Source organism: Sorghum bicolor, chromosome 7 (assembly GCF_000003195.3).
Source record: "Sorghum bicolor cultivar BTx623 chromosome 7, Sorghum_bicolor_NCBIv3, whole genome shotgun sequence".
Lineage (NCBI taxonomy): Eukaryota > Viridiplantae > Streptophyta > Magnoliopsida > Poales > Poaceae > Sorghum > Sorghum bicolor.
In genome coordinates, this window is record NC_012876.2 from 63,500,599 (window position 1) to 63,569,951 (window position 69,353).

General features: G+C 41.9%; 10 protein-coding genes and 1 non-coding gene across 14 annotated transcripts in view; 7 read left to right on the plus strand and 4 right to left on the minus strand.

The window, feature by feature from the left end:
* Positions 3,127-4,095, plus strand: LOC8081345. Its single transcript, XM_002444703.2, has 3 exons — positions 3,127-3,417; positions 3,568-3,696; positions 3,812-4,095. The coding sequence occupies exons 1-3, from the start codon at positions 3,205-3,207 to the stop codon at positions 3,881-3,883; spliced, it is 414 nt and encodes a 137-aa protein (XP_002444748.1). The 5' UTR covers positions 3,127-3,204; the 3' UTR covers positions 3,884-4,095.
* LOC8064003 lies at positions 4,264-7,430 on the minus strand. Its single transcript, XM_021464397.1, has 4 exons — positions 7,246-7,430; positions 5,837-7,150; positions 5,636-5,705; positions 4,264-5,145 (listed from the first exon to the last, which is right to left on the minus strand). The coding sequence occupies exons 1-4, from the start codon at positions 7,296-7,298 to the stop codon at positions 5,140-5,142; spliced, it is 1,443 nt and encodes a 480-aa protein (XP_021320072.1). The 5' UTR covers positions 7,299-7,430; the 3' UTR covers positions 4,264-5,139.
* LOC8081346 (isoamylase 1, chloroplastic) lies at positions 10,782-17,672 on the minus strand. Its single transcript, XM_021464291.1, has 18 exons — positions 17,163-17,672; positions 16,752-16,937; positions 16,534-16,626; positions 16,124-16,276; positions 15,769-15,845; positions 15,391-15,532; positions 15,187-15,294; positions 14,976-15,061; positions 14,633-14,704; positions 14,433-14,559; positions 14,097-14,183; positions 13,245-13,337; positions 12,601-12,759; positions 12,287-12,370; positions 11,840-11,920; positions 11,665-11,747; positions 11,416-11,533; positions 10,782-11,291 (listed from the first exon to the last, which is right to left on the minus strand). Exons 1-18 carry the CDS (start codon positions 17,532-17,534, stop codon positions 11,034-11,036), a joined length of 2,379 nt encoding a protein of 792 aa, XP_021319966.1. The 5' UTR covers positions 17,535-17,672; the 3' UTR covers positions 10,782-11,033.
* Positions 26,841-28,522, plus strand: LOC8081347. The gene is made up of 2 exons (XM_002444704.2): positions 26,841-27,476; positions 27,607-28,522. The coding sequence occupies exons 1-2, from the start codon at positions 27,306-27,308 to the stop codon at positions 28,198-28,200; spliced, it is 765 nt and encodes a 254-aa protein (XP_002444749.1). The 5' UTR covers positions 26,841-27,305; the 3' UTR covers positions 28,201-28,522.
* LOC8064004 (pollen receptor-like kinase 1) lies at positions 34,243-37,212 on the minus strand. Its single transcript, XM_002445829.2, has 3 exons — positions 36,207-37,212; positions 35,284-36,093; positions 34,243-35,182 (listed from the first exon to the last, which is right to left on the minus strand). Exons 1-3 carry the CDS (start codon positions 36,913-36,915, stop codon positions 34,476-34,478), a joined length of 2,226 nt encoding a protein of 741 aa, XP_002445874.1. The 5' UTR covers positions 36,916-37,212; the 3' UTR covers positions 34,243-34,475.
* LOC110437087 lies at positions 38,171-40,181 on the minus strand. Its single transcript, XM_021465264.1, has 3 exons — positions 39,237-40,181; positions 38,861-39,134; positions 38,171-38,779 (listed from the first exon to the last, which is right to left on the minus strand). The coding sequence occupies exons 1-3, from the start codon at positions 40,179-40,181 to the stop codon at positions 38,646-38,648; spliced, it is 1,353 nt and encodes a 450-aa protein (XP_021320939.1). The 3' UTR covers positions 38,171-38,645.
* LOC110437065 (ranBP2-type zinc finger protein At1g67325) lies at positions 41,595-46,354 on the plus strand. 4 transcript variants are annotated; one of them, XM_021465202.1, is made up of 10 exons: positions 41,595-41,861; positions 42,025-42,070; positions 42,188-42,300; positions 42,438-42,720; positions 43,080-43,141; positions 43,335-43,386; positions 43,481-43,590; positions 44,226-44,256; positions 44,486-44,637; positions 45,625-46,354. In XM_021465202.1, exons 1-10 carry the CDS (start codon positions 41,850-41,852, stop codon positions 45,760-45,762), a joined length of 999 nt encoding a protein of 332 aa, XP_021320877.1. In that variant the 5' UTR covers positions 41,595-41,849; the 3' UTR covers positions 45,763-46,354. The 4 variants fall into 4 exon arrangements, with proteins under 4 accessions (XP_021320877.1, XP_021320878.1, XP_021320879.1 ...); XM_021465203.1 differs by having other exon boundaries at positions 41,597-41,861; positions 42,441-42,720; XM_021465204.1 differs by having other exon boundaries at positions 41,638-41,861; positions 44,806-46,347.
* LOC8081348 (ethylene-responsive transcription factor ERF015) lies at positions 52,718-53,452 on the plus strand. Its single transcript, XM_002444705.1, has one exon. The coding sequence runs from the start codon at positions 52,718-52,720 to the stop codon at positions 53,450-53,452; it is 735 nt and encodes a 244-aa protein (XP_002444750.1).
* Positions 54,744-54,816, plus strand: TRNAE-CUC. The gene has a single exon. It is a non-coding gene; the product is annotated as a tRNA-Glu (tRNA).
* Positions 62,902-63,438, plus strand: LOC8064005 (ethylene-responsive transcription factor ERF015). The gene has a single exon (XM_002444706.1). It carries the CDS (start codon positions 62,902-62,904, stop codon positions 63,436-63,438), a length of 537 nt encoding a protein of 178 aa, XP_002444751.1.
* LOC8064006 (ethylene-responsive transcription factor ERF018) overlaps positions 69,267-69,353 on the plus strand; it is a 681-nt gene continuing 594 nt past the window's right edge. Inside the window, exon 1 of the mRNA XM_002444707.1 lies at positions 69,267-69,353. This exon is cut by the window's right edge and continues 594 nt beyond it. Coding sequence (XP_002444752.1) covers positions 69,267-69,353 — 87 coding nt within the window.

Consider the following 69,353-nt stretch of genomic DNA (forward strand, 5'->3'; position numbering starts at 1 on the left):
CAAATGACCATAAACAGGTTACGATGTATGCCATCCCTTCTCCTTTCTCCTTTCTCCTTTCTCCTTACCGCATCATCTCAGGTTATATGCCATCTGCTCTCCTTTCTCCTGATCAGGTTGGACCGGGGATAATTAAGTTAATTTCAGATCCTATGCAAAAACTCATTGATGTGTATAACTCCACTCATTTCTTAGTTACCATATTGTCATGAATGCTTACTAAATATATCAGGATTTCAGCATTAGAAGCATAAGATAGATGAAACCGAACACCATAACTGTGTTGCTCTGATGAATACCAATGCCTCAGTCTATGCCTAATTCCCTATGTTCAAGTTACATGTAGAAAACCTGTTTTAATTCTATTGAGTTTTAAAATTGAATAATATCTTAAAATTTAGAATAACTTGTGTGACCATCAATGTGTCTACAAGGGACTGCAAACACACTGCTTCCAGCCACAAAGTGAATGTACAATTTATTAACAGATGTGGCTGAATAGTTGTGCAGAAAACATATTTAGTTATTTCTATTTTGCAGAATCTCAAGCTGCACCAAACCACTGGTAAAAAGCCCGAGCCACATAGGTATGTTGGCTCTGTTTGTAGGCTATTTAAAAGCCAATTGCAGAGTTAGCAATATGAGAAATGTATGCCAGTTTCCCAGAATGGTACATAAGAAGACTCGCTTAACAGAAAATGATTGAGCAACTGAGTAGGGAACTGATAAGAAAAAAAACTTCAATTTGGCAAGTTCAATTTGGTAGATATCTATCAGACCTTGTAGGCAGTAGTTCTAGATAGCATTGCATCATGGGCAAACCATATAGCAATAATGATCAGAATTGCATTAGTCAGAGTGCTATAAATATGCATGTGTTGGATTAAACTTTATCTTTTAATTTATGTTAAATAAAGTAAACTCTAGATTCCCACAAATGGAAGATATTATAATCATGTATTGGAGCAATGCCATAAATGCATAAACATGCCTAACAAAATCTACACTCTGAAGATTTTAGGTATCCTTTTCTTTAAAGAAAAGCAAGAAATTTTCTTTAAACGAAAGAAAGAAAGAAAGAAAGAAAGAAAGAAAGAAAGCAGTGAGTTTACTAATTAGACTAATCAGTGATTGGAACTGTCCCCTGGGATTAGCAAGAAAGAAAAAGCTTGCATAATTTAAGGGTTTTGTGAGTACTTTGAAGACGAGTGGATTGTGGACATGATAGGTTTTTAACTGCATTTTTTTACTATTTCATATATTGTTTTTGACTGGAAAGTTATATATTACACTAGATATGGAGATTGTTGTCTTTTACCGTTTTCATCACCATTTAACCCATTCTCACCTACACCCACCTAAACTTGATTACTTGACCCGTTTTGCCCTTGTGCGTTGCAGTTGTTTATTTCAGTGCTGACCATAACCATCGGTCAATCAACCTCAACGAGCATGACGATGGCAAGGGCGATGAGGCCGTGCTACCAAAGCTTGTGTGAGTTCAAGTGATGAGATGCCGCCTGAGACTAGGTTGGGAGCCAGTGGAACAGAAAACAAGGTAAAGATCTAGGGCATTGCTTCCGTGGCGTTGTCCCCCTTAATGGCGACCCATGGCGGAGCAGAAGGAGAGGATGTTGGAGTTCGCTCGACGCTTTAGATGGCGCATCCACAAGGCCAGCATGGAAGCTATCAACGCCTTCTACTTCCAGATTGGCGTCCCCAGAACTGGACGAGCAACAATGGGCACCTCGCCTCCACGCTATGCAAGAAGACCAAGCTCACGGCGGAGCAGAAGGAGCGGATGATGGAGTTTCTGTAGCGCTTTGAGTGGTGCATCCACAAGGCCAGCGCGGAAGCTGTTGACGCCTTATGCGTCCATATCTACATTTTGACACGCTTGCATTATCGTTTTTTTTGTAACAATAGAAAACACAATGTATAAATTATCATAGTATTATTTGTTCCTGCTGTAACACAAAAAAAATTATACAATAGAGTTAGTGAGCCTGTGACACTGCGCTCTTCGTGACTGCATTAATTTCAAAAACTTTGCTAGCTTTTTGGATTAAATGTCACTTTAATATTAATATTTAATTTTATATTATTGTTATCTTCTCGTGCGATCGGTGTGTTTTTAGTAAAAAAATAGTTGTCCCGTAGCAACGCACGGGTACGCTACCTAGTTTAGTTTAAAGTTGAAAGTGTTTAGCTTCTCGAGAAGTGAGAATAACATTTTTATAAGATGGGGGAGTATGGCCTGGTTCGTCGTGTTAAATTTTAACTCCCATCACACCGAATGTTTGGACACATACATAGAATACTAGCTATAAACTATTTACGAAACAAAAAAATAATAATTTGCGAGACGAATCTTTTGAACCTAATTAGTCTATGATTGAACAGTAATTACCAAATAAAACGAAAATGCTACGGTGCCTGTTAAACTTTAACACCTTCAACTAAACATGTATTAGTTGCTACACATATTTGTTAGTGCAACGGATGATATTATCTATATCCTACTGTATATGATGTAACACAAAAGGCTGTACATTGAGCCGAAAAATGATGGTATCAGGCTATCAGCCATGAAGTAGTTTCAGATGATACTTGCAGAGATCTGTAGTTGTAAATTGTGACTGATGAACGATGATCCGCTGGAAGCTCGGGCCTGTCGCGTTGACCGGACCCTCAGCAGAACAAGGTCTCGTTTACTTCTAAAAAATTTTGCAAAATAGAAATAGTAGCATTTTCGTTTGTATTTGATAAATATTGTTCAATTATGGATTAACCAGACTCAAAATATTCATCTCGTCAATTCCGACCAACTCTGCAATTAGTTTTTATTTTCATATATATTTAATACTCCATGCATACGTCTAAAGATTCGATGTGACGAGGAATCTGAAAAATTTTGCAACATTTTGGGAACCAAGTACCGGAGCCAACTCCAACCCAGTGTGGGCCCAAGGCGACGTTGTGGGGTTGACTCGTTGACTGTGCATGCGGGAGGGGAGAAGGTGTGGCAGCGGCGATCCGAGGTGGATTGGCGTGGGGCCATGGCGTCAGAGAGCGTTAGGCTTCCTCCCATTCCACTCGCTGTCGCTGGTTTTGTTATCCGCAAAAGTAGAAGGAGCGGTGGAGAGGCCGGGACGCCGCCGCAGCCGCAGCCGCAGCCGCACAGGCACAGCTCGCTCCTGCGGGATGGCGCAGTGGGGGAGCAGCGTCGCCGCGAGCCTGGACCGGTGGATTGGGATCGGTCCATGCCGCTGCAGCTCGCCGCTGCCACCGTTCCGGGCGGCCGCGCTACCGCGGCGGCGCAGCAGGCGTAGTGCGGGGGCGAGGAACGGCCGGATCGGCTGCGCGTCCGTCCCACGGGAACTCGGCACGGCCGCGGAGCTGCCGCCAGTGGTCGAGGTTAGTGATGATCGATCTCAGCACCCTTCTTCTTTCCAGATTCTGCTGGCACTGGCAGTGGCAGTGGCACTGCGCTCCACGGGCCGGCATGCGTAGCCTGATGCTTGGGTGTGCTCCATGGTGTTCGTCTCGTGAATTGTTCTTTCTAAGGAAGAAGCGGTAGCGTGCGAAGAGTGCAGCGGCTTGGGGTGGATGCTCTGCGACTTCTGCAAGGGGAAGAAGAACAACGTCAAGTCGGAGGGCACCCGGGTGTACCGCCGTTGCCCAACGTGCAAGGCGGTCAGTGATTAATATAACTCGATCGATCAGCTCTCTCTCGGCGGTGGCTCAGAATCTTTCTGAATTCTGATGAACATATATATATTCATTCCCCGTCGCGTTCGCATGCATGCAGGCGGGCTTCATCCTGTGCCCAAGATGCAGGGTGTACAAGTGCATCACCTTCCCTGAGAGCAGTGAATCGTGAGCGTCCGTCTCATGCATGGTGGTCGCACTTCTTTGTGGGACAGATCATGTCTGCAGAAGAAATCTGTGTGAATTATTATTATTGTTATTATTACTGACCATGTTTAAAGGACAATTGTTATCTTTCTGATCATGTACTACCTATCAATTTTAATTTCACATTAGATGCTTTGCTCTTCTTATACATTGGTTGTAACAAGACCACAAGGTTTACTCGTGCATCCGTGTACCTGATCTTTTTTCCTATCTTTTTGTTTTTTCGGAAACACCAATGGGGTGAGCTTCCAATCTAAATGGTTTGACATTGATTTTTTTTTGATGGAAACTGGAGGGGTTTACACCCCTACAGCATTTATTCAAATAAAGAGAAACAAGTTTAAGTACAAACTTCCTTCTAGAGAAAGCACAAAGAGGACAAAAGGAGAGTGATGGACCATAATGCATGAACACCAAAATAAAATTAGGAGGGCCAATATATGCATTGCTAACATATTACACCAAATGTTGGCCATAGCACGTTGCTCTAGTCAACTCATCAGCAGGCCTGTAGCTCTTGTTTCCATAGTTTCTAGCTAGCAGCAGAGTTTAGTTCCCAAAACACATGGTCGAGGTAGCCCAGTTAATAGATTTAAACCCACCATTTAACCAATTCAATCCATACCAAATTAAGGACATGTTTAGTGGGCTCATGCATCGGTTTCGTGTGTGACTCTTGCACCAGAGCAAGGAGCGAAACCACACCAAACGGCTAATCCACCTCACTCCATAGTTTTAATGTTTCAACTCAATCCAACTCAACAATTAGTAGAACACACAAGTTTACTACAATAACCCATGGCTTTGTATAAAATGTATATGTCAAATTAAGTAACTACAGTCGTCTCAAGTCTAAATATGGTCACAAGATGTATGAAGACATGATATTCCAACGAATTTTCATGTGTGAAGGCATTATTGTTTTCACCACTCCTCTCCATATATTCAGTAAGAAGTCATAGCGGTACTACCACCACTATACATTAGCATAATATAGCAACGAGCATGCCAAGTTGCAAAACCACTAAATCTTGATTTTCATTGTCGGCTAACCTTGCTAGGCATTATGTAAATAGGTCCATGGCAACTACAACAGCTAAAATATATGTATGAGTATGAAAGAGTTTCCGGCATAACAATTTAACATTTGAGATAAAGTTGTAGAGGAAGCAACAGCAGGCACCACCATCGTCCACCAATCCACCATGGTACAGAAGCTGCTTAGGCCTAGCATGACACAAGTAGAAAAGCACGCGTCAAGTCAGTGGTTAGACCAACTGAAGCAATCTGATCAAATATAATAGTACAAAGCATATGCACCGATGAAGTTCTGAGATACCTAATCTATAATAAGATTCTAAATATGCAAAAGTACAAAAGAAGTGGTCTAGATGTGAAATCAGTATGACCATTTTGGTTGCTCTGCTGGACAAACTATAGCATCTCTAATGAACAATACTACAACTATCCTTGTACAACTTCTCTGGAAACAACATGTCGACATTAGTGTGTGTTTGACTCATTAACAATGTAATAATTTGCAAAATACATATATACATCCTAGCAAACATATCTTCGCTAATTAAGTTCAGTTCCAACAGGCCAAAGTCTTACATGCATGGTAAAAAACCACTATGATTGTAATAGGGAAAATGTTAAGACAAACAAAAAAACGCAGGCTCTAGAACAGGATCATTGCATCAGAGGCAAGACTTACCCCAGTTCGCCACTTGCTCTTCACCCGCCACCTGTTGTTTCCCCCCCGAAACGCTATTTGTCCCTTGTTCCTATAGGCAGAGAAGGGGAAAACGATAATGAGCTTTACCATATATAGAGCAGAAAATGTTCCAGGGAAAGGAACAGTAATTATCAGCAAGGACAATGATGGAATTGAAAACGAAACACAGGCCATGCTGACCATTTTTCACGATAGCAACATGTGTAGATATGGCTAATGATGCTGCAAGGACTTGGCCCAGCATCTTCTGCGTTAGGTATATTTGTCGCCGGCAATATTGTGCCGCTGCTGAGGTGATATTGAGCGAGCATACGTTTTTGCATACTGTAAAAGACAATTGTGTCATCCACAATGGTAGGAAACGCCTTAGAACTGACATACAGCTTCCTCCTGTCAATGAAGAGGCAATTGCCACCAATGCGTGTCACCGGGACAGCCCTTCCCAGCATAAGGTCAGCTACTCTGTGAACTAAAAGTTTGTTGAAATTGTTGGTCATACTGACCACCATCATCTCTGTGCCGCATTCTGCCAGATAGGGGTAATTAATCCCGGTCTTGTCTGAACTACATGGAAGTGGACATTTGGCAATGGACCTTGGTGGTGGCATCCAGAGTTCCTCCTTCCCTTGTAGTAGCTGTGGGGGGCCGATCTCTAGGATTTCTGGTTTGGCGTAACAGTCAGTAGACCTCAACACATATATCTTGCCTTGGAACGACAGTGGACTGCTGTATTGATCCACGAAATAGCTTGAAACTCTCCATCGCTGTTCCCTGGAGGTAGCAAAGACTATCTTGGACCAACAGCTTCCCCCAAATATCATGAGCGAGACGACTCCATCCGCGCTCACGTTCATGGAGGTAGCATTGACATGTCTGATATAGAACCACCTGCCTTGGCTCGTCTGCGAGCCCACGTACGGTAGGAGAGTCTCCAGAGGCGGGAAGTCAAGGATGTCGCCGGTGAAGGGGTTGAGGAGGCGGGCGGCGGTGTCGTGGTCCCGCTGCAGCAGGAGGAGGCCGTCGATGGAGTCGAGGACGCAGTGATCCCTGAAGAGCGGGAGGTGGACGCGGACGAAGGCGCCGGTCGAGAGGTTGAAGAAGCGAACGAACCCGCGCAGCTTTCCGTGGCCCGGGTACAGGCCGTGGCCCTCGGGGAGCATCATCCACCGCCGCGGGTGGAAGCGCCGGTCGACGATGCCGCGGCCGCGCGGGCTGGCCGTGCTGGAGCGCCAGTGCGGGCACACGGCGCGGAACCGGACGTAGTCCAGCAAGTCGACCGCCAGCACCCGACAGGCGATCAGGTCCACCAGATCCTCGGGCAGGGACGCCCACGAGGACGATGCGTCCCCAGTGACGGCGGCGTCGGAATCAGTGACCCTCCGTCGTCGCCGGCGCGTGCTGCTGCACGCAGCCAAGGCTGCTCGGCGCCGCTTGCCGAAGCGCACAGCCAAGACCTTTGGCCGACTCTGGTACCTCGACGACGACGACATGCCGCTGCACCAGATTCGGATCTGGTTCAGATCCAAGCTATTGATGCGAAATCGATTAACCCTCGGCGAAGGAAAAGAATAGAATTTTTAGATAATCACCAGGCAAAGACGACCTGACGCTGACGGTGATCCTCACGTTCAACGGCAGCCATGTGAATCAGCCCAGATCCAGACAACGTTTCGGTACCGGAGGGGAACGTGAAGGTCGGGTCTTTATATTAGAAGACATATGAGCCTGTTCGCTGGAAAATACTGCCCATTGATTTATTGTAAAAGAAATACTGTTGGCTGATAGAAAAAATACGGTTTATAAAACAAGCGAATGGAAAAATATTGTTCCCTTCATCCTATAATATAAAACATTCTAGTATTCAAAAATTGACCTCAAATATAATGCATTCTAGAGGATAAAAAGTAATTTTACATTAAATATCTTTTATTTATCAACCAATCACCATTAATCACGTTGACAATAGCGTCTGATTAGGAAATAAAATAAGGATATGTGTCTTTTATGTTCTTTCTTAATTTGTCTTAAAATTCTTAGAATGCACTATACTACATGACAGAGTGAGTAATAATTATATCTAAATACATATTTCCTCCTTACTCATAAAGAAAATTGTTTTGGATAAAGTTTGGTCAAATATTGAGAATATAAATCATGAATACTTTCTAAGTTATTGAGTTTGAAAATATGAAAACCATATGAATAGATTTATATTAAAAAAATACTTTCATAAAAATATACATATACCACTTTTTGATAAATATTTTATAAAAACAAAGAGTCAATGTTAGGCTTCGAAGATCGTATCGCTGTCTTAAACGACTTCCTTTGTAAGTAAGGAGGGAATAATAACAAAATATATATATCAGAAAAAAATAGAACTTCTTATAATTTATAATTTATAATTGAAGGAATATCTAATATATATTCTAGACAATTGACGCCTTTTCGTTTAATGCCGAACACACAAGAAGCACAAACTTGTAAACTAACTTGTCTTTTAGAAGACATCTAAAAAATTTTGGAAGATCAAACAGTAGGGGTGTGTTTGGTCCATGGATAGTGGTAGCATTGTATCCGTTTGTTTTGCTAAAATCTGGCTTACGATGAAATGTTGGTGTTTGGTAAAGTTGCATGAGTAACGGATGGAACTTGACTACTGTGTGTGATTGTTGTGTGGACCCTGCATGGCATCATGGCTGCATCCACAAGGCCTAGGGGAAATGGTCGAAAAGGCCGTATGAGTGGAGCTTGCATGCAGACGTACTCTTGCACGGGCGAATGTAGCGCACACTAGGCCCTGTTTAGTTCCCCGTCTAAAAATTTTTCATCCATCCCATCGAATCTTTGGACACATGTATAAAACATTAAATGTAGATAAAAAAAATAAACTAATTACACAGTTTAGTTGAGAATCACGAGACGAATCTTTTAAGCCTAGTTACTCCATGATTAGCCTTAAGTGCTACAGTAACCCACATATGCTAATGACGGATTAATTATGCTTAATAAATTTGTCTTACAGTTTCCTGACGAGCTATGTAATTTGTTTTTTTATTAGTTTCTAAAAACTCCTCCCGACATCCTTCCGACACATCCGATGTGACATCCAAAAAATTTTCATCTCCAATCTAAACAGGCCCTAAAACCTTGCAGTACCAACCAAACTATGAAACTATGGCCTTGTTTAGTTTCAAAAAACTACCAAAAATTTTCAAGATTCTCCGTCACATCGAATCTTACGACACATGCATGAAGCATTAAATATAGATAAAAATAAAAACTAATTACACAGTTTACCTGTAAATCGCGAGAAGAATCTTTTGATCCTAGTTAGTTTATGATTGGACAATATTTGGCACAAACAAACGAAAGTGCTACAGTACCCGAAGCCAAAATTTTTTGCAAACTGAACAAGGCCTATAGCTTTCACTTCCATGCGTGTCAACAAAGTGAGCAACGTGGTGCACGTGTGGTGACACTCAGGGCCTCAGGGGTGACATGAGTAAAACCAAACTATGAGATGCTCCAGTTTTTTTTAGTTTACAGAAATATATAGTATGGATCTCGTAAATTTTAAAATAAGATTCTTTCGGCATCAATGTGCTTTTACTGAAATAAATACCATTTAGGATCTGCTAAGGACAGAACAGGCCTTAGTAGAAAGAAAGCTTTTTTCACGTATAGCGAGTGACGAATCTAGGATTTTGTCTAATGCCGCTCAAAAAAATTTATATGCTATTCGGTAAATCCATTCTAGCAAATTCGGTAATCATTGTAAAATTAACAAGAATTTGGTATATATGCACTAATTAACATAAAAAGGATTAAATTCAAGAATTAAATTCAAACCATCCACTAAGTATAGTATAAATAGTTGAAAAGCCATATTGATAATTTTTTTTGCGAATAATTGAAATAAGGCATAAAAGAGAATCAGAGACTTACAATGGTATTTTTGTGACTACTTTATTCAACGCTTTCGAAGGGACATAAATGTCTTGATTATACCATCTTCATCTACTTCAAAAAAAAATCTCGCTCAATGAAAATGGCTAGACAATCGTCTAAAAGAATGTCTCTCATCTTATTTCTTAACATTGTTTTCACAAAAAACTATTGCAGAAAATACCCTTTCAACACTTGCGTTGCCACAAATAGAAGCAATACCAATTTTGGAAGCTCATAAATCATATCATATACGAAGAACAAAGTGAATCTCATCTGAACAATTTTGAATAAAAATCACCTAGCTGCCTATGTCGTACGGAACGAGATCACAAGGACGAGGATGATTGGACAATGATAGGCTTTGTGATCCAAATTTTTCATAATTGCTAAAATTTATCCTTAGTGACTCATATACGAATGATACTAAAAAATTATATAAAATTATATTAATACAGGGAAATCAGAGTTTTCTTTTTTTTTGTAGTTTTATCTATTTTTTATGTACTACTAGCAAATATTTCCGTGCACATCGCACATGTTTATGGAAACTATTTTAAGTGCAATAAGAATATTAATTGACATCTGCTGATCCACGTACAATCTTACATCTCTTATATTATTGAAGTCATATTCCGCCACGTTTACATCACCGTCTTGTCACGGAGTTTATACCATGCTGGATTGAAAGTTTAGAGATAAAATTGAAGCTTGGGCGAAAGTTGAGGGGTCAAAATAACTATTCTGTCTTTTACTTTTGGGCTTAGGCCAACTATACTTCTTCAAGAACTCATCATTCCTCAAACTGGGACGACCTCACATTCATCAACAACATAATCTGGGAGTACCTAGTATTTTTGGAGGAAGAATTTTCTGAGAAGGAAGTTCTTGCAACAGTCTTGGAGCTCCACTTTGAAAAGACCACTGGACCGGTGGATTTGGTATAATGATGGCACTGGGACTGGGGATCCAGTGTCCCTACTCTCTACCCGTACCATTTAGGAAGGATATGGATTGTCCATTTAGTCAGGGTATTAGTAATTGCACTGACTGAGAACCAGTTGATTCCAGTTAGTACTCCATGTGTTTCAAATTATAAGTTGCTTTAATTTTTTTTACATCGGTTTATCTAGATACATAGCAATGTGGATGTACCAAAAAAACTCAAAGTGACTTATAATTTGAAACAGAGGGAGTAATTAATAACCTAGAGCAAGTCCCGTTGGTTCCAATTATTCAGAGAACCAGACTATTGGGCAATGCTTTCCCAGCTCGAGTCCGACCAACATATCTGAGAACTGAGATCCACCAGCTTAGCTATATATACACATGTAAACTACCGACAATAGGGCAACCAACATTTTCCATTGCATGCTACAGAGCCTAGAGAACTACTACTCATGTATACCCTTCGTTGTATTCTCTTCTTTCAGACATCAGGGCGCAATACAAGGATGATAGAAGAGTAGCTAAGCATAGGGTAGAGATTGGAGTTGAGGAAATGAGAGAACTGGTAGATGGTGACAGCACGATCTGGTAGGCCGTCAGTGAGGAAGTCATATGGTGCTTCCTTGCCTGTGTCCACCACTGGCTCCCATCGGAACCCAGGGCGCTCTGGAAGCCCGACGACCACCGGCAGGTGGCTGGTGTTGAAGGCCACGTAGATCTCGCCTTTGGTTTCATCCTTCTGCAACAACAGATACATAAGAAATCATCAGCACTTTTTACATCTCTCTTTGATGTACTTAATGGTAGAAAAACGGTTTTTGTAATGACTATGGTGATGATGATGGTAAGTGTTATGTCTGTACCATGGTGAAGGCAACAAATCGGCTTGCCTCTGACCAGTCAGGCTTCCCAGGCTGATGACCGTGCCATTGCAACCGTTCTGAAGTCGGGAAGTCCTCAAGACCAAGGGATTCACATTCCCTGTATTGCACATCAAAAGAACACAAATAAGCAATATGAGCAATGTAAACTGTACAGAATCTCGCCATTTAATGAACAGAGGAACCATCATTGGTTTTGCACAGAAACTATTTCGGGGGAAGAGTATTTACTTGCGGAATTTAGTCATGAGGCGACAGAATCTGTACAAATCAGAGGATTGTTCTTCCTTCTTATCCCAACGGAAATAATTGACCTGCACAACAAAAATAAAAAGCTGTAAGATCACAAGAATGTCAAGGAAATTGATTACAATAATATGTTAATATATGATGGCATAGCACTGACATAATGGTCATGGCAGTATGTATTGTTGTTCCCTCCCTTTGTGTGACCATATTCATCACCCATGTAGAACATTGGAACTCCCTAAAAATTTTAGAAAATGAAAACAATTGACAAGGTAGTACCAAATCAGTACAAAAAAAATAAAGTGACTTCAGCTCCACTTTAACCTTACCCAAATATTAGGATGCAGGGAAAAACTGAAACCTTGTCAGATAAATGATGTATACAGTAATCTCTGTTTAAATAACTATGTTTCCCATGTAGAAAGACAGCTAGTTGGATATTCAATGCAGCATGGCATAATCTTTTGGAAAACACAGACCCTCACACAACCTAGTAAGTAGTAACCCTCATCAAGTCACTAAACAAATGCAATGTTGAGTTCTACCCTGAACAAACAGGGACCACAACCCATAAAAAACTTAAAAATCAGACACTAATTCTTACCTGAGAAACCATAAGACAAACAAAGAAATTGCGCATTTGCCTCTTCCTTAATCTTCGGACTGACAAACTTGCAAATTCTCCTTCCTGCATTGTTCAAACGAAACTGTAAAGTGGGCTACACTATGTATAAAGACGATTATGTATATTCTTGCCACATAAATTTAGCTGGAGATGCACGTGTACAGACTATATAGCCTGTGGTAGGTGAAACCAGTTTGGTACTCATGACTAGAAAACCATCACAAGGTCATTTCACAGACATTTGACTAACGTAAACAAGCTACAAGAGATAAAAGCATGAGATTTTGAATTACCTCCCCACAATTCCAGCTAAGATTATGATTTTCCCCATCTCTGTTGTTCTCACCATTTGACAAGTTGTACTTGTTATTGTATGTGACCAAATCAGCCAGTGTAAATCCATCGTGTGCACATACAAAGTTGACACTGTGCCAAGGCTTCCTCCCCCCTGCCTGATAATAAAAGGCATGCACTTATCAGTACCAAACAATTATCTGTAGACAAAAACTAAGCCACTTAATTGCATACAATACATGCAGTGCTTCCAAGAAGGGTGAAAATTAAAGGAAACTTGTAGTACCAAAGCAAAGTATTCAGCAGTTCATTATTAATGTTTTCATCAAGTATACATGAAGATAGTATTTATTCATGCAGCTTTTCTCATCCAGGAAAATACAAATATAGTAGGAGTTTTCAATGGCTTGCAAAGGTCTCAAAGAAAAGGAATGTGATCCTTCACTTGCAGATTGGATCCTAAAGGTTATACTACTACATAGAATGTGGAACTTGTGTTAAACTTCTAGGCTGAAATATATACTATATTGTCATATTATGTTATTTCTGTTTACCTGTATCACTATCACCACCCAGTTCTTTCAAAAGTTTCTATTCAGGACATGTAGCATCGTGCTCGTTGATGGGTACTTATGCTACATACCTGGTATAACTGTGGACTTCCGCATAGGCATTCAGCAAAAGCACCAGCAAATCCATCTGTGCCTTTGATGAACTGACGCACGGTATCGCGATACTGAAAAAACAACATAACAACTAACCGAGTCAGTACTTGGTGAAACAAATATAGAGAACTAATAAATTTGGAAGATGCCGATTTAGCCGAAGGTTGCAAAAGATCATATGTTAATTATCAAAACTTCATCAGCATCATGCTCAGATAAAGACCAAAGATGCACTTACCTAATGTTGTCACTTGTCATTGAGGCTATTGTTCAAAATGTATATCTCAGCAATCATTCTTGTGTTTATACTTTTAAAATTATTTTCATCATAGATTATAGTGCAACAAATGTAGAGTTGTTTGTATTTTCTGACTAGCTGGGATTCTCTGCTCAACCCACATAAAAATGGTTGGGCTCTGAAGTTCTAAGTGTTGACCTTTCTGAACCCAGCTTCTCTAGAGTAAAAAACAGAATTATGAGATCCAAGTATCCAAGGCTCAGGTTCCTTGGAGCCAGCTTCTTCAGGAGCTTGAAAAATGGATCTAGAACTTGCCCAAAACAGCCCTCAGAGTCTGTTTGATAGTTGGGCCTGAACGTAGATTCTGGTTCTATCCATAATTTCAAACTGTATCGGTGTACCCAATTACCAGACTAAATTACTGATTTTCCTCTAGAAGAAATGCAACATTTCACGGGTAGCATAGAAGCACTCCTCTATTTAAATGTCTCTGTTGAAACTTCATTCAGTATTTGACAACGCTCCGTTTGTTTAGCAAGTACTACCAAGTAGCAAAGAGACTTTCAAGACACTGAAAGTATAAATTTATTACCTTTCCATTCCACTCTGACCAAACGTTCCAGTGAGGAAATTGACCTACTTGATAGAGGCCTCCTGCATCCCATGCTTCAGCAATGAGCTATAATTGCAATGGAGGAAGTAGTGAGAACAAGAACCAAGAAACTATAATATGTTGAGGCTGTCGATCTATATATACTATTCTGCATATTTAACAGCCAATCAGGTTCATATATAACCCAAAAGCATCAAGCAGAAGGTAACTGCAATTAGTTACATAGCATGTGTACACATATCCAAAACCATAAAATGGGTTTGAATCTTCAGTGAGTGCAGGTGATAAAACATCAGTATAAAATATAACAGCTACCTTGACATCTCCAAGAATTGGGTCATTGCTAATCATGTCAACAAGTGGTGGGGAAACAAGAGGTGTCCCTGTTGTAATCATGTCACCTTCCATTGGACTTCCATACACATTAACTGGATCCCATAGACTAGTAAAGGAAAGGTTAGCTTAAGAAATGTCTAAAAAGACAAAATACGGAGAAAATCAGAATAACAATTTACCTGCATCCTCTGGTCATTATAGATGCAAGGTCAAAACGAAAACCATCAACATGCATTTCTGTTACCCAGTATCTGCAACATCAAACTCAGTTAATAGTGCATAAACAATTTGTCTTCACAAATATATAGCTTAAACATCGATAGTAAATCACAAAATATCAACTAAAGATAACTTGTCTCTCTGTTTTGTTGGAATACAAGAATTTCAAAAGGCTTATATATTCAGGCAGCAAAGCATCAGCATTGCTATCTATCCCTCAAAAACTTGCATCACCCAATAGAATGACAAGCGGCAGAAGGAAATTAGGAGCAATTTTAATAAAAGTTATATACAGATTTGTACCTCAAGCAATCCACTATAAATTCACGGACTACAGGATGATTACAATTGAAGGTATTTCCACAACCAGAATAATTATAAAACTCTCCCTGCACAAATAAATGCCCTTCAAATAGCTTGTTATATAGACGTGAATCTATGAAATGGAATACATAACAAAATTATACTTTGTGGACCAGGAAAGAACAATTGCAAGATGAACAACGTATCTCACCTTAGGTGCAAGCATGTAGTATGTACTATTGTCTATCCCCCTAAAGGATAATATTGGGCCTTTCTCATTACCTTCAGCTGTATGATTGAAGACAACATCCATGATCACCTAACAGTGACATATCTTCATGTCAAAAATGATATAAGATAAGGAAGCTGTTATTTCAGTTAGCATTAAGCCATTAGCTTAAATCAGCTTGGTTACCTCAATTCCCCGTTTGTGGGCCTCCCTTACAAAAGTTTTAAATTCATTTATGGCACCGCGTCCAGAGTCTCTTATGCCACTTGACGAATATCTTGCCATTGGTGAGAAAAAATTTATTGTGGAATACCCCCAGAAGTTCATCCTGACACAAGGATGGGCAATATGAAACAATGTCACAGTATAAGCCAGTTGTGATCATGCTATAAGAGTAAGGTACAAAATTAGAGACCACACTGGCAAATCTGGAAATGGGGGAAATAGCATGGAAAATAGAACTGAAAAGGTAATATATGATCATGCTGAATGAAACAAAAAGATATCAGTTCCAGAGTGCTAAAAAACTGATGCATCTATATACTATAATCGAAGTCCACATACTTGGAAGAGGAGCTGAAGTACTCTAGCTCGTTGAACTCATGGCAGGGCATTAACTCTATACAATTGACTCCAAGTTCCTGCAGAGGGAGTCTATGCAGGTCAAACAAAGAGTTTAGTCATAAACATATGCCAAAAAGTCTAAAATGGCCAATACTGAGCTGACAAGTTTACTGATCAAAAGCAGTTATGTAATATATATGCTCAATCAATTCAGCAATATATACAGCACAAAATAAAATATGTTGACTATGAACTAATAGACGTAAAGCAGCATTACTTGGCAAAAAATGCAAAATCTAAACAAATGCATGCGAACACTTTCTCAGCCTTATAACTAGTCTGTTCACAACAGTACCTTTAGATGGTCAAGCTTTGACACAGCACCAATGTAAGTTCCTGGGTGTTTTGCGTTGCTTGAATCATGCTTGGTGAACCCACGCAAATGCATTTCATAGATGACAAGGTCCTTCTGATGATACTTCAGGGGTAGGTCGCCTTGCCAGTTAAACTGCAAATGCAAACTCTTATCATGTGAAATGAAATAAAAAAAGACAACAAGAATACAAGTAAAGGTAATTTCACTTCATTTGAACTTGCAACAAGAAACTGACTTTTCACAATCATCAATGACCAAATATATGCTTTGATTTTTTTTTATTGTTTAATCATGACTGGGTCAAACACAGGAAAATAAAACTGGAAGAGAAGGAAACAAGCACGAAATAAAACAGGAAACTAGTGTGAGTAAGAGTAGTTCTGGCTTACCGTACTATGCGGAAGAGGGATCATACCAGCCATTTGAGGCCAGCAATTATCACCAGGTCCAGGCACACCATATTTACCTCGGCTTACCACTGCCTAAAGAAAACAAAAAGAGGAAGAAGAAGAAAAAACTAAAACATGAGCTAGCACCCAGCAATCAATTTCTTTGAGCATCACAACACACATGCAGAGCAAAAGTAATAAAGCTAATAACTCGTCACCTTAGCGTACGGATCCACCACGATGTTGGACACATCATAGTACTGGCCGCGCTCAGGGGCAAACACGCCATCGAACCTGTATCCGTAGAGCATGTCGTGCAGCTGGTCCCCATGGATGAACACATGCCACACGTTTCCCGTCAGGTTGAGCAGGGGATCAAGGGGCACCTCCTCAGTCACCGTTTCCTGCATCATACCAGGAATATACAGAGCTCAATTCATTTCAGCATCGGAATAGGCTATGAAGCCAAACAAATTCGCGAACGGCATCGGAGTACTAAGCTATGAAACTGAGACAGAAGATTGTTTTTTTTTTTTCATTCAAATTCAAAAAGAAAAAAAAACACGACACAGAAGGATCGCAGCACGCGTTGCAAAATTGCATTCAGCAGAGAGTCGGGGGAAGCTCACCGCCTTGAGGTCGTCGGGGGTGAAGAGGCACAGCGACGCGGCGGAGGCGCCGCTGGAGTAGACGGCGAAGTTGACCCCGCCGTGGAGCGCGGTGGCCCCCAGCGGCGCGGGCATTCCCGCGAGCACCCTGCACGCGCCGCCCAGCGCGTACCTCTCCTCCACCACCACCTCCTCCTCCTCCTCGCCGTCCTCCTGCTCCGCCTGCACCGCCGTGGCCACGGGCCGCGCCGCGGCGGCGCGGAAAAACAGCCGCCCCCGCCCCGCTCCCGCGCTCCCCGCCGCATTGGGCCGCGCCCGCACGCCGGCGCGCCACCGGACGGCGGGCACGGCGAGCAGCGGGCGCGGCGACGAGACGCTGGGGAGCTGCGTCATGGGGAGAGGAGGGAACCCAGTTCGCTGGGGCGATCAAGTGCGTCGGAATGGGAGGGAGGGGGAGTGAGGAGTGTGACGAGACGAGACGAGACGAGACGAGGCGGAGGGGGAGGAGGGCTCGTCTCGGCTCCCGTGCGCGACGGTGTGACGAGGCGTACTCGTCACGCGCCCTGCGTGCGTGCGGCCGCCCGCTGAGTCGCTGACAAGGTGGGGCCAGAGCCTCGGATCGGAGTCGGAGCGTGCGTTTTTTCACAGCCGGAAGCGTCTGCGTCCGGCCACCGTCCACTCGGCCCGTGTCGTTAGCGAGAGGGTGGGCCCCATGGACGTGAGTTTTTTGTGGGGCCGTACTGGCAAACAAGATCTATTTGGCGCTTTTGCAGGCAATTATTTCATTTGTTGGTAGAAAAAGGCACAATTTTATTTTCATTTATATACTCTAAGGTTATCCCCGCCGGTTTGGCAAATGACTTTTCATCCATAATTTATTTAGTAAAGTGAGAAAAAAAATCCTCTCCAGCAGTTTACAATCTCAATTTTCCATCTTTTTTAATTTGACATATCTTACTGCCTAGCGCGTAAATATACATGTCGGCTCTGTGCTTGGCATGGGTCTTTCTCCTTATGCTTAGCGAGACTCTTTATTTCATTAGCGGGTTTTTACGTTTTTTATAACGAAATTTGTCAAACTATTAAAGATGAGATCTTTTTTGCCTCCCCATATTATTTTAGGAGTTAGCAAACAACAAGATTTGAGAAGCGAATTTTGTCAAACAGTTAGAAATGCTCTAATATATTCCAAAAAGAGAAGTTTTCACATTAACACGGTAGGCAGATATATGTAGGGTGAAAAAAAAAAGGAAAGCCGATGCGATGTTTCTTTTAAATGAGGTAATATAATAACACAAGTTTGTTATGGTGTGTAGGCGGATGGCAGGAGGGGTTAATTAACGCAAAACAAAAGCCTTTTTTAGCTTTTTTTTGTTGTTATGGCGTGCAAGTTTCTTCTATTGCTTATAGTCCAGTGAAGAAACGACGAAAAATGAAGATGACAACCAACTGTAGAAGGTAGTAGTCACTGAACTCTATTTCAGCCATGGATCTTTCCTCACGGTCTGTTTCTTTGTGTAGCTCTGTTCTACAAGCCCTCTCGCTCGCGCTGTCCGTCCGTGCGTGTCGGTAGCGAGGGGGTGGGCTCCGTGGACATGGGGCTTTTTGTGGGGCCACGAGCTGGCGGACAAGGTACATTTGACGGTCTTGTTTAGTTCAACTAAAAAAACAAATATTTTTAAAGATTCTTCGTTACATCGAATATTACAACATATGTATAGAAAATATAGATAAAAATAAAAAATAATTATACAATTTGTCTATAAATTACGAGATGAATTTTTTAAGTCTATTACTTCATAAAGTGATACAATGTCAAAATTTTAAAAAAATAGATCTAAACAAGGCCGTACTTTGATTTCAATAGTAGTATCCGATTAATGTGCAAAAATAAATAAAAAGGAAAAACGAATACTTCTATTTTCATGGCAACATCCCTTTCGCAGATGATGAACATATTTTGGTCAAAGAAACGTCAAAATGGATTTGTGTGACATTTGATTTCTCTCTTGCAATATAGGCTGTAAACTCCTAATAAGGAGTATAAACTTTGAATATGGATCTATCCATACACACGATTTTGTTTAATTTACTTATCGGAATTTCTAGGTAGGATTGGGTTAAAATAAAGGCAGTTGCAGGCATCAGCAAGCGACACAGACAGAGTGCCGAAAGGGCTTGGTGGACGGGTGCAGTGCAGGTCTGCAGCAGGCGCCACCGGCAGCGAAACGCGCCGAAAGGGTCACGGCGTCGCTAGCCGCTCGCTCCACCCCCGCCGTTTCCCGCAACCGGCCACACACGCGCGCGCGTGCATCCCACTCGGTGACGTCCGGGCTGGGGCTGGGGCTGGGGCTGGGGCTGGGGCTGGCTCCAAAGTGGGATGGGAAAAAAAAAAACGTGAGCGCACGGCATGGAGAAAGCAGAGAGACAGACACCACACCAGGCTGTGCTGCAGGCACGGAGATGGAGCCCCCCACCACAGCACGGAGGACGCGTGGATCGCGTCGCGTGCATTGTATTGCATGTTTAGCTGCCGGATGATGAGGAGAAGTGCGGACTTTTTCGTGTGATGGAAACCAAAAAAAAAAAAAAAACTTGCATATTTTGGTCGGCCGCTGCTTGGATGGGCCTAATTTCCCACGCTCTGGTGGGTCGGCCGCGACGAGCCTGGATCGCTTCCCTTTTGTTTCTTCGAGATGGGCCTGGGCCTGTTGCCGGTTCGCACTCGTCGAACCTTGGCAGGCAGGCCCCCCCCCCCCCCTCCTCTGGCCGGCCTCAGCCTCGTTGCCACACGCACTGCACCCTCGTCTACAGATGTGCGTTCTCCGATGTCTCTGCTCATTCGTTTGGGCCTTAGTTTAGTTCCCAAAAAATTTTGTAAAATTTTTCAGATTTCCTGTCACATCAAATCTTTAGACGCATACATGGATTATTAAATATAGACGAAAATAAAAACTAATTGCACAGTTTGGTCGTAATTGACGAGACGAATCTTTTGAGCCTAGTTAGTTTATGATTAAATAATATTTGTCAAATACAAACGAAACTGCTACTATTCCTATTTTGCAAAAATTTTTGGAACTAAACAAGGCCTTGGATGAGTTTCTACTGTGGCTCTGTGCAAAGTCTTCATGCGATGGAGCGATCTCAGATCTGAAGTGACTGTGTGTGCTGGCTTCCGGTGATCGGTGGCGGATGAGTAAAGGGTCCAGGGACTTACTTGTATTTTTTGTTTTTTCTAGGACCCTCTGTGCAGATAGGTTGAGACAACTATCCTCTATATCCTACTGTTGTATACCTGTATTTGTACTGCTATCTGTACGTTTTTCTTAAATCTAATACGTACATGTACGTTTGATTAAAAAAAACACCAAATTAAATGGCGAATGGGCACTGATGACATGATCCATGCATCGACGGACGTGTCAACACAGGTGACACTCACGATCCAAGACGTTCCTTCGTTGACATGGTGCATGGCGCGTGGCCGCCGCCCGGCTAGCGAGGACGACGCCGACGCGCGAAGGCCTCCTAGCACAGCTGCTCCGTACCGTACCGTAGCTCTCTTTTTAGTTTTTGGATGAAGTAGGGCCTTATTTAGATGTTCACTACTGTAGTATTTTTGTTTGTTTGTGGCAAATATTATCCAATTATGAACTAACTAGGATCAAAAGATTCGTCTCGTGATTTACAGTTAAACTATGCAATTAGTTTTTATTTCGTCTATATTTAATGCTTCATGCATGTGTCAAAAGATTCGATGTGACGGGAAATCTTGAAAATTTTTTGGTTTTTAAGGTAGAACTAAACAAGGCCTAGGTGTATGCTCGAAGAGTTTGTTCACTTGAAAGTTACAGGTCTGGTTTAGTTCGTAAAAATTTTTAAGATTTTCCGTCACATCGAATCTTGGTCGCATGCATAGAGCATTAAATATAGATAAAAATAAAAACTAATTATACAGTTTAACTGTAATTTGTGAGATAAATCTTTTGAGCCTAGTTACTTCGTGATTGGACAATGTTTGTCAAATAAAAACGAAAGTGCTATAGTAGTCAAAAATCAAAGTTTTTCGAACTAAACAAGGCCTAGTTGAAAATAATGTTTTTTAATTTATTATGAGGTGAAAACACTATTAAATAGCTAAGAAAAACTCTTTGTCCTGCTACAATAATATAATTTATCGTACTGTACTAGCATGCATGCTACAATAATATAATCCATGGTACTGTACCATATATATATAGTTGCTGAAAAGCTTGAGCCACACGAGTGCGGTGCCCGTGCCACCAAATGGGGTTATAAACTAGCCACGGCGCCTGCACATCGAGCCACTAGTTTGATCACCTAACCCCCTCGATCCACTCCGGCACCATGCATGCAATTGCATACGAACAGTAATACAGTATATAGACACCACGTGGCAGTGGTGAGCTTGCCTCTTGCTGTTCTACTGATCTACTCTCATGACATACCGTGCAAATAACTTATACGTACCCGAGCCATCATTCATCTTCTTGTACTTTGCACTGCGGTATGCATGCCAGCAAGTAATCTAATTAAATACCGAGGTTCATATTACTGTTGGTTTTTTTTTGAAATACATACCTGCAAAAGATCTTCCAAAGTTTTTTTTTTCAAAAGATAGAGATTTTTGAAATAAAAAATCGCTGTAAATCAAAAAGCGGAGAGATCAGAAGAAACATGCATGTACACAGGTACGAAAGCACGTACTGTCAACGTCAACGACCCGATGCCGCTCGCCGGCCTGTCTCCAATAATCATCATTATCCCGTCGTCGTCTGGTAATCGTCATTAGCGACACGCCAACACGCACATATATAGCCAACTCGTCAATATTTAGTGGGGAACCGACCTGAAAGCTTCTACCATAATCTGCAGACGTGTAACCATGCACAGCACGCACGCACATTATTTTCTCAGGAGATTGGGAATAAATAATTGCATGCTGATCTGCAAATGGAATGCGTTAGTTACGGTGTGTTACACTAGCTGCAAAATGCGCAGACATCTCCCCTTGCCCTTTCCGGCCAGAGCACCAACACCAAATCGTTGTCTGTCCTGCCTACTCGACTCCTTGTCACTGAAACAAAACACAAGTTCGCTTTTCTTTTCTCCAGATACTCTCCTGTGCTTTCAGACAAGGGTGATTTAATTATTCTAAAGACTTTTTCATGGCTTTGTTATCTACTACTGAATGTAGACTCTAAGCTGGCCAGTTTCTTCCATGCACTCAAACTGATAGTGTAAGGTGATGGCAATGCAATGGTTTTTACTTTTTGTTGGCCATCTTCTCTTATTAATTACTTTGTGTATCTGGCCCTTACTTTATTTGGCGGTGGAGTTGGCCGGATCCGGATGTGCTGCTTCTTAATTTACCTACTTTTGCTTTGCCAGAAATTAGAAAACGACAGTAAGTTAAAACATGAATTTGCTTAAGTTATTTTTGCTTTAGAAAAGGAGATCAGTTTCCACAACTGGTCCAAGTACAGACAGTTTGTATAACTGGTCCAATGGTAGAGTAATTTTGCTGTGCTGCTTACTAATTTACCTACTTTCACTTTGCAGAAATTTGAAAATGGCAGTAAACTAATTTGAGTGTGCTTACGTTATTTTTCTTTTGCCATGCTACTGTGGCCTTCAGAAAGGAGCAGTTTCTCAAACTGGTCCATGCTTACATAACTACATCCGTCATGAGAATACACAATTTCTTCATATGCTCTGTGCTTTCACAGAAAGGGTGATATCAAGAATTTTTCATGGCTTTGTTATCTACTACTGAATGTAGACTCTAAGCTGGCCAATTTCTTCCATGGTGTCATATAATAATGTAAGCTGATGGTAATGCAATGTGATGCTTTGTTTGTTTTTCTTTTATTACTTTGTGTATATCCGGCCATTATTTGGGCAATGGAGTTGGGCCTTGTTTAGTTCCCCAAAAATTTTGCAAAATTTTTCAGATTCCCCGTCACATCGAATCTTTAGACATATGCATGAAGTATTAAATATAGATGAAAATAAAAACTAATTGTACAGTTTGATCGGAATTGACGAGACGAATCTTTTAAGCCTAGTTAGTTTATAATTAGACAATATTTCTCAAATACAAACGAAAGTGCTACTATTTCTATTTTGCAAAAAAAATTTGGAAGTAAACAAGACCTTGGTTTACCTACTTTTGCTTCGCCAAAATTAGAAAATGACAGTAAGCTACCTAAGAATGTGCTTACATTATTTTGCTTTTGCATGTTTAGTGTCGCCTTTAGAAAGGATCGTAGTTTCTCAAACTGGTCCAGTGGTCGTCATGAAAAGGATACAATTATAGTCGTGTCCTTAGTCAAATTATTGTCTAAAGTTTGATCGAGCTTATAGAAAACGGTGCTAACATTTATAGCACAAACATGCTTCATAAGGAACCTGATGGCACTTGTTTGTAAATATTGTTATTTTTTTTATAAATTTGATCAATTTCAAAACGGTGTATCTCGATACTATGCTAGAATTGTATTCTTTGCATGATGGATGGAGTAGTTTAGAAGTTGGTCTGTATATCGGATAAATAACATCAACAAGTTAAAAAAATAGAAGCATTGGTTACACAAGAGTTGCAGTTGCACTTTGTTGCTAGCTTGTTTTCCATTTTACAAAAGACAAGAAAAAGACCTCAATAAGGAAAAAAGAAATTTATGATTAAATTGACAAAGTTTTATTCTATTGTCGCGCAAACATCACACCCACAACCACATTATGTTGTTTCTATCACCATTAGTCCTACCACCAGTGGGATAGAGCCAAACAAGATCTTAATGAGAACTTCAATCACATGAAGGCTTTTGACGACCACATCACCACACCCATACAAAGGACAAATCCGTAGAAACACTTGAAAACATCAAAGGTGGTGTGCCATTCTGTTTCATAATCCATTGACACAACCACCTCCCTTATGAAGAAGACATATTACCGTAATTCTTGGATTGGACGAACCATAGACCCTTCGCTAGTGCTAGAAGGAACACCAGACAAAGAGAGAAACCAAGGTCACTATTCGGAGGGCGCTCATACCTCCCTGTAAATGCACAAACCCCATCGAGAATATTGAAACTAAAAACTAACAAATCCACTGAAGGAAGGATTCCCACTTCTTCTCCTTACCAACAATTCAATGGAGAGAAAGAGGGAGTAAGTTCTCAAACTATAATTCGTTTTTCCTCCATACCATCAATTCAGTGGAGAGAGAAAGAGAGAGGGGATGAGTTCTCATACTAATTGATTTACTAGCTAGTTGCTTATTTGAGTTTCTCCTATGAGAACTTGTTTTGATCAATTTAATTGGGACTATATATACAATACATTTATCTTATTGAAGTTAGATACTTCTAGGAGCATAATCATTACACTTTTAAGAGATTTCAGCAAAATAGTCATGTATGATCGAGAACTTAGAACACTGTTCTAGATATGTGCACTATATCTAGATAAGTAAAAACTATAAATCTAGAAAAACTAAAACAACTTATAATTTGGAAAAGAGAAATACCAAAAAAATTGTGGATACAAAATATTTTGTAGTATATTCTCCTGAAAACAGAAAAAAAATGTTTCACAAGAGAATCACAATTAAGTTTTCTCCAAGAATGTTTCTTCGAGAAAGCGAAACCCCTACCAAATGGACTTATTACACTCATTGTACTATTATTAAATCAAGACCATGTTCGGAACAAGTTAAAACATGCACAGAGTGAAACATTCTTCCTTGGTGTATCATCTATATATTATATCGAATATTTAGACACATACATGTATGAATCTTGGATGTTTGAGGCTTCAATTCGTCAGAGTTGAGACCAATCTACACACGGTACGGAGCACGTCCGTGGTTATATTCTGTTTGAAGTCTCTGAACCAAACGTCTCCATTTTATTAGGCACAATCACGATGGGCCACAGTTTGTTTTTAGAGATGACTGATCACACTAGAGAGATGAACCCTCCAGATCAGTTCGCAACCCATCAACGCGTCGTGGATACAATAGAATGCACTCCGAGTAGATATGAATATGATACGATGTGCATGCATGCATCGGTGATAAGTACTAATTATAACGCAGACGCCTCACGCCCCAGCCCAAATTAAACAAAAAAAAAAGAAAAAAAATAATCAACCAATCAGCACGCGGCGCCGAGCTCGGTCAATAGGTCAGCGCACTTTTCAGGACATGCAGGTGCTCTTTTATAAAGAACAAGATGAGGAATTGATGCGTGCATTAGTTTAGCTAGTCTGATTCAAAGCGTGTTCATATCGGTTAAGGCACTCTCTTCCTTGTTTAATTGTGAGTATTATACTTATACCCGCTCATGCGTACATTCATTGAGGGAAGGGTGTTTTTGATGTCTTGTCTCTGTCGCAGCATTTTTGGCCAGCGGATGCAATATACTCCCTCCGTCCACGAAAAAGTCAATTTCTAGAGTTGTCCTAAGTCAAATTTTTTAAACTTTGACCAAATTTCTAGAAAAAAATGCTAAGATTTATAGTATCAAATTAGTATTATTAGATTCATCATAGAATATATTTTCATATAATGTGTATTTTATATTATAGATGTTGTTACTCTTTTCTATAAAGTTAGTCAAACTTTAAAAAGTTTGACTGGCACGGATCCTAGAAATTGATTCTTTCACGGACGGAGGGAGTACGTGCGGATCGGATGCAGGCCAGAGTCACAGAGCCGGCCAAATCGGCTCCATTCAGTCCGCATCCTCTCATCTAGATGTAGATACGGTGCAACCAACATTCATGAACTAAACAAGCTAAAACTATTTTAGCTACTAAGTAGTGGAATTGAACTATTTTTAGTTTATTTTTAGCCAGTGTGTTTAGAAATTTAGCTACTAAAATATAATTAGCTAAAATTTAGCAAAAAAACCAAACAGGCTCTAAAAACCTTCTATAAATAATTGAATATGTGTAGGGTTCTGAATACACTAAGGAAGACAGATGAGCAAATAAAGGATATACATACTAGCTAGTACTGTCTGTCTTAGCTAGGGCGCAGCTTATATAAATTGAAAAATCCTAATGAATAACCCACACCCAACTAATAATAATTCGCATTGTTTATCATAGCATTTTCATGCAGCATCTAGCCGGAACTTGAATATAAAAAGAATCTCCCAGACCAATCAAACGGAGTGGAGTACGACAGTACGTATAGCTAACTCTCTACCTTTAAGTAGCATATATGCCTTTTTTTCGAATTAAGCAGCATATAGCATTAGTGGGATATTAGAGTTAGACTACGTACAGAGAAGGCCACTGGCACCTCCCTTGTCAAAAGATACCAACAACAATTTTTTTTAAAAAAAAAACAAAAACAACCTATGCATGCAACGCAACCTGGCTAGTATACTTTCTTAAAAAAATGTCCACGAAAAGCGAACCAAAAGGTCTCAGGAGGGGGGGATCGGAGATCCAGGCCGCTTAGTCATTCTAGCGATGGAGACATTTGTGTGAGGTTTGGTCATAATTAGTGGCGAAGCTATATACACATTAGAGGGTGCAAATGCACCTCTACAAATTATAAAAACAATAATTAGGTCTAAAATTTTACTATATATATACTTACATAAAAGATGTTTATACACTCACAAATTAAGTACATCTTCTCTAATTTACTCTAACTCACGACCAGAGGTCGAGAGCCCCTTTAGTTGTACCACTTTTAGGTCGCTGGGTATTTTCTAAGCCGTCGTGGCCTTCGAGTAAGTTTCCACCATGGGAGGGAGGGAAGCTGATCAGAGTCAGAGCGTACGTGCATGTGCTTCACACTCACACTCGCTGTACGTATAGGTGTGTGTCTGCCGCCGCCTGTGCGTGCGGTCGTCGTCTCTTCGCGCTACCTACCTAGAGCCACCGAGTGGTCGTCGTCGTCATCTCCACCGGCCGGCGCCTCCCAGTCCCAGTCCCAGCCCACAGCCAGCCCGGCTAGCTGCCTATATATTCTCCATCCATGACGGTGCGACGACGACATGACCTGACACCGTCGTCATCGATCCATTCGATCGTCGCGTGGAGCCTTGCCGGCCAGCGATATATTAGAGAGGGATTTGTGTGTGGCGGTCGATCAGGTCGTCGTCGTCGTCGGCCATGGCGGCGTGGAGGGACGGCTACCTGGACATGGTGCTCATCCCGCTCGCCATCCTCTTCCCCGCCCTATACCACCTCTGGCTCTACCGCGCCGTCCGCCGCAGCCCTCTCAGCTCCACCGTCGGCATCAGCGCCGCCGCTCGCCGCATCTGGGTCTTCTCCATGATGAAGGTTCGTACACATACGCCGTCGTCCTACTTTCTTCTCTTCGTCCATCGCCGGCCGTTCGTCCATGGCGCACGCACGCTCATCATGTTCATGGATTCTATCTATCCATGCATGCATTGCACGGAACACACAGAACAACGAGAAGCAGGCGGTGACCGTGGTGCAGTCGATCCGGAACGTGCTGATGGGTTCGACGCTGGTGGGCACGACGTCGATCCTCTTCTGCACGGGCGTGGCGGCGGTGCTGAGCAGCACCTACGCCGTGAAGAAGCCGCTCAGCGACGCCGTCTTCGGCGCGCACGGCGAGTACATGATGGCGCTCAAGTACCTGCTCCTCCTCTCCGTCTTCCTCCTCGCCTTCCTCTGCCACAGCCTCGCCATCTGCACGCTCAACCAGGCCTCTTTCCTCGTCAACGCGCTCTCGCCGGCGCCGCACCTCCACCTCCCCGGCGTCACGCGGGACTACGTCGCCGACGTCATGGAGAGAGGATTCATCCTCAACCTCGCCGGCAACCGCCTCTTCTTCGCCGGCGCGCCCCTCCTGCTCTGGATCTCTGGCCCCGTGTTCCCCTGCATCTGCTCAATGGCCATGATCCCTGTTCTTTATAACATGGACGTGGTCGATGACGCCGACGATGGCCGGAGCAGGAGCAGCAGCGGTGGAGCCAATGGCGCTGTCGTCGTCATGGATGGCGAGAGTGACGATCAGAGCATTGAAGTCGTCTGATGATCGACCTGATGATGATGATGATGGTGGAATGGAACGCAGACAGCAATTCTCATGATCTCATGCATCCAAGCGGCATCGGCATATGGAAGAATATGCTGTGCTTTACATTGTTGTAGTGCCCAGCAGCCATATATGCAAATATATTCTTGTTTGTAGAAGATGATGCATATGCATGTAGACTTCCTTTTTCACTAGTTTGTGCTCTAGCAACTGACTAGTGGGTTGGGTTGGTGAATTTTTTTATTGACCCGTGTAATAAGGAAAATATATGGCATATATATTGACATGACAACCGCGTGCTGATCGGAAGATCTTCAAAGATGTCTCTGCTGTTTTGATGTTTGTCTTTGTGAAACCGATGCTTCATTCGGTACTTTTGTCCTTTTTTTTTGAGACTTTTTTTTTTGGGTTCATTCGTTTTGCTATATTTGATGTCTAGATGAAAAGGTCCATCCTACACCTGAATACATGTTTGTGAGCACGTTATATTATAAAAAATATTCGGGTGAAATATTCATTCTCTACACCCAAATTTTTAGTTACACCAATTATACTTAGACATTACACTAAAATGGTCATAAGAACTCATACTTTAGTCTTATTATGTAGTTTTTTAGTCTTGTTATATGTAATTTCTTTAGAAATTACACTAGCTAGTCGAGTGTAAATCCAGCATAAATTGAAATAAACTAAAATTGTAGTGTGAGAGAGTATATTTAGTTTCACCCGAATCTATAGTCTTATTATCCCTTCCCATACATGCTATTTAGGAAGAAGAAAGGGGGGGGGACAGTTTGTTTCAATTTATTTGGGTTAACTACCTATTTTTATAAAGTTATCCATACACGACCTAAAGATGGAATCTTGAAAATAAAGTCTTGTTATCTTCAGCAATGCTACCTAAATCAAACTTTCTGCTTGTTTATTTGGGTAACTATCTATTTTTATATTATCTATTTTTTCTTCCAACTCTATCATACTATCTAAATCTCTCAAATTTATTCTAGCAGTCTATGGTGTGTGGGACCCATATGTCATTGTCCTACTCTCATCTTGCAGCTCTGCACGTCGGCTTGGAGGTGCACATGCGCATGTCGGCGAGCCATGTCCGCACGGGGAGCATCCGTGTGGAGGGTCGCCATGCCTGAGGAAGTCACGGCACCGGTGTAGATGACACTCGCCCACACCCCCCGCCAGGGAGGCCGCCTGCGTCGGGGACACGGACGGCCACTCACGCCCAGGGGGAAAGGGATGGCTTCCTACGGCTCTGCGCCGGAGAAGGCGACGGCTGCTTGTGGCCGCACCATGGTAAGGCAGATCGACAACGTCGAGTGGAAGACAGTTGCGTGAGAGAGAAAAAGAGGCATAATAGAATTTGGGTAGTTGAGTAGGGGGGCAAGAGGAATAGGTATGGGAGAGGGGGGAATAGGAGACCAACAAATATGGGGTCTAGTAAGGGGTCTGCATGCTAGAGTTGAGTTTTTCACCTTCGCTACCTAAATTGGAAGTAGGGGTTAAGTAGGAGTGTTGGTGGAGATGCTCTCTTGAAGCTAAGGCAAGAAGATGTCAAACATATCATATCACATATTGGATTATACTTGATTCTATATAAAACCATTTATATATTGAATCATCATATATATACTGTTTTGCATAATAGATTTTGCCATTTTGGCTAGCTATAGTATACCTAGGCTTAAAATCCTTGGTTCGTCACTTGATAACACGATCCCACTTCGTTGTTCGACCACTTAGCTTGATCATTATCTGCTAGTCGGTTCAATAATCAATGTTTGTGCTGCCACGGCGACCTGCACAAAAGTGTGAAGTGATGACTTGCGCCATCTGCCCATCAAGAGGGAGGACCGGAGGGCGGCCGGTGGCCGTGAGATCAGTTCGAGGACGACGGCTATAACCGACCTACGCAGTAATACACTTCTGGTATTGGAGCATTACAGTACTGAACTACTACTGATTGGGATTTGTACGTGCTTGGGAGTTCTATTATGATGTGGTTGGATTTTCAATTAAGAGACCATTCATTTTTTTTTCAGTGAGTTATATCGTGTGGCTACAAAGTTGTACCGACTACGGGTACGGAGTGCTAATCTACTCCTTACCCCTATAATTGTATATCACTGCCTCTCTCACAATTTACTGTACATTAACAGTAATGGATCCTATGAACAGTACATCCGTTAAGTAGAACAGTAACAGATCCTATGAACAGTACACCCGTTATGCTAAATAGCAACCGATCCAATTGATAGTGCGTACCCGTTATGTTTAACAGTAATGGATCCAATAAACAGTACACACCCGTTAGTATTTTCTAATGGATCCTAACCCGTGCAACTGCACGGGGATCCCAGCTAGTGTAATGAATAGCTATATTTGCATTTGAGCATCTCTCGATAAAAAAGGCTCAAAAAATACAATTGCGTGCATATGCTCATTACACGTACGCCGTGAAGAAAAAACTGCGCCACGTGCCCCCGTGACTCTGGTTACTGGTTATGGCTGTGCAAAATTGTGATGCCCAACATTGCTACTACATATACGTGTCTTGTAGCCTCTTAATGAGCCTCAATCTTACCCATCTGACAAAAATAGCCAATACACCTTGGTAGATGCTTGCATAAGTGTGAGAGTCTCCTGCTGAAGAAGTTATATATAGCTTGACTGATAAAAAAACATGGAGTTACTGGTTGTGAGAGAAGAGAGACAAAAAGGTAAAAAGAAAACATGTGGAGAGGAGAGAAGAGAGGTCGACACTGAATGAAAGAATTGAAATTGTTGCTTGCATTGTGTGTATACTCGTCTCAGGTGATACTTGAATACTGCTTTTTTTTTGTGAGACTACTATTATAATATGTCTACATTGAAGCTCTCTTATACGTACATCCTTCTCTGTCATGATGCCGACGGTGACAGTACCGAGCTTATAATCTCGATGTCACGCTATTTGTGTCGTGGTCTGGCTGCCTAATCTTGAGTTCATATGCACACGTTGGTCTATGTGTGGATATATATAGCTTACTTTTCACTTTTTCTAAACTCATCGGGTAGACAAAATAGCCAGTTTAGCTACCTATATTTAACTATTTAATTTAAGTTGATTCCATCTCATGTTAATTTTCATAGTGAATTAATTCTTTGTTACATATAGCATTTATTTATTGTGGTCTTTGAAATTTATTTAAAATAAAGTTAAACTAAGTCCAATTAAATTTAACATATATAGCTAATTTCAAATAACGGCATAATAAGTTGTACGCTGTTTACACCTTAAACATGTTGTTTGCTAGACTTGTCCTTAGGAATTTGCAACCACGCCTTCTACACACAAGTCGATAAGAGCAGCTCCAAGAGAGTTGGTAAAAATAGATAGTTAAACTCATGATTTAGTCAATCTCTAAAATAGAAATCTTTGTGAAAAAACAGAAAACTCTAACAACCTTTCTAGTATGGTGAGACAGATGTCAAGCGGCACATGCATGTTATATTTATCATGCGAGAACTTCGAGATAGAGGGTTTGCTATTTTGGAAAGTAATATACAATACTTGCTAGAGTCTCCTTTTTTTTCCAAAATACTTTAAATATAGATTACACAACATGGATAACACTTCTGTCAAAGTTGCTCTAAGACCACGTAGAACACCTCCGTTGCATATTGGTTAACCACAATTATAAGTAGCACAAGTGCACCTGTATATCTGCACAATAAAATTATACAAGTTCAAAAATTCAATGAGATACTTTCAGTCTTTCGCTGGGATGGGGAATTATACATTTCTTTCAATAACATGAGTGATCATGAAGTAAGTGAGTCTGCTGTGACATCAAAACATGTTGCGCTGCCAACAGGCTCGCTTTAACAGGCTAAATTCAGATCTAAATTGGGTGCCTCGATTCAATCCGCAGCTGAAAATTCCTTGGTTTTTTTGAATGAACCAACACTGACATTGCTTGTTTCTATTGATATAGTAGAAAATGCAAGCAAGTAACCTTGGGAGGCTACCTACAGATTACACACACCCACACCCCACAAACACCACAACCTCTATCAACACCGTTGGCCACCGTGTCCTTGGGAATATAGCTATTACAACTTTCGCGGAAATCAATTGGAGCAATGACTTCTCAAAAGAAAATTGGAGTAGGTATTATTAAAAAAGTTATAAAGTTATTTTATTCCTATTTCCAACGTAACATGCGAGACATTTCTTTTTTTATTCACCATGATAGTAAAGAAAATTACATTCAAATAGAGAAAGTATTCTTCACCACATCTATTGCCAAACTATGTTTTGCTCAATCATTATCAATCATGTTAGAAATTTAGGCATTATTCGATATATTTTAATCTAGTAGATCTTGTTTCACATTTGGATTTCTCGTTTCACATTTGGGTAACACTGCACTCTAATGAACACACTAATATGTGGCCCGTGATCACTCAAATTTCAATTCACAATGACATGTGTACAAATGAGAAGAAAAAAATATAATTCGGATGTCCTATTACATTTTATTAAATAGATATCTTTTATTAGCGATCTAAGCATAGCTCAGCTCTTTGGGTTCTTTACGATGAAACCTGTTCATCTGAGTTGAAGTCTATGCTGATCTCACAAAAACAAGATATCTTTTATTAAACAGATGTCATCAGTTTTCATTCAATTGTAAATAACAAAGAAAAATGTTGCACTAGGTTGAACTATTTTTGGAGGCCCCATGATACCCAACCCGTAAGAATGTCTAGCCCAATTAATCAAGTAGGTTCCTTCAAAAAAAAATAATCAAGTAGCTACCCTTAAACAAATGTCATTGGTTTTCATTGATTATAAATAACTTAATAACAAAGTATAATATTACACTAGGCCGAGCTATTCTTGCAGGCCCAATGATGCCCAAGCCCGTAAGAATGTATAGCCCATGAAATCAAGTAGCTACTCTTGATACAGAATAGGCCCGACGGTTTATTTTTGTTTGGAAGGACGAATTTTAATAATGGTTTATATTTTTTTATGTGTGAACTAAGTGTCTTGTTCACTTGAGCTTATCTGCCAAATTTATCAGCTATTCAACAATATTTTTCACTCACAACAAATCACGAATATTATTTTTAGCTATGACTTTTCAGATAAGCGAACATGTTTGTAATTTTCAAAGAACGAACCTTTTGTATGGCCCTACTCTTGATAATTTGCACAAAATAGATCCTCCATTCACATAATTAACTAATTTGTAAGATTTCTGTTTTCGATGGAACAGGGTCAAGCCCCTACTGGAAACTTAGGCCTTGTTTAGTTCATCCAAAAACCAAAAAAAATTTATGATTCTCCGTCACATCGAATCTTACGGCACATGCATGAAGCATCAAATATAGACAAAAATAAAAACTAATTACACACTTTGTCTGTAAATCACGAGACAAATCTTTTGACCTTAGTTAGTCTATGATTGGACAATATTTGCCACAAACAAAGGAAAGTGCTACATTAGCAAAATCCAAAAAAATTTCACATCTAAACAAGGCCTTATTAAAAAATAGGAAAAGATAATTGAGACAATTACAAAATAGTGTTTACAAAATAGAACAACATAGCAGGGCCTTGTTTACTTCCACCCCAAAACCCAAAATTTTTCAAGGTTCCCTGTCACATCGAATTTTTAAACGCATGCACAGAGTATTAAATATAGACAAAAATAAAAATTAATTACACAGTTTAACTACTTTCTTCAATCCCTCTTAATATAGCGTCATTTCTGATTTACCATACAATCCAACTCATAATGATGATGATTTCCATAAAGAAAGGCACATTGAGTTGGGCTTTAATGGGATCAAGGAACTCATCTATACTCTATAGAGATCCCAATTCTGAGGATTTGGCAAAATGACACCAAAGAGAAAGATGGTCTCTTGTCTCCTCATGATCATCTGTGCAGAGAACACAACTGAATTCGTAAGATTTCTGTTGAGTTGGTTGGAAATTGGTCGGTGATGTGCGATGAAATCTGAAATCCCAAGTAATAACCACTGCTGTGGCTGAAAAAAAGCAAACTAAGATTCGTGTGATTATATATAAGTAGCTTCTTTTCTCTCCAAAATCTACCGCCGGCAACAACCCAACAAAGACATATAAGAACACACAGTACTAGTTCATGCTTATGGTTTCACAATTTTGAGCTCATCATCAGCTTGATGCACACAACACTGTCCCTCCCTATCGATCGATTCCTTGCCGGTTCATCTCTCGATCTTCAGTTGATGGCAACGTCGCTGTATTCCTCCTCGTTCACCGTCGTGTAGAAGGCCTGCTCCTCGTCGGGGCGCTCCTTGGCCTTGAGCTCCTCGATCCTGTCAATGGCGGTCCTGAGCTCCCACCGGCTGTCCACGTTGGTCTCGCAGCACGCCATGCCGACCCTGATCAGCTTCACCATCTCCTGCTTGTCCTCCTCCTCCTCGCCCCGCAGGTCCGGGTCCACCACCGTGTCCAGCCACTCGCCCTCCGGCGTCGACGCCACGACGGTCACCAGGTCCGTGGTGTTGCCCGCCGCCGGACCCGGCTTCTGCGGCGGTGACGACGACGACGACTCGCCCGAGGGCTTGTGCAGGTCGTAGCTCGGCTGCTTCCCGGTGAGCATCTCGAGGATGAGCAGGCCGAGGCACCAGACGTCGCTCTTCTTGGACGAGCGGCCGAACTGCTTCCGCTCCGGGGCCTTGAAGGCCACCATGAGCTGCGCGGCGTGCGACTGGTTCATCACCGGCACCAGCGCGTAGTCCGTCAGCAGCGGCTCGTAGTGGCCGTCGAGCAGGATGTTGGACGACTTGAGGTGGCCGTGCGGCACCGTGAGCATGCCCAGCTCGTCGTACAGGTAGCTGAGCGCCCGCGCCACGCCCTTGACGATCTTCAGCCGCGCCGCCCAGTGCACCGCCGCCTTCTTCATCCCGCAGCCCTCTCCGCCGCCTTTGCAAACGCCCACGCCAGCCAAAGGTTGTTAGAGGGATGATCGGCGACGACGATCACGACGACGACGTTAGGAGATGAACAGTGAGTAGAGTACTCACCATGGAGGAGGTTCGCCAAGCTCCGGTTGGGGACGTAGTCGTGGATGAGCAGCTTCTCCTCCTTGCGGTAGTAGTAGGCGACGAGCGGGAGGAGGTTGGGGTGGCTGAGCCGGCCCAGCCGCCGCATGTGCTCCTCGAAGTCCTCCCTGCCCACCCGGTTCATCTCCTTGAACCGCTTCACGACGACGGAGTGGCCCGACGTGAGCGTGGCGCAGTAGCACACGCCGAGGTTGGCCGTGCCCAGCACCTCCGCCGTCGCCTTGAGCAGGTCCTGCAGCTCGAAGAACCGACCGCGGTCTTCGCGCACGAATGTCAGCCGCCCCTGCTCCACCTTCCGCGCCGCGCCGCCGCCGCGGGACACGGACCCGTCGGCGGCGCCGGTCGCCTGTGCCGCGCTTGCTTGAGCCTTCGCCGCCGGTGGGTGCGGCTCGACCCTCGGCGGCCCCGAGGGCCGAGCCGACGACGCGGTCGGGCCGAAGTTCTTGTTCTTGTACCCACTCCGTCTGCGCAGCGCGACGAACGCCACGCCGGCGATCGCAAGCGCGCCAAGGAACGCGGCGAGGACGCCGAACGACGTGGAGCCCTCGGCGGGCTTCTGGGCCTCGTCTTGCTTCGCGTCGTCAGCTGACGACGCGCCTGTAGACCCCACGATGTCTGCTGCTGGTACCGACGGTGTGGTCCCTTCTTTGGCGGAGGTCGCCGGCGGCGCCTTTGGTGACTGCGACGGCGGTGGTGCCTTTGGTGACGGCGACGGCGGCGGAGGGGCCTCGCATTTGGCACCGAGCGGTGGGCCGCAAAGCTTCTTGTTGCCTGCATGCATTATTGTAGAACAATCAATAAGATCATAAGGCTGCGCTGCACGTGGACATTGCACGAACATCATGCACGCATGGTGTAGAAAACTAGAAATCCACGTTGCTCACCGGCGAACATGTCGGGTGACATGGATTTGAGGCTCGCCGGGATCTCCCCCTCGAGCTCATTGTTTGCGAGGTTGACTTGCGTCAACTCGCCCTGTTTCAGGTCAGGGATCTTGCCCTGAAACTTGTTGTCATTGAGCTGCAGCTCCAGGAGCCTGGGCGCGTCGGCGAGCGACGGCGGGATGGGTCCGGTGAATTCATTGTTGGACAGGACCACCTTCTTAAGCGAGCCCATCCCGGCGAACGCGTCGGCGGGGATGACCCCGGAGAACTTGTTCCCGGACAGAAAGACAGCGCGGAGGCCGCTGAGCTCCTTGACGTCGGGCAACGGTCCGGCGAACTCGTTGTCCATGAAGCTGAGCGTGCGGAGGCCGGGGCCAGGCAGGCTCTTGAGGGCGCGCAGGTCGAGCTTGCCGGAGAGGCCCAACCCCTCGAGCTGCAGGCCGTGCACGCCGTCCTTGTTGCACATGACGCCCATCCAGGTGGTCCCCCCGCCGTTGCCATCTCCTCCGCAGGGGCTCGTGTCGGGGGACCAGGAGCCGAGCGCGCCGTCTTCGTCCTTGATGCCGGCCTTGAGCTTGAGGAGCGCGTCGGAGGCGGCGGCGTCGTCGCCGGGCGCGAGGGACAGCGGGAGCCGCGCGGCGTCAGCGACCAGCAGGAGCAAGAGGAGGAAGATGAGGCGCGCTAGCAGCAACGATGGCACTCGGGCCATGTCCGGGGCGGCCGCGGCGCCGGTGCCAGGGAGCCAGCCCGCCGGCGCCAGCGCTTGACGACGGCGGGTGAATTGGCCGGCGGCAATGCTGCTGCGGGGCGGCCCCTGTTCCCGGGCGCGCGCGAGTGGGGGAAAGGCTGGCCGGCCGGCGCGCAGTTTTCCTTGGAAAGGGGAGAGCGCGCGGGAGGTCGACGCGAAGAGAGAGAAAGGGAGGCGCGCGGAGAAGGGGGAGGAGAGAGAGAGAGAGAGAGAGAGGATTCAGGAGGCTCCCCCCGCGCGCACGCACGCGCGTGCGGCGAGGACGGTCGGTGGCGAGAGACGAGAGGCGTCCGCTTGGCCTTGGCATGGGCCGGCCATGGGAGGGATTTGGAGGTGCGGCTGCTGGTTTTGGCCAAGAATAGCGATGCCCGCATTGCGCGCGCTCTGATGCCGGCAGCAGGGTGCCAGGGTCTGGGTCTGCCCGCCCGCCTCCTTGCTCAGTTTTGCTCCGCTACGTTTTCTTCACCACGTCCTCCACCCGACGGCCGCCGATCGACCACGCCGACGAATAGCAGGATATGGCAGTGGCAGACGCGAACGGACCGGAGGAAACGAGGCAGTAGGACGGAATGGCCCGAAAAAGGCCCATGGTACAGACGGGCCTGATCTAGGCTAGTCTAAATTATTTCTCTCGATTATCATCGCGGCCATCTGATTTTTTTTCACTGAAGACTAAAACAAAACCGTTTGTTTTTGCACCTTGGGTAATTTTTGCTAATGTGATGTCACATCAGAGGGGTAAATTGAGGTGAGTTAAAAGATCAGGGAGCTAAACTAGACTAGAGATATTTTAAAAGAATAATCAAAGTTTCATAAAAATAAAATTTCCAAAGTTTATCTAAATATTTTTTCACATGGAAAACAATGCAATTAAAAATCCTAAAATCAGGTTTAATCATAGAAAAAAGTGTTTTACCTTGGAAAATTTCCCCCTGATCTCCTGCTTGTTTCATCAGTTGACTTATATATTATTGCTTGTGATGTGTACTGTTACCGCTGTTTGTCTATTCACTGGACCTACTACTACAGTCTACACATGGCGAAAGTAGCAACAATCCCAAGGCCAACTCTTCAGTGCGCAGGTTGGTGCGGCTGCCTCAGCGGTCGGTCAAAATCCTAAGGTGCAATCGGATTAGGAGTGCAACAAGCAGCAGGAGGGAAGGTGTGGTGTGGTTCGTTTTGTTTTGTTTATTCAGGCTGAATATAATGGTGTGAATGCATTATTAAGAAGCACTAATATTCAGAGACATAGCTCCCATAACGTGATGACTGAACATTTGTACAGATTTGCGAATTGCCTGACCATGCTCCTGATTAAGGATTTTTTGAATGTAGTCGGATTCACATCAATCCACATATGTTGAGGTAGATTGAAATGGAACTTGAACTAAATTCCACCCCAATCCACACCAATACACATGGATTGAAATAAATTCGACAACATCCAAACAAGACCTAAAATGTTTTCCTTCATTTGTTTTTCCAGGACTGCAGCAGCTTGTGATTGATCAACAGAAGTTCTCTGTTTCTCGGAAAGAAAAGACAGAATAATCACTCGTAAATCAAAGCTGTCTTGTGTCTTGACTGAGTTTATACTTGCACCAATAGGCAATATAGGTACAGTTGCGAGCGAAAATTGCAGTAGCATTGCTATGCGACAGTCTGGCACGCATATATATACACATGACATGCTAGAGCACCACGACTTTGCTGAGGATCCAGAGCACCAGAGTCATCTCGAAGACGAAGATGGTGTGGAGGAGGCCTCTGTCCAGCGTGAAGCCGAACAGGGTGATCCCGCCGCCGTTGTGCCGTAGGTAAGTCACTGCAAAACAGCCAGCCTCTCAGTCTCAGGGGAGCAAAGAAGTGGGCAAAATCACAAGCTCAGTAGGTTTTGGATGCGTACCGAGTGCTTGTCTGCTCCTGTACGAGCACGGCGCTCCGGGCTCCGCCTGGGAGACGGCCGCCGTCGACGAGTCGGAGACGTGGGACGACGCGTCGACGTCGTCGATGGCCGACGTGGTGGCCGGCGACGACGATGATTTGCCGTGGTGCATCGACGACTCCATGCTCATGTGCCACTGGCTGGCGATGGACACCATCCTCTGCGCCCTGTGCGTGATCCTGGCCGCTCCCAGCAGGCACATGAAGAAGCCGCTCAGCTGCACCGCCGAGCCGACCTGCACGAGCGCGAGGTCCAGCAGTCTCAGGGGGGCATTCGTCTTAGAGTGATGAGGCCTTCGCCGTCGTGCGGTGTGGTGTGTAGTGCCGTGCGTGCGTACCAGGAGGTCGCCGGTGTTGGAGAAGCTCTTGGCGTCCCTAGACGAGAGGGCGACGACGAGCGCGCCGAGCTGGCTGACGGTGATGGTGACGAGGCAGCAGATGATGAACACCCTGTACCGGTGGCTGGTGGCGAGCAGCTGCGTGCGGATGCGGCGGTGCTCCGCGAAGATCTCAGCGGCGGCGGCGGGGCGCGCCTCCACGTCGAACATGCCGTAGATGCCCTCGAAGCGCAGGATCTGGAGCTCGCAGGTGAGGCGGAACAGCACGCAGACAAGAAGGAACACCCCCGTGCGGTACACCCACGACGCCACCGTGGCGAGCAGCGCCACCGCGCGCCACGGCATGAGCAGAGTGGGGAACGGGAGCACCGCGGCGGGCGGCTCCACCCTGACGGTGCAGAAGAAGAAGACGGCCTTGTGCGCGGCCTCCACGCAGAGCGACGGGAGCAGGAGCGCGGCCAGGGTGCGGAACGCGCGGTCCAGCTCCCGCGCGTACCCGCGCCGGACGAAGGCGGTGTCGTCGCGGAGCGCGCCGTCGAGGAACAGCAGCTGCCGGAGGCCGCCGAGGCGGCGGAAGAAGGCGGCCAGCGTGGCGAAGGAGATGACGGCGAGCCCCGTGGCGGGGGCCTGCGCAACGCGGTTGAAGGTGATGGCGGACGCCGAGTCCCGGGACAGCGCGGCGTCGGCGCGGAGCGACAGCGACACCGCGGCGGGGACCAGGAGCGCCAGCGCCACGAACGCCGCGTACGAGGCGGCGCGACACGCGCGGGTGCTGTGGTCCAGCGCGCACCACTGCAGGAACACGCGGAAGCTGCGCAGCTCGTCGTGGATCACCGACTTGCACTGCGCGTACGCCGGGTTCAGCAGCAGCGGCTGCTGCGGCGGCGACGGAGGCGGGGGGTCCGACTCCGGCGACGAGCCCTGCTCCTCGTCCTCAGAGTCCATTGCGCCACCGCTTCGAGACAGTTGATGAGAACGAAGCCGTCGTGCTGCAGGTATGGAATATATAGCCGAACATGTGGCGATCGATGAACAGGATGGTGCCATCGTCCATGGTGCGCAAGTGTGCGTGAGGAGACGGGAGCCGGAAGGGGAAAGGAGAGGCGCCGGAGGGAAGGCCCGTGACAGTTCACAGGGGCGGCGAGCGAGGTCGTCCAAGGCTCGCAGCAGCTCCTGCGTGTGATGCAGCAAAAGCAAGAGAAGACCGGGGACTACAATGGAGCAGGAAAGTACAGTATGTAGTAGCTTTCCTTTCAGTTTCATCAAAGATTGCCAGCTTGTGAAGTGAGGCGACCGGGCGAGATAAGGAAATTTTCTGTTACAACATAGTGGTAATAAGGAAATTTTCTGTAGTCTGATTTGTTTTCATTGAACTCAAAAATTAGATATCTTGCTCTCTGAACTCGCAAAAACCATTTTAAGTATCTCTATGTCCTTATTTGAACTCCAAATTTAGATATCTTACTCCAACGTCTCCTTACAACATAGGGTGTTTTTCTTTTTTAGTTACAAAAATCTGGTAAGTATTTGATAATGTTATTAAGGGCCTGTTTGGATCAGCTATGACTAACTGTTTGCAGGGATTGACTAGTTAGTTATCTACTACCAATTAGTTGTAGGCTTGGTAAGAAACTAACCCACCTGTTAGGCCCCTATTTGGATAGTTTGGGACAAAAAATTTGGTAGCTAACAATTAGCTCTATGCTAGAAAACCTAAAAAGGCCTAAAAATGAACTGGTATACGAAGAATCAAAATAAAATATTTAGGGCTCATGAAAATATCTCTAGAAGTTTACAAAAAATAGATTTAGATCCAAAAAGGGAAAATATCTATTTTTTTTTAAAAATTAACCAAACATTCTAATTGATACCTAACCACATTCCTAGAACATATTTAAACACAGATTAGAATGTTTTGTTAATTTTCTATTTTTTCTATATTATTTATATTTTTCTAGAGTAAAATATTTTTTTTTCAAGATTATATATATATTTTCACAAGCTTTGAATATTTTATTTAGATTATTTTTATTCCAATCTATTTATGTGCTTTCAGCATGGAGACATTTTCTGTTGTTTTAAAACCCTGTCATGTGTTTACTGCAACTAAAAAAAGAAAAATTACCTTAAAACCATTTTAAATCCAGGACATGAAGGTAAAAATGTAATACTCAATAACTGAGGTAAAATGAATTCTTTCCAGAAATAATAACTTCAGCAGAGCGCGTAATGGGCTAGGACATCTATGCACGCGAGTTTGGAAGGGCCCACGTATCAGATCTGGGCCTAAAGCTGTCATCTGGGCTCGCTTGTGCTCCGAGTTCCCGTCCCGTGTGCGGTGTGCCCCCGTCAGCGTCAGGTACATCGGCCGACGCGGACGCCGGAGGCAAAAGCTAATCTGATGTGCACCTGAGTTCCAAGCCGATTTCACGACTGCAATTGCAAAACCCTAGCTACTGCTTCGCCGAATTCCCCCTCCTCCGACCGCTTCGCCCGCCGCTGCCCGTCACCGCGGCGGCGTCTACGCTTGTCCCTCCCGCTGCAAGGAGCACGTGCTTCTCGGCGCGCTGTTCGCCCGTCGCCACCACCACCACCACCGGTTCACCGCCAGTTATGTCTTCTCAGGTACCGCCACCACCTCCTTGATTCCGCCGGTGGTATCGCCGCCCGTCAGTCGCGCTGGAAGCTTGTTAGCTCTGTTATTTGAGCTCCCCGCGCTGTGCTCGTCGATCCCCTCTGGATCCCGGCCATCCGGCGAGGTCTCACAAATTAGTGCGTGCGTTTGCAGGTGGACAGCCGCAGCCAATCCGCCGGGAAGCGCGCGCGCACCGACGGTAGGTCGCTCTTGCTCTTGCTCCGCCACCTCGTTATTTGCTGTCGCGCCCTCCGTATCTATAAGCTGCATCTGAGTGGATTTACCCTTGGCGGGGGACAATAAACCGTGTTCTCAGGCAGCCGGCGTGAGGACGACTGGGTTTGCCCCAGCTGCAAGAACGTCAACTTCGCCTTCCGCACCACTTGCAACATGCGCAGCTGTAACCAGTCCAGGCCAGCAGATCACACGGTACATAACGGTTTCGCCTCGCATTATTCTTGCTGCAGATTGTTTGCTTGTCGCTTGCGCGGAGTGTGCCTACAGGTACTTCCGCTTGTCGCTTGCCCATTTGCATTTACCTTGTGATGCTGTTGCTTGCCGTTCAGAAGGCCATGCAGAAGCCTATGCAGACCCCGCCTCACTATCCCGCATCAGGGGGCTACATGGGCCCAGGGACGCCACCGTCGATGTACCTTGGTGGGGGTGCTCCCCCATATGGCTCCTCAATGTTTAACGGGCCTGCAATGCCACGCTATGGCATCCCACAGTACCCTGGGGGTTCTGCGTATCCATATGGATATGGTGGTCGCATACCAATGGGGAGCCCCTACGGGCCAATGCAAATGGCTGGGCCAACTCCATACTCTGGTGGATCTATGATGGGAGCAGGTAACAGGGCTTCTATCCACGATAGGCATGCCATATTTTGATATTGCCCTTGCATTAATTAACCTGCTACCAAATTAAATAGTCAAATCTGATGCTTCTGATAATTCCTTGTATGCAAATCATAGTGTGTTAAACAATTAGTTTTACAAATATGAAGAATCTAATTTCTTTTCACTCGATCTTCGTTTCCACAAATTCTGGCAATAAATAATACCGTTTGCAGTACTGTTGTGTTCTGCCACCTGTTTTCTAAGCCACTTTGTTTGGTTGGGGTTATGACACTTGATAAATGTTTTTCAGTCCAATGTTCTCCACATGTTTGCTCACAAGATTTATCTTACTTATTGTCCAATAAACAGGTGGAATGTATGGAATGCCCATGGACAGGTATGGGCCAATACCTGTTGGTCCTGGTCCAATGGTATGTGCTATTGTGATTATTCTTCTGTATACCTATCCTAATTTAACTACTATTGCCTTACATGAAAAACTCTCAACACGTTTGTTTGTGCTACTTTAATTCGTTTTTGTTTGATATTTATGATTTCTGTGATTGTGTCTGCATGGGAATAACTGTTATGATTCATTAAATTTATATTTCTTGAACTTGAAAGGGCACAAGGGCTGGCTCATATTCTGATGAAGGTTCTCAGAAGAAGCCTGCAGGTATATCTTATTGAATTCGTATTTTGACTTATTTATATTAATGTGGTTAGCACTTGATTAATTCTTTGCCTACTCTCCTAAACTTTTGATGCAGGAGCTGGCCGTGATAATGATTGGGAGTGTCCAAATTGCCACAACATCAACTTTGGCTTTCGCACAGTCTGTAATATGAGAAAGTGCAACACACCTAGACCTGAAAACCAGGTTTGAGATTTCTGTCTTATATCTTTGCTATTATAAGTGATCTGTAACCTCTTTCATGTATTTAAAGTATAAGATCACTTAAAAATTGTAATTGCGTTAGTCAACGTTTCTTTACTTTGTGAACTGTACTATTATAACTTTGCAATTGTGCTTGAAGTTGACTTTGCTGCCACAATATTACTTGTGTGCTTGGAACGTACATGGTTTCATTGTATACTACTGTTGTAAACTGTTTGGTGGAACCATGCTTATGCACAGATATATCCTCAAATTTGCCCTGCCATAGCCCATCATTCCACTTGCATGCCTTTTCATTTATTGGACATCAGCTGAGTACTTGTTGATCACCTTCTCTTTGGTCCTGGGATTTACTAAATTTTTCTAGGTTTTGTTACTCTAGAAAAAAAAAACAATACAAATTTCTCCCTCTGTTGTATTATCAAGCTAAACCAGAATAATTTTGTGAACTAAAAGAAAACAAGTTCTGGCTATATTTTGTCTAAAGTACTCTTTCATCTAAACCTGGATATTCATTTCTAATGCTTGGGCTTCTATATGTAGATCATAGAGATTGCTTGTTCATCAACTAATCCCACTTTACTTACTGACTGCTTGTTCATCAACTCTTTGTGCAGGGATCTAAGCCCGATGGTTTAAGAGGCTCAAGTAAGTTTCCACATCATAAGTGCTTAGTGCTCCATCCTCACCAGATCTTTTTTGTTATAACAAATGCCTTTTTGGTAATATTTGTTATTGCTAGACATTTCTTTGAAGGAATTAGTTTGTTTTCTTTGGATTTTTGCGCATAACTTATGGGCTACTTTATCTAATGGTCTATGTAATTTATTGTTCCATCAATTCTATTCAAACTCACACCCCAACCTCTCATTGATAGAACCAAAGATGCCAGAGGGCAGTTGGAAGTGTGAGCAGTGCAATAATATAAACTATCCTTTCCGAACAAAGTGCAATCGTCCCCAATGTGGAGCAGAAAAGCCATCACAGACAAACAATGTAAATGATTCAGCGACAGATCAGGACAATCAGGTCTGTGTTTCAGAACCTTCAGTATGGTGAAACATTTGCTACACGTTTATTTAAAACACTAAGTTGCATGCCTCATTGTATATTAATATTTAATACTATTTTTAATCATTTTCTTGCCCTCATGTTTGCTTGCGCATAGCTTGATATATCATGTCCTTACTGTTACAGTGAGTCCTAGAACAGTAATGAGGGTCAAGGAGGTCCAGCGTCGTCGTCAAGGTTCAGTCAATGTGGGGTACATCTGTGTCAGTAGTCGCTGCTGTCGTTACAAGTTTCTTCCCCTTGAGACCTTAGTTGAGTCGGGGCCTTGGAGTTGGCAATGGAGTCTTGCCTTCCCTAATCACTATGGATAATGGTCAAGAACATCAATTTGTCATTTGGTTTGGTCAAGAACATCCATCGTGCCTTTCCTGGCTGAACTTGGTTACTTGTCTTTGTTACTAGTACTCTGGGTATATTACCATCTGTTATATGAATGTCTTTTAGTTATCTGTGTCATAGAATATCACTCATCTGTTATGAAGTATGACAACTGTCGTCATTTTGTCTTCGTTTTGTCAAGGTTGTGTTCTGGTCGTTGTTTTCAATTTATGGTTGGTTTGGTATTTTACAGGTGTTCTTTCTGAATGGTTGGCGATGGCAACCTTTCTTTCCTTTGAAAACAGTTTTCTTAGGGATGTTAGCAACTTAGTGAGGCGCTGTACTGAAATACTTATAACTCTTTCCCTGGTAGCAATAGTTATTAGGTCTTAAGTTGACATTGGACATATCGGTTGCATAACTGCATATGTTACTGTTATCATCTTTCATGTTCTCTGGGGTTTTAGTTGTTCAAGTATCACCATTCAGTATTTTGGTTAGAAGAGATGCTCCTTGGTGAAAGTGATGTGCATCGCATTGTGCAGTGGTAGTAGACTAATCTGTAATCACCTTGCATGCTTGTCTCTTCCTGGTCCTACTTCACTGACTTGGTACTATTGGACTTAGTTTTTGTCATGTAACATTACGAAGCTTTTATCAAAGCTACGACTTCTGCATGAATTTCAAGACAGCAGTGAGCAGACAGATGGATCTTCCTGGTCCTACTGCCGAAGTACCGACATTGTGGATGGCAGCACTCAGTGAATTGCAGAACAGTCTTACAAACTGATTACCATTTTGTATTGGAAAACAAGGTGAGGAATTTGCACCAGGTCGATATACTTGTGTGTTGAGCATGATTTATACGACTTCTGCATGAATTTCAAGACAGCAGTGAGCAGACAGATGGATCTTCCTGGTCCTACTGCCAGAGTACCGACATTGCGGATGGCAGCACTCAGTGAATTGCAGAACAATCTTACAAACTGATTACCATTTCGTATTGGAAAACAAGGTGAGGAATTTGCACCAGATTGATATACTTGTGTATTGAGCACGCATTACCACCCTGATTTGGAAATTCGATATGGTGGTAAGCATTTTGTAGTAAGGGAGGGGCCAGCATCTTTTAATGTAACCATTTCAGTATTTGCTTGGAGTGATTCTTGTCTTCATGTTTTTATTTTTCCTTTTTCATTCATTATGTTTTGTGCCTAGATTTATGCTTCCATATATCATCCTGATGTAAATTCATCTTCCCATTTCAAAGTTGTACTGGACATGAAACATTCCATGTTATGGAATGTTTGTTGGAGCAGAAGAGGTTAATGGAGTTGGATGTCTCTTAAATCAAGTAGTTATTTCTCGTTTTGTGCCACTTTCCCTTCGAACATGCCCTTCCCTTCCAAATTGTGAGGGTTCTCGAGTTAATTTAAACCAAGAGTCCTCTTGATTTAGCTTTTATGTTTCTTGGTTTGTTGCTGACGGAATGGTGTTTACTGTTACAATTCGAATTCCTCTTGGGCCTTGTTTGGATCCATAGAACTGAATCCCATTCCAGGGATCAGATTCTAGCAATTGGATTCAACAAGAAGTGGATTACCCCAAATTTGTTTCAATTCAAGCCGACCTCATTATCGGCGCCACCAGTGACTTTCCTTGCCGGCTCCGTTGTCAGTTGTCACCGTCGCCGCCAACGGGTACACAGGGTCAACTCGTCGCTTGCGTGGCCTGCGGGTTCCGCCTCAAAGCTGCATCAGCTGCGGCAGCCAAACAGGCCATTTGGAAACCAATTTTAATTCATCATTCATCCTATTCTATAAAAACAAACAGGTCCTTATTAGTTCTCAGCAATCCACAAAAGGATACAGAAACAATGTTATCGGAGAAGAGAAAATAAGGCGGCGTTTGGATGGGGATTGGTAATAGGGATAAACATTGTATCATCGCCATCCGTTCTTCCTACCTCTTTTAATCCTAGTCATTAGATCAATCCTAACCGCAACGTTCGGTACAGACTCGACAACACGCAGGCCCATTTAGCACGACAGGGCCCATACTTCCTACAGGGGCCAGAAGTCTTGTAACGATCACTCCCGCAGTCCGGCCTCTTCTTCCTTAGTCGCCGCCGGCTTATGACATCCACCAATTATCTTCCATCCCTCAAAGCTAGCAAAGGCCTCGCCACTGCCCCTTTTTCTAGCATCCAGAGAAATTCAGTTTTTAGTTGTGAACTCCCTATAAGTCTGACAAGTCGACAATGGAACCAAGCCCAACTTTGATAATCACTTGCGATAAATCTAATTTATTGGTGACATACGTTTAACGAGGTGAAAAACAGTTAATGGTATATTGATAATTCACCTAGAGACATACTCCTTCTGTTCCAACTTATAAGTTAGCTGTGCCTTTTCTTTAAGTATGTAAGTTTTGCTACGCACTTAGATATATATTACTTCTAGAGATATAGTAAATAATATGCATCTAAAATAGTCAGAACGACTTACAATTTAGAATGAAGGGTGCATATAGTAATGATAATAATCTTAAATATCTATACCAATCAATCCTTGATGCATGGCATTTATATATACTACATATATATAAGTGCATCATATCCTCGTTAGCTAGAATTATATCCTCCGCTACTCATTTATGAATGCATGCATCTCTCTCTCTTTCTCTCTCTGGAACTCTATGTTTAATTTTTAAGATAGAATTGTGCAGGCATCATGCATTGTTTTTTATGTTAAGTGGCAACGAATCTATTAATAAATAGCCAAATTTTCTTAGGCAACATTAATTTCTCTCTTTGGATATCTATATTTAAATTTTTAAAGATAGAATTATATATATTTAGCAAAAAATCTCTTTAGATTAAATTGCTGCCGAAATTGCATGTCATCTGGTCCAATTCCCCATTTCTGCCCCATGTGTGTCCCACAATATCTTCTTCGGGTCCTGTTATACGTCGAAGTTGAAAAACCATATTTTAATAATATAATGTACTTTGAGAACTTAATTAAACACGTATAAAAAACCACGGTTTAAACAATAGGTTTAGATTGAAATTTTTAATTAAACTCCTAGAAGAGACTACAACTTTAGCAATACTATGGTTTGTTACTCGAGACACCTCATAACTTTTGAAAACCTTTAATACAATTCTATGAATTAGTACTAGAACGCGATACAATGGACTTGGCATTAGACTTCAATAACAAGACAATTTGACAACACATTGGAGCGGATACTCCTATTTTCGTTTGAGGGAAAACTCATCTATATCTATATCTATATCTATATCTATATCTATATCTATATCTATATCTATATCTATATCTATATCTATATCTATATCTATATCTATATCTATATCTATAAAAATCCTAAATCCCACTAGAAGTGAATCTTGATATGTAAGCCATCCACATTAGCATCCCCTAGCGCATGCAATTATGATACATTTCTATTCATGGAAGCCACCCAAGTCAGCTAGCCACATGGTTCACTAACATGCATTTATTTATCCATGTCACTATATCACAAAATTCACCAAGATTTATTCGAGTTCTCCGCTGCAACATGCGGGGTATGCTTCTAGTTCTTATGGTATTGCATTCCTCTCTCGTGTTTTTTATAATGTGAGAAGGAAAATCATTAAATAAAGTCTCCTAAAAAGTAAAATACATCACATGATTAATTAGAGTTAGTTTATTCATGACAGATTTTAGAATTGAAAGATACAACTGCATCACCCATGTCATGAAGCACAATACAATTCCCTTATTAGGTATGTGTACGGACATTACTAATATCCAAGCAAATACGAGAGAGGGGATCAAGGGTTATGGTACTAGATACAAGAATGGAACCTACCTATTGAGAATAGTGATAGGGGAAACAATGCTCTATTAGTATTGGTAGATATTTATTCTCTTGGATCCCAAATATAAATCCATTAGGAGATCGACACAATCTTTGATATGACAACTTGACCAATATAAATCTCTGAGATAGTAGGAAGATGAATCAAGTAACATCAAAATTATGCTATATCCATCTATAAGTGGCCCGCACAAACTATGTGTCTATGCATTTATACCATGATGTTCAATCCTAGTACAACTTAACATACAGTGTTCAAGCTTCGTTTCACTCACATGTCATACTATCATATATTTTAATTCGTCAATGTTTTATCGAAGTAGGTGGTCCACCATAAGCAATTTGTAATCTAGTGTCTTGTTCTTATATCTGGTAGATACCATGACCTTGATGTGTGCAGTCATACCCTATATCCCTTTTACCATTCAATCTCATACTGTGCTCAATGATTGATGGCTATATGACATTGTTTGTCATTGCTAGAGGCTATATGGTGCAACCGTTATCTATTTAGAATACTTTTTTTTACTTGTGCCTGAATAATGCCTCAAGTTATATATGGACTTAAGCCTAGTACGGAAATGAAACACCTAATTAAGGTTACATTGATGTTGATCCTAATAATGTTGCGTCCTCAAGCTATATTCTTTGTTTTGTTGCGTTCGTCTTGTTGTCTTTTAGGATAAGCAATCTGATGCCAAACTTGACACCACTATATGTTGTTGTATCCTAAGTGTCAATACATTTTGACCTCACATTGAGTCATACCTTTCTTCCACTACGAGGGGAAAGAAGCCTTGGCTAGGTAGATAGTCATCCCATCTTTCTTTTTTATTGGCCTCATCCTATTTTTCTTAATAATGGTGTGTGGGTAGTAGTGGAATAGGTACAAAGGTATTTTGGGATAATTTTCTTTTTTGCAAAACAGTGGTAGGTAATTTTATCAACATATATGGGTAATTTCGTGCAAAGTTTCAAGGACTTAAGAATTAAAGTGGAGATTCCTTTTGTGGCCAAACACTAGTACAATAGATAAGACAATATATATAATAAAAACATGTATTATAATTTTGAAAAGGAAACTTTGTTATTTGTGTTAAAAACCTAGATCACTACCTTGACTACATGTCTGTACATACATAACATGGTGTAAAACCATGGGTGGTGTGTACGAGATTTAGCTACTCCCTCCACCTTGATAAACATGCAATTCTAGAGTGGGTAGCGTGTCTCAGAAGAATGCAACTTTAAGGATGAGGCGACTATGAAGTAGCTAGGATGGATTTCCCCTAGGTGGGGGACAATAAACCTCATTCTCAGGCAACTAGCTTGAGGACAACTAGGTTCGCTCTAGCTGCAAGAAAGTCAACTTCGCCTTCCACACCACTTGCAATTGCAATTAGTCTAGGTCAACAGATCACAAGGTATATAACGGTTTCGTCTCCACTTTATTCTTGTTGATCATTGTTTGCTTGTCGCTTGCGTGGAGTGTGCCTGCGCGTACTTCTGTTTGTCGCTTGCTCGTGTGCATTTACCTCATGTGATGTTGTTGCTTGTCGTTAGAAGGCCATGTAGAAGCCTATGCAGACCCTACCTCACTATCCCACATTTGGGGGCTATGTGGACCCAGGAACGCTACCGTACCGTACCGTACCATTGATGTACCTTGGTGAGGGTGCTCCCCTATATTGCTCCTCGATGTTTAATGGGCCTGCAATGCCACACTATCGTATCAGTAGCCACTAGCGTATACAATTATGATATATTTTTATTCATGCAAGCTATCCAAGTTAGCAAGCCACGTGATCCTTAACATGCAATTATTTGTCCATGTTACTATATCACACAATTCATAAAAAAATATTTGCAATCTCGACAGCAATGTGCGGGATATGCTTCTAGTTCTTAATGGTATTGCATTCCTCTCCCGTGTTTTTTACAATGTGAGAATGCAAATAATTAAATAAAGTCTCTTAAAAAGAAAACACAACACATGATCAGAGTCGTGTTTTTCATGACAGATTTTACAAGTGAAAGACATAGGTAGATCATCCACGTTGTGAAGCTAGACATGTTTTTTCATGATAGATTTCATTGAAGCACAATATATTTTGCTATTAGCTTTGTGTGTCGACATTATTAAGACCCAAACAAATGTGAGAGAGGGGATCATGGTATCAGATATGAGAATGGAACCTACCTATTCAGAACAGTGATAGGAGAAAATGGTGTTGTATTAGTAGATACATATTCTCTTGGAACCCAAATATAAATCCATTAGGACATTGACATGGTCTTCAATATGATAACTTGACCAATGTAAAATCTCTGAGATAGTAGGAAGATGAATCAAGTGACACCTACATTATGCTATATCTATCCATATAACCTTTTAGTCATTTATGGTCAAATTTAAAATTATTGTCTGAACTAAACAAGATAAATGGACTTAAATTTGGGATTGGAGTGGTGGTAGTAGCATTTGTCAAGAAAGGACACACAATGCACCATTGCCAAGCCAAGAATATCAAGCTGGTTAGAGATGGTGAGTATGGTCCACCTAGTCTCTGTATCAAAATGCATGGATTATATATGTATATATTTAAATAAAGCACTATGTTCTTGCTACCTACTATATAATTATCCTCTCTCGATCTGTATAGGTATCAATGTATATCATAATCTATATTCTATCTTATTGTAGAGATAGAATTAGCCCGTGCACTGGTTACTGTTTTCATTAGTGGCAATGCATCCATAAATATGGTTATACGATAAAAGATCTGACCAATCTTTTTATTAATCTTGAACATAGAAAAATGGTTCATATCTATCTCACTTTAAAAAAAGTCAATCAATTTTAAATTTGATGAAATTTATTAAAAATATCTATTTATGATACTGAATAAGTATTATGAGGTTAACCATGCAATATATATTTTTATAGTAAACCGATTTGAAGAAAATATTTATATTATTTTTATAAACTTAGTCAAACTTAAAATCAATTGTCTTCTTAAAAAAACCGACACAAGTATTTTTCTCTTTAGGACGGGGTGAGTATGATTTAAGCATGAAACTAGTTAAAAAGGAGCAACAACCGAGAGGCATACTACAAAACTTGCCAAAGCAGCTCAACTTCGTCGTTGAATTGAACCGAGTACTTTGAGTATATGCATGGCTTTTTAGTCCTTGGGATCTCTCTTCTCCCTTATCTTCTCAAAACAGACACTGACACTCTCATGCAAGGCTAGCACGCACACACTCATCACCTCATTTGATTCTGCTCTGTATCCATCAAGACGTACGATCTTAATTATAATAAACAAAGTTCCCTCTTCCTTAAGAAAACTATAAGCAAAGCAATGTATTCTACGCATATATAAAATTAATATTTTTTTCGAACACACAAAAAAGGTTTACGCGTCTTTATATTAAGATAGAGAAAACATCCGATATAACACGCCTTAGCGACCCATATAATATTAATATTAATATCTACATATAAATATGGAGTACACGCACATCATAAATGCAGATGTATCTCTCGGCGTATCCCTTTCTAAACTAGAACTACATCCATCCATCCTGTCTACTATCTAGCAGTACACTCCGTCGTCCGCGTCCGTACGATTGCAAGGCATCCACAAAGTCAACCCAAGTATCTCACGGACCATTGTCACTTGTCAGCGCGAGCGCATGCTGCCACGTGTCCACTCTCGCGCCTTTAAAACCACACACCCTCCCCCTTCCTTCCTCTCCATCCACTACAGTCCACCACCGCTACCTTGTTCTACCGTGTTTTCTTGCAGCTTGCAGGTGACGACGAGCAATGACGGCGACGGCACCGACCAGCAGCAGCGCGGCAGCGAGTGGGGGACGTTCGCAGTCCCAGAAGCGCCGCGCCGGCGGGCGTTCCACTACGGCGGCAACGGGCGCTCGTCGGCCGCACAAGGACCTGGGCTGGACGGGCGTCCGGGAGCGGCTGTGGGGCGGGTGGGCGGCGGAGATCCGGATCCCGCGCACCCGGTCCAGGCTGTGGGTCGGCAGGTTCCAGCACGCGCTGCAGGCGGCGCTGGCCTACGACGCCGCCATGTTCTGCTTCTACGGCGAGCGCCTGCCGAGCCAGCGCAAGTTCAACTTCCCCGGCGCGCCGCGCCCCGCCATCCCCGAGCACATCCGCGTCCAGCTCACCGTCGCCAACATCAAGGAGATCGCTGCCGACTACGGTCGGAGCTGCGCCGGCCTCTTCTTTGTTGCGCCGCCGCCGGCTCAGCTGTGCCCTACACCACCTGCACCACCGGCACCACTGACGACGACGCCACCTCTGATGGTGCCAGCGCCGGCGCCGGCACTGGCTACTTATGGTGCTGCTGCTGCCGCCGCCGCCGCCAGCGCTGAAGCAACCTCCACACAAACTGATGTCCATGCTGCTGGCAACGCCGGGAACCGCGTGGATGGAGAATTCATGGCGAGTGCTGATGACTGCCTGCTCTCCTGCAACCCAGATGATTTCGTCGGGGTTTTAGACATCGACGAAGTGGACCTCTTTATCGGCCAGAACTGATCAATCGATCCTGCTTGCTAGCTGCATGTGTCACTGTGTGTGCGCGTGTGAATAAGCTAGCCGTATCAAGAAGACTAAATCGTCTGCTAGTTCTATAACTACAACTTTGTAGTCTCTGTCAGTGTGTGCATAATGTATTATGTATGCAGTATGCAACAAGTTCTTGAAATGAGAACTGGTTTATCTACTGTCTATATTTTCAATGGTGAAGTGCTATGATACACAGGTTATTGATTATTGCTGCGAAGTATTGTTGGTGTTTAGATGCAAATTTTGTGGAAACCGAGAGGAAAAGAAAAGACACGAAAATTAAACGAACCTATATATATAGCACAAACTGTTATATTTGAAATCCGAGAGTGGAACTGTTCAAGAGTCATGATCCCTAGAATTACAACTTGAAGAACTAGAGCACACAATTATGTAGCTATGTGCTTCTTGCTAGAAAAGGCTCTAAGTATTAGCTTCAAGGCTTTGTATTAACTCGAAATAATGCCTTGCCTAAAAAATTAATTAAGTATTTGTTTATCATAAAAAGAGCACACAATTCTACAGATCTTGAAGGATGGAATTGAATGTTAATTAATAAGTAGTTATTTGTGCTCACCATGTATGTCTATGAACTAATGCATGTAAAAAAAAGCTTGATTCGAAGGCTATATATAATGATATTCCTATCACCAAAAATTTTCAACAGTTCCTTGATAAGAAACATAAGGGAAGGAAATAAGGGTTTTGTGCTTTGATTCATGTTAACAACTAGAAATATACTCAACTTTTGATTGTTTCCATAAATCACATCAGTACCAAAAAGTTAACTTTATCCAAAGGACTTTAGCATTCGAGAAGGTTGCGCATAATCTCTGTCATGAAAAACAAATTTCCTATCGGCTATGATCACCGTCACTATAAAGTTCGAGGTTTTGTGACAGTTATACACAACATTAGGAATTAGAAAATTCCTTATCTTTGACACTATATTTTTGAGGTTTGGCGATGGTTATTATGCTATAACATTAGAAATTCTCAATATATCTTATCTCATGATGCGTAGAATAGTCTGGATTGGAAAATTTTCATATATATGAAACTATATAAACTATAGTGTGTATACAACAACCAATATGTACTACGATAATAATATATATCAATAATAGTGTCGATAAAAAGGGGGTCAGAAGACATTTTTATCGTATTCGCAAATCTTTAACAACTAGTGGCCTCTCCTCCTGCATATCGTCATGTAAAATACCCTTAACAAGTAATTTCGTTCCGTGCACCACGCAGCGAATCCGTTGTAGTCTAGCTGGTTAGGATACTCGGCTCTCACCCGAAAGACCCGGGTTCGAGTCCCGGCAACGGAATTTTTTTTAGCATAGGTACTTTTGCGACTATTAACAGATTTTACTTTTTTTTTCACATTTATACTATTACCAAATGTTATACCTTTTTTCAGATTTATTCTCGCACGGTTGACTTGTTACGGGATTTTTTTTTGCACATTTATTCTCCCGCGGCTACTTGCCTCCCATTTCGCACTGCATGTGCTTATGTATTATGCTAAATTTTTACAATCATTTTCCTGTTGCTACTATTACCGAATTTTATTTTTTTTTCACTTTTATTCTCGTGCGGTTGACTTGCCTCCCATTTCGCAAGTTGAGTGACGCACTGACTGTACTACTAGTAGCGCCCTTTGATCACGTTGGTACTCCGTCTTTAAAAAAAAACTCAAATAAACGTCAAATAATTAATATAATCCAATTTATATATATGTAATATGTTATTATTTATCATATAATAAGTATCATTATCTTTATTGTGAAATATATTTTTATAATATATCTATTTAGAGCCATATATATTAATATTTTTTATATAAATTTAGCATTCAAATTTAAGATAGTTTGCCTTTAACTAATTATATCTTAGATAGACTCGTGCAACCAGGGCATGGCATGAGTGGGTGAAACACCAAACAAGGTTTTATAGCTCCAAACTCAAAGTAGGAAAGGTGATCGAGAGACAGAGAGTGATAGTCAGACAACAGGGGAAAAGTGAGATATGGATGAAAAATATATGATCTTTAATATTGTTATATTATATTGGTAGATATAGATATAGATATAGATATAGACTGCTATATGATAACTACTATATCAATTTAGAGATAGAAAACGAAGAAAGAGTAAGAGTGAGGTGGAAGAATGTTTTAATTTAAATATATATATATATATATAATTTATTTATAATTTTTATATATTATATATTATATAGATATAGATATAGATATAGATATGGACTGCTATATCATAACAATCTATAGATACACAACAAAAAAAGAGTAAAATGTGGAAGAATCTTTTAACCTTAAACAAAGATATATATATATATATATATATATATAATTTATTTATAATTTTTCTATATTATATATCTATATATTGTAGTGTATCTATACAAAGATGTAGACGACATGTTCACGATGATGCGGCAGACCATTGACCATTATAGATTTTTATGTAGTTCGGTACTTCCTTCGCCACAAAATAACTATCATTTTAAATTTTCGTATTATAAGTTTGACTAAATTTATAGAAAATATATGCAACATTTATATCTCTAAATAAATTTATCAAAAAACTAGATTCAAAGATCTTTTGGATAATACTAATTATATATTATAAATATCCATAATAAAATTTATATCTTTTGTATCTTTTGGATGATACTAATCATGTATTATAAATATATGTAACATTTATATCTTTTGGATGATACTAATTTATTAAAAACCGATTCGGTACAAAAGTCAGAGGCCTGACTGTGGGCTCGGGCCGGGCGACCAAGGTCCTCGGCCGTCGCCATGCTCGTGTGGTCGGTGGACGACTGGACGCGGGCGTGCGGCATTCGTTACCTCGGCCTGACTCCTCAACCCGTCATGTACTCCACATTTCTGACATATTATTAAGTCAAAACAATTTAAATTTCATCAGATTTATATAACACTATCCAAATTTATGGTACAAATACTTTCTCTATTTCAAATTATAAGACATTTTAGTATTTCTATATTGTTAGATTTGTTGTGCACCAAGATATATATATGTTATGTCTAGATTCATAATAAAACTATATCTAGAAATGCCAAAATATATTATAATTTGGGATAGAGGAAATAAATATTATCAATTTTTTCATTGAATATGTTTTAGTAGTATAGCTATTTGGTATCATAATCGTTGATACATTTTTCTATAAAATTTAGTTAAACTTTAGATAATTTGATTAAAAAATTAGAATTATATCTTTTTTCAGGATAGATCGAGCAATACTCTATATATTCTTTTTGTCCAAAAAAGTTTAATGTCCTGAGATTTTCAAGACAGATTAGTGAGGAGAGAAATAATTCTAATACCTCTATTTTTAAGACATACTCCCTCCATATCGGATTTAGAAGTCGTTTTGGACAAAGTTTGGGTCAAACATTGGGAATATAAATGATCAATACCTTTTAAATTGTTGAGTTTGCAAATGTGAAAATTATATGAATAGATTTGTCTTAAAAATACTTTCGCAAAAGTATACATATATCATTTTTTTTCTTGATACTTTTATAAAAATAAGAGGTCAAAGTTGTGTTTTGGAGACCGTGTCGCTGTCCTAAACGACTTCTAAATCCGATACGGAGGGAGTATTAAAAAGAGGAATTTCGCATGGCTAAGTTTTCTAATAAACTTGGTTGCGTGGAGGCATACAGAGATACTGCCATGGCAACGAAAAGCTAGCGCATGTCGCTTTGAATTTGGCGCCATGCTAAGTTTTTCTTTATTATATATTAAACTCTTTAAAACGCGTCAGCTTCCTGAACAGAAGCGCTGTCAATGTTAGTCTAAACATGCTCAGCCGTCTGATCTGCCTCATTAACGGTCTTGATTAGCTACACTGTTAGTACTTCCTAAAAGCTGGATCAGCCGCTCCAACCCGGATTGGGCAACTTCTTTTGGTGGGCTGGTGTTTTTGGCTGCTCCACGACGAATCGTGGTGCCATACCAATATATGCTCGCCATCGGCTGCTTTCGGTCTTTCCTCGGCCCCTTTGCTCTTGTCGTACCTTTCCTCGGCGCCTCCGCTCTCCGTGCCCCGTCTTCCTTTGCTCCGTTTTGGCACGGCACACGACCTTCAGCCACCGCCGCGTCCGTCGCTTCCTTGCCGTCGCTTCCTTGTCCTGTAGCCCATCGTCATCTGCGAGCATTCCCTTCTTTCCTCCTAATGCCGCAACGGCCGGCGCGGCTGGCTCCTCGCGCTGCGTGCGGTCGGCCCGAGGCGGCGCTCCGGCACCTCCACCGCTCCTTCCCCCACCCTCACGTGCTCTCCCTTTCTCTCTTCCGACAACCGCGCCCGCGTCTGCTCCGAGCAAACCCTAGGTGCCACTCTTCATCTCTCCCCCCCCTCTCTCTCTCTCAGGTCCAGCATGGGCAGCGCGACGGCGCGGCCTCCCTCTCGCTCTCTCTAGTATAAAACATTAGTGCCAAATGCCTAAGCTATATTGATATCAAGATGGAACTAAAGTTTACCAAAAATTGAATGGCATGCTAATTTGATAAGTATAAAGTACTTGGTCGCAGTGATGCATTACTGCTAAGACCTCGTTCGTTTTCAACATGAATGGCCTAGAACGCAGCCCGTTCCGTATGGAGTGATCTGGCTCGGTCAAAATTGGGTTAGAAGTGGAATGGTTGTCTAGTTAGGTCTGACCCGTAATGAAATCGGCTCGATCCTAGTCTTTCCCTTGCCTTTCGGCTCGGAATAGAGCCACGCCATCATAGGTCTAGAATGACATAGATTCAATCTTCCACCTGGTTTGAGTTACACGTATGGAACCACTTAATCCTACCTTGGAATGAATAATGGTGGAGAACGATTCCAAAGTTATTGAACAAGGCCTAAAGGAATTTAGTCAAATTGGTAAGTCATACCATAAGATTAAGCTAAAGGTGAATTTGCATGATTTGAGTAGTGAACTTTACAATTTAGAAGAGTTGACCTCGTAAAAATCATAATTGTAGAGCACTACAATGGATACTGTATATAGGAGTATATACCTCACTAGCAATACTTTTGTGCTTTAAATTGATAGAATGGTGATGTCATTATTTAATAATTGCATCTTGCTCAAGGTAACACCACGACGTTTCCTGCTTCCTGCCCTACTTCGCCACCTCATGCTACTGTTGGTCTGATACACTGCCCTTGGTTTGAAGCCGATAAGGCGTTCGGGATGGCCTCCAACTATAGATGGCCATAAGGCTAGCGGCCCATAGGCACAGGCCTATTGTTTTGGCCCAGCCTATCTCGATGGTTATCAGGCCCATGCCGACCCGGCCTGACTTTTGGGCCATGCTTGGGCCTCTACTTTGGCATGGCCCACACCTTTACTTCTCATTTAAAAAATATATCAAAACCCTAACTTACTTCTCCCTACTCCATCCACCGCAAGCCTCGTCCCACCATCCCTGCCCTCTACCCTAAGTATGTTCCTCTAGTTTATCCACCACCACCACATACCCTCTTTCTCAATTGATTCCTTCTCCTACTGGACCATCGCCACATGCCCTCTTTCCTGATTGACTTCTCCTTCCCGATCCACCTCTACGTACTGCTAGGCTTTGATGCACCTAACACCAACGCCACTAGCGGCTCTCCATCCCTTCTCCTGCATCACTTATCGGAAGACACCACGTACTAGGCACTAGCATGGGCGGTGGGTGGCGACGTCCCTACATGCAATGATAACACACCGGGCTCCAATGCTAGCGCTCTTGTTCTTGACCTGTGCAGGTGACAACAGCCTCGGCTAGTGCAAGTGAGAGTGGCCTGATGGTGCAGGGAGATGGCATGTTGAGCCTAGCATGGCTGCCCCTTGTAGGGTCATGCTAGGTCATTGGCCTGATCTCCTATTAGGCTATGCTGGGTCGGTAGCCCATTTGGCCATCTATAGTCCAGCCGTGCCATGCGAGATCCTGCTACTGGTAGGCCTTATTAATTAGCTTCAAAGTTTGAGTCCTCATTCCATTCAAAATTAAGTAAGACATACAATGGAGACATTTCTACAAAATTATGCTCTGACATTTTCCCATATGATTTTGTGTAAAACTTTTCCAAACCTTTAGAATAGCTAAACTTTAATGAAGAAATACTTCAACAAATATTGAAATAGCTTTTACAGGTGGTTCTCTTTTCTTGAAGGATGTTCATTCCTTCCTTATGATTAAATAGAAAGGAGGCCTGAGTTTTTTGGACAAACAAGAACAACCAAATTGTCCAATAAAGTGAAATGAGGGTATCTACAAGATGGGAGCCATTCCTAGGAAAGGAAACAGGTGATAATACTTTTTGTATAGAAAAAAGCACTAGCGAGTAGCAGGTAGGGATTTTGAGAAGTAGCATGTATAGGTCCTAGATTATGAAAACTTGATAGTTGTTTGGTAACATGTATTATAGCTTTTGATTTCTTCCTATGTTTCTCTCACATGCCTATGGGCATAATAGTATCATTGATAAATTTATGTGCCAAAACTTGTCCTTAAAGCCCTGGCTTGTTTGAGCAAATTCGGTTATGGGATCATGATCGATATGCTATGTTATGTTATGACACTCATGTAGGATCTTAACCACTAAAGCTCAGCTTGCGCTTGATGTGTTGCATTGTGCTATGAGACATTGTTATGAAAATATTTACTCCCTTTCGCATAAAAATGAATATTTTCTTGGAGCAAAAACTCAAGATACGTGATGTGTTGACCTTCGCATGTGTTGTGTGCTACAGAAAAGTAGGTTGGCATCCCTGATTCCTCAGTCCATGTGATAAACATATTGTCAACATGGTATGCTTGCATAGGTTTTTTGTCACATTGGCTACAAATGGCTTTTTTTATTTACAACAAGTGAAATTGCATCAACAAGCAATAGTTGCACTAGTTGTTTATTCACTTCAAAATGTAATAGTCCTCCCATTATTTTGCTACTATATGTGCACTAAAGTTCTTACTATACTTCTATTACTAGTAGCTTATTCAATAAATTATAGCAACTAACATGGAGTCATAAAATGAAAATAACCAAGTCGATCTTTTCTTTTTTTCTCAGGGAATCATGATAGCATGATTCTTGCATGGATAGAGTTGAGGAGCAACCAAGGAAGACCATGAAAGTAGTAGTAAGTGTAACTTTAGTTCCATGGATTACTAACAAAGGTGGAATTGGGAATGACTGATGAGGGACAATGATGATATATTGTGTGGGGTGACTCCACAATGAAGCCTGGTGTGTGTGCATGTGTGTGTGGTGGTGGTGTTTGGGGTGTTTAGATGAGTCATGTTAGGAGAAAAATAGGGAGAAAACAGAAGGATGGGATTGCATGTAACATGGAAGGGGAAAAGGTTCTTTTAAAAAATCATAGCAGGGAATTACACACTCGACGAAAGTGCCACTAGTTAGTCCTTTTCAGAGGCCTGCGCTAAACCTAAAGTAGTTGTTTTATTGCTTACATGTCATTTAATAGCAACATCAATCTTCCCAACAAAAAACAAGTAGCCAGAGTCAATTGTTGCCACCATGCAAGGAACTTCTTTCTTTCTAGAAACGATAAGTAACAAGAGTTATCATGAGGAATGCATATGATTGTTTCGAGAAACGACAAATAGTGGGACTGCTGGAGCTATATGCTCAACGAAGACATGACTGATAACGTTTTATCCCAATCCTTTGGGAGCTACTCAGAAGAAGTGTACATGATTACTTCAAGAAACGACAAGTAGCACTATGAACTCATTGAAGACATGATCGGTAACGTCTTATCCCAGTCCCGTGGGAGCGAAGACATACATGACTGCTAAACTTAAGGAGACATGCTTGCGTGTCATTTGATAATGGTTTTTCAATGGTTGTAGTGGTGTCACCTACCATATGTATCTTAACTACTCCTTCGGTTTCATAGTTATACTAAAGTTGTCAATGGTTGTAGTGGTGTCATAGTTAAACCTAAAGTTGTCAATGCTTTGTTAATGGTTGTAGTGGTGTCACCTAGCATATCTTAACTACTCCTTCGGATTTTTCCCAAGTCTTGCTTCTTTGTTTTTTACCAAGTTCACAGAAAAGTGCACCAATGTCTACAATATCAAATTAGTTTCACTAATTTTTTTGATGAAATTTGTTTTAAAAATACATTTATTTGAACTTGTCTATATATGTAAACATATTTTTCTAAAACTTCGATTGAAGTTAAAGAAGTTTGACTTCGGAAAAAGTAAAAGTGCGCTATAATTTGGAATAGAGGTTAGCAGGGTTCAGCTTGTGCTTGTTGTTCTGCACTACACTGCGGAATATTGTTATTAATAGACAATTTTCCAATATATCTATATGGTGTGGTTCTTTGTACAACATATCTTGAAATATATTCAAATGTTCCCAACCAACTAACAACTATATCTAGAATTGGCAATACACAAAAGCTTTTAGTTTATGTTTGTTGCGTAGGTTATTTCCCTTAGTAAGATGGAGATAAATAAAACAACCAAAAGGTAAATATGAATTGTATTGAAATGAAATAGTATATAAGTTTACTCTTACAAATAGAAATGGATAGAGATAAATAGAAATTACAAAAAAGAAGAAATTAATAAAAATGTTAATTTAAGGCCACATAATGTAGTGTTAGCATAGTCTTATGGTTGGGTTTGCTAAGATTTTTTTGAGAGTGCTACTTAGTAATTCATTTGTCCTATAAAATACTTAAGTTAGATCTGCCCACTTTTTTTTTTGACCAAAGCGTGGAGTTTTAGCTTCAGTGACACTGTGCTTTGGTTTTAAAAAATGGTACTTAATTAATTACATCTCACCCCATTAATACTATATATCTAATTCAATGCATGCAATGTAAATGCCACAATATCTCTTCAACCAAAATCGTATCCTCCATCTAGGCCTGCACAGTAGAGATCAATATCATTAGACACCATTCTATCTGCTTAGAGATAGAAAGCAGATGCATGGCGAACTTACACTCGAACTAGATACAAGTTTAATTCTAATTGTAAAGGATTGAGAACTATCTGAAATGTATCTCTATGATGCAAGAGATATAATTGTAGCTATCAGTGGGAAGCATCCATAATCCATAATAATAAATGAAAGTATATCAAAGAAAATCTGAGTAATTTTTTTGTTATTTTATGAAAAAAAATCTTTGTAGATTATATCTACGATGCATGGATACTAGGCTCTCTCTTAACCTCATCAGTAAGCACGCGCAGGCAGCCACGCCTTCGCTGCTGGTCGCGCCTTTAAAACCACCTTCCCTCTCGTTCCATCCTCATTTCACAGTTCCACACCATCTCTTCAATCCACATCATTTGTGTGTGATCTCTTGCAGCTTGTAGGTGATCACCATGGCGCGGGTGCCGAGGGGTAGTTGGATGGCGAGGAGGCGAGAGCTGGGCCGGCTCTGCCATGGCAGCGCACACTCGGCGGCTAGCAGGAACTATCCCGAGGGGTGCACGTGGATGGGCGTGCGGGAGCGGGTGCGTGGCCGGTGGGCGGCGCAGATCCGCATCCCGGGCACCCGCACCAGGCTGTGGATTGGCAGGTTCGAGCTAGCTGTGCAGGCGGCACTCGCCTACGACACCGCGCTCTTCTGCTTCCATGGCCCCGACCGCCTGCCCAGCCCGCGCAGGTTCAACTTCCCGGCGGCGCCGCGCCCCATAATCCCTGAGGACAAGCGTGCCACGCTCACCCGTGCCGACATCAAGCGCATCGCGGAGAGCCACGCCCGCTTCTTGGCCAACTTCTACGTCGGTGAGCTGCCCGCCGTTAACCCTGCAGCAGCTTCACCACCACCACCATCGGCGGCGGCAGCAGATGGTGCTGCTGTTGTTGCCGATGATCAAGCAACCGCTGCTACTGATGGTAGCAACGACAACAACTGAATGGGTTAACAAGAAATCTTGACCGCTGCGAACTGCCTACTATTATATACAATACTTTCTAGTTTCTTGTGTACCAGTCGGTCGATCAGTGATCGATCTTTAGCACCAGCTGTGTCTCTGTGTGAAGCTACTAGCCATATGCATGTCAAGCGATGAGGGTCTCACAAGCAGACCCCAGATCATCTAGTTATATATAATGAATAAGTTATAAGTTTAATCTGCAGTTCGTCAGTGTGTAAGATGTATACAACAAGATGAAAGTATTGAAATGAAAACTGTTTTATGTGTTTAATCAATGTCTTAGTGTTGCAGATTGTCAATTGCATCAAGTATGTACTCCCGAAAATGTGAAAGGAGGGAACAGAAGAATTAAAAAAAAGGCGCGAAACCAATCTATGGCGCGAAATTTGATATTTAAAATATGAGATTGGAAAAAATATTAAAATTTAGGGCAATTAATCTCCTAGAATTCAGGCTTGAAATAGTGGAGCATACTGCTATATAGGATTGTACAAATTAGATCATGAACAAGACCTTTGTGTGGTAGAGTTTGAATGATAGTCACTCCTTTTTAAGCTCACCGTGTGTAGGTCCAAAAATTACTATTCTGGTTAAGAAACATGATTCTAGCTAACTTCTATCTCTAAGATGTGTTTCACCATATCTTGAAGACTCAATGTGGCCATATACACCAAATTAAATCTTTCCACTTAATAGACTTTGCTTATGATTTTTTCCACTTTTGTGTGTTCTTTTCCTTTATTTGAAGATCAACAATTAAGCTGAAAACTAAGTTGGCTATATGAGATTGCAGAAAGCGAAACTTTTCCATTTTCTAGAAAACTACCAAAAATTTCAAACATCTTTTTATTTAAAACAGGAAGAGATTTGCATGATGCTACAGTATATAAGGATTTTTATTTTCTTACAATTTCACCCTATTGCTATCAACTACAAACCTGACTTTTAGCCATTTCTTTTTCACATGGCACTACCAGGAAATAAATAAATCCTAACAGGATTTTAGCATTTTACTGTTGCATATCCCCTCTGTCACGAATATATATTTTCCTGTTATGAACACCAATACTTAGTTTGAGATTCCGGATTGTTATATATATATATATATATATATATATATAAATGTTACTATTATGTTAAGAATCATGCATCTCTTGTGTTATTTTTAGAAGAAGCATTAGAAATGCTATTTCCTACCATTGTTTTTTTTTCTGGTTTGCTCACTTCCATCCAAAAAAATGCAATTCTAGGTGTTGTGTGCTATGTGAATACACATGCGCATATACATATGGTACATAGTTTTAGGAAGTACTCTTCTTTATAAGAATATATCAACAATATAGTTGGGGCCATAAACGTTGTCACATGCATAGTAATAAACAATGAGTTAAGTCTCATCATTAGGAAGTCCATCATGTACAAGGTTAAAATTGATCTCATGCTTCAGTGATATTGATATTAGCAATTATATATATATATATATATATATATATATAGTGATTAAGTTGTGACAAAAAAATGTAACTCTTCTCCACTAGATGAGTTTTTTTGAAGCTTTCAGCAAGCTTTATTGATTCACAAAGATGGACACATTGTTTACAAGCAGCTAAGTCATCTACCCAAACATGAGAGCTTTTCTCTAATAAGCTTGCCTAGCTAATTCATGGGTCACTGAGTTACAAATTCTACTATAGTGACTAATCGAGATCGCTACAAATTCCTTCCAGTATTGGGCACATTCATCATAGATTGCCATTGTAGCCGTGGTGGAGAAACCTTCATCAAAGTCGGCATCCACATTGCTCATCAGACACCCTCTGAAGGTTTCTTCTAGCCTTGATTGATCTATGCTCAAATCTTTGATGTAGCCGAGTAGTTTGGTGTAATTTTTGCTATTGACAAAGTCGATCTTGATGGGTTTTGGATGTCTTTCCAATGAACAAGGTGTCTGTGTTGCCACCAAATGTACCAGCATCTAGTCAGTAGGAGCTCAGCTCGGCCAAGCTTGATTTCCCTAACCTCACCTCCATCCCTAATAATTTCATGAACAATTACCAGCCCGTGATCTATCTATCATCATCATTCTGTCAATGTGCCCCCACACGCCCAAGGAGGTCCAAACCTCCTTTGCTCGGTTACAAGAAAACAAAGCATGCTTGATGCCTTCTACCTTTGTTTGACACATAGGATAGTTAACTACACTAGTGATATGCTTATTTTCCAAGATCACATGGCATGGAATATAGCCACGAAGTGCACACGATGTAAATTTTTTCACCTTGCTAGGGATTGGCCAGCTTCTAGATTTTCTTCCACATTGAATCCGAGCTTGACCCTCCTACCGATGATGCAATAGGCCTATACCTAAATTTAGATGCCCATTGACAATGATATGTTGATTTGACTATGAATAATCCATTATGATGGAAATGCCAAGCCACCAAACCCTCCTGGCCACTATAAATCAGAATTTATAAGATCATGTGAACATCAATTAGCCAAAGTAAGGATCTAATCAACTCTACATCCCACCTTCCATCAATTGGATTAATAAGCTCCTCCACCTTAGAGACCAAAGTGTTTCCTATTGATGTTTGGACCTTCATATTAGGACTACCTGGAATCCAATTATCATTCATATATTTATTTGGGTCCCCTCACCCACACACCAGATCACTCTGCTAGGTAAGTTTCCCATCTGGATAATATTCTTCTCTCAACACCCTTGCACATAATGAATCTAGATTATAGAGAAGTCTCTAGACTTGTTTTGCAAGCATAGCAAGGTTGAAGCTATGGAAATTCTTGAATCCCATACCACCATTAGTTTTTAGCAAGCATAATTTCCACCAATCTTGCCAATTAATGGATCCTCTTCTTATCGTCATCATCACCCCACCAATATTGTGCTATGGCATCCGTCATCCATTTGCAAATGTTCATTGGAACCATCATTGCATATGTTGACATGGCTTGGGCGATAGATTTGATTAAGATCTCCTTTCCACCCATACTTAGGAGCTTATCCATTAGATGAGTTAACAAGACAACTTCCCCAATTTTGGTCGTTGTTAAAGTTAAGTCCAACTATGTTTCAACACAACATGTAAGGTACCATATCAATTATCACCATATTTTTCCTTAACAACAGTGCATAGGCCTATTCAAATGACAATTTGTGCCAAGATTTTTTTCTAGGAGCTAGCAAAAAGTCAAATATGTGGCACTTATAATTCATAGTGTTAGCTATTGATATCAGAAGAAAGATTTAGCTAATGCAATTTGTTAGTTACTAATTCATGTACTGGTTATGATGTCAACTAACACTTGGCTAATTGGGGGCCTTTTGCAACCGATCACACTCCACTCTCCTTGGAATATATGATAACTCTCTCATTTAGTGTCTCTATTACTAATTTGATTTGCACCAATATATTTTTCCATGATGAGATCTACAACTAAATGAGTCATTTGTGTACATTGCGTTGGCAAGTTACATGTAACTACTAGTGGTAGGCTTTGTGTAAGGTTGGATTGAATAATTATTCATATAAGTTTCTACTAAACATGCACTAAAGTTGACATTGAATGCATAAGGTTTCTATCAACATTAAGAAATTATGTAGTGAAGTCGTTACCAATTTACCTAAAGGGAGAAAGCATGGAAGGATGGGACTACAAGTAAAATGGAAGGGAAAATAGTTGGTATAAAACAACAGCTGTAGCGAGTTACACTCAACGAATGTGCCACTGGTTAGTCCTTTTTTGGAGGCCAACGCTAAACCTAAAGTAGTTGTTTTTACTGCTTACATGTCATTAATAGCAACATCGGGTTTCCTAAAACAAGTAGCAAGAAGTCAGTTGTATCTACCATGGAAGGAACATATTTTCTTTGACAAGTAACAAAGTTACATAGAAGGAATGCATATGATTGTTTCAAGAAACGACAAGCAGCGACAGCTATGCTCTCAATGAAGACACGACCGATAACATCTTATCCCATTCCTTTGGGATCTACTCAGAAGAAATGTATATGATTATTTCTATAAACGACAAGTAGTAGGAGCTACACGCTCAACAAACACATGACTGATAACGTCTTATCCTAGTCTTTTGTGAGCTACTCAGAAGAAATATATATGATTGTTTGAGAAACAACAACTAGCGGGAGCTATGCGCTCAGTGAAGACATGGCTAATAATGTCTAATCCTAGTCCTTTGGGAGTAGACATGACTGCTAAACTTAAGGAGGCTTGCTTGCATGTCATTTGATAATGGTTTGTATTTGTGCCACCTAGCATATCTTAACTACTCCATTGGTTTCAAATTACAATAACTTTGGTTTTGTCCTAATAAATATTGTTTGTTATCTTTTTACCAAGTTTATAAAAAAACACCAATATCTATAGTACCAAATTAGTTTAACTGATTTCTCGATGAAATATGTTTTGATAATACCTTGATTTAAACTTGTAGATGCTAAAACATTTTCCTAAAACCTTGACCAAACTTAAAGAAGTTTGACTTAGGACAAAATAAAAGTGCGCTATAATTTGGAATGGAGGTAGTTTAGCTTGTGCTTGTTGTTCTGCACTACGCCGTGAATATTGTTATTAGTAGATAATTTGCCAATATATGGTGGGTTTAATGTATTGCAGATCTCAAAATACATATGTTCCCATCCAACTAACAACTATATCTAGAATTGGCAATCCACAAAAGCTTTTGCTTTATGTTTTTTGTGCAGGTTATTTCCCTTAGTATAATAAGATGGAGAAAAATAAAACAACCAAAAAGTAATTATGAATTGTATTGAAGTGAAGTAGTATGTAAGTTTACTCTTACAAATAGAAATGAATAGAAATTACAAAATAAGAAGAATTTTAAGGCCACATAATTTGTAAAGTTAGCTAATAATCACTGTTTTGTTTTTTAGATATATATAAATTGCTTTTGTCATGTATCTGTACATAGTGTATATCTAAGTACGTAGCAAATGTTATGTATCTAAAAATCAAAAAATGCCTTATAATTTAGAATGGACGGAGTAGTACGTAGTTAGTAACAATTTTCAAGACAATTACCACCAAGTTTAGTGTGGGGCCTTTCTACACTTGATGATTATTGTTCTTTGCCCTTGGAATCCGGAGATATGTCATACTGATAGAGTTGACCAGGGCTGCATGTTACTGTATAGTTTAATATATATAAATATAAAAAAAATCTTCAGCTGGCCAACACAGATATGGTTGGATTAATTACTGCTGATATTTTTTTTTGTGAGTACTACTTAATAATTCATTTGTCATTATAAAATACTAAGTTAGATCTGCCAACTTTGATTTCTTTTTGACCAAAACTTGGAGTTTTAGCTTCACTGATACTGTGGTTTGGATTTAAAAAATGCCACTTATTAAATTTCATCCCGCGCCACCTAAATACTCTATCTCTAATTCAATGCATGCAACGTAAATGCAGAGTATCCATCTGTAGCAAGAGCGTATCCTCCCTCTCGGCATCAATACCATCAGACACCATTCTACTACTTATTATTAATTATAGAGATAGAAATGAGATATACTGTACATGGCAATCAGCACCAGGCTTTTTTCCTAAAAAAAAAATTAACACTAGGCTTTCTCCCCTGAGAACCCTCGTTGTCGGCGAGCGAGCAAAGCGGCCGCGTGCCAGCCAGCCTCCTGGCGCCCTATAAAACCCCCTCCCCGGCCCTCCGCTCCCTTCCCACATCACACACTACCCTCGTGCTTTGCAGTTGCAGGTGATCGAGCTGACGTGACGGCGCCAGTATGTGCGGCAACAAGAATGGCGAACTGTTCGTGGCGGCGATCAGCAGCGCGACGGCGGTGCGGAAGGTGAAGGGGAAGGGGAAGAGG

What these genes read in the sequence shown, in the direction of transcription:
- LOC8081345 (XM_002444703.2), top strand. Translation starts at nt 3,205, where the DNA reads ATGGCGCAGTGGGGGAGCAGCGTCGCCGCGAGCCTGGACCGGTGGATT. An exon ending in AGCTGCCGCCAGTGGTCGAG is followed by an intron (nt 3,418 to 3,567) that starts GTTAGTGATGAT and finishes GTTCTTTCTAAG; the next exon opens with GAAGAAGCGGTAGCGTGCGA. An exon ending in GTTGCCCAACGTGCAAGGCG is followed by an intron (nt 3,697 to 3,811) that starts GTCAGTGATTAA and finishes GCATGCATGCAG; the next exon opens with GCGGGCTTCATCCTGTGCCC.
- LOC8064003 (XM_021464397.1), bottom strand. Translation starts at nt 7,298, where the DNA reads ATGGCTGCCGTTGAACGTGAGGATCACCGTCAGCGTCAGGTCGTCTTT. An exon ending in CGTCAGGTCGTCTTTGCCTG is followed by an intron (nt 7,151 to 7,245) that starts GTGATTATCTAA and finishes AATCTGGTGCAG; the next exon opens with CGGCATGTCGTCGTCGTCGA. An exon ending in TGTTGCTATCGTGAAAAATG is followed by an intron (nt 5,706 to 5,836) that starts GTCAGCATGGCC and finishes CTCTGCCTATAG; the next exon opens with GAACAAGGGACAAATAGCGT.
- LOC8081346 (XM_021464291.1), bottom strand. Translation starts at nt 17,534, where the DNA reads ATGACGCAGCTCCCCAGCGTCTCGTCGCCGCGCCCGCTGCTCGCCGTG. An exon ending in TGGTGGATCCGTACGCTAAG is followed by an intron (nt 16,627 to 16,751) that starts GTGACGAGTTAT and finishes TGTTTTCTTTAG; the next exon opens with GCAGTGGTAAGCCGAGGTAA. An exon ending in CAAAGCTTGACCATCTAAAG is followed by an intron (nt 15,846 to 16,123) that starts GTACTGTTGTGA and finishes CTCCCTCTGCAG; the next exon opens with GAACTTGGAGTCAATTGTAT.
- LOC8081347 (XM_002444704.2), top strand. Translation starts at nt 27,306, where the DNA reads ATGGCGGCGTGGAGGGACGGCTACCTGGACATGGTGCTCATCCCGCTC. An exon ending in GGGTCTTCTCCATGATGAAG is followed by an intron (nt 27,477 to 27,606) that starts GTTCGTACACAT and finishes CGGAACACACAG; the next exon opens with AACAACGAGAAGCAGGCGGT.
- LOC8064004 (XM_002445829.2), bottom strand. Translation starts at nt 36,915, where the DNA reads ATGGCCCGAGTGCCATCGTTGCTGCTAGCGCGCCTCATCTTCCTCCTC. An exon ending in GTCACCCGACATGTTCGCCG is followed by an intron (nt 36,094 to 36,206) that starts GTGAGCAACGTG and finishes TAATGCATGCAG; the next exon opens with GCAACAAGAAGCTTTGCGGC. An exon ending in CTTGGCGAACCTCCTCCATG is followed by an intron (nt 35,183 to 35,283) that starts GTGAGTACTCTA and finishes GCGTTTGCAAAG; the next exon opens with GCGGCGGAGAGGGCTGCGGG.
- LOC110437087 (XM_021465264.1), bottom strand. Translation starts at nt 40,181, where the DNA reads ATGGACTCTGAGGACGAGGAGCAGGGCTCGTCGCCGGAGTCGGACCCC. An exon ending in CCAACACCGGCGACCTCCTG is followed by an intron (nt 39,135 to 39,236) that starts GTACGCACGCAC and finishes GCGCTCGTGCAG; the next exon opens with GTCGGCTCGGCGGTGCAGCT. An exon ending in CAGGAGCAGACAAGCACTCG is followed by an intron (nt 38,780 to 38,860) that starts GTACGCATCCAA and finishes GCTGTTTTGCAG; the next exon opens with TGACTTACCTACGGCACAAC.
- LOC110437065 (XM_021465202.1), top strand. An exon ending in TGGATCTATGATGGGAGCAG is followed by an intron (nt 42,721 to 43,079) that starts GTAACAGGGCTT and finishes TCCAATAAACAG; the next exon opens with GTGGAATGTATGGAATGCCC. An exon ending in CACCTAGACCTGAAAACCAG is followed by an intron (nt 43,591 to 44,225) that starts GTTTGAGATTTC and finishes CTCTTTGTGCAG; the next exon opens with GGATCTAAGCCCGATGGTTT.
- LOC8081348 (XM_002444705.1), top strand. Translation starts at nt 52,718, where the DNA reads ATGACGGCGACGGCACCGACCAGCAGCAGCGCGGCAGCGAGTGGGGGA.
- LOC8064005 (XM_002444706.1), top strand. Translation starts at nt 62,902, where the DNA reads ATGGCGCGGGTGCCGAGGGGTAGTTGGATGGCGAGGAGGCGAGAGCTG.